At 43.6% G+C, this 59429-nt stretch overlaps 2 protein-coding genes and 1 pseudogene across 3 annotated transcripts; 2 read left to right on the top strand and 1 right to left on the bottom strand.

Annotated features, from left to right (window-relative positions):
- Positions 1 to 1275: 1275 nt before the first annotated feature.
- Positions 1276 to 2655, bottom strand: LOC102923207 (G/T mismatch-specific thymine DNA glycosylase pseudogene; annotated as a pseudogene).
- An 8308-nt stretch (positions 2656 to 10963) lies between these two features.
- On the top strand, positions 10964 to 50532 carry LOC102922889 (vomeronasal secretory protein 2-like). Of its 2 annotated transcripts, none has more exons than XM_076568626.1 (7): positions 10964 to 11095; positions 11540 to 11673; positions 11909 to 11979; positions 12793 to 12903; positions 13543 to 13644; positions 13847 to 13873; positions 50459 to 50532. In XM_076568626.1, the coding sequence occupies exons 1-7, from the start codon at positions 11003 to 11005 to the stop codon at positions 50479 to 50481; spliced, it is 561 nt and encodes a 186-aa protein (XP_076424741.1). In that variant the 5' UTR covers positions 10964 to 11002; the 3' UTR covers positions 50482 to 50532. The 2 variants fall into 2 exon arrangements, with proteins under 2 accessions (XP_076424741.1, XP_042133058.1); XM_042277124.1 differs by lacking the exon at positions 50459 to 50532 and adding an exon at positions 14306 to 14509.
- Positions 46487 to 50547, top strand: LOC102922581 (vomeronasal secretory protein 2-like). The gene is made up of 7 exons (XM_042277123.2): positions 46487 to 46607; positions 47072 to 47202; positions 47439 to 47509; positions 48916 to 49026; positions 49689 to 49790; positions 49981 to 50007; positions 50453 to 50547. Exons 1-7 carry the CDS (start codon positions 46515 to 46517, stop codon positions 50479 to 50481), a joined length of 564 nt encoding a protein of 187 aa, XP_042133057.1. The 5' UTR covers positions 46487 to 46514; the 3' UTR covers positions 50482 to 50547.
- The last annotated feature ends 8882 nt before the right edge of the window (positions 50548 to 59429 follow it).

Raw genomic sequence — 59429 nt, 5'->3', positions numbered from 1 at the left:
CCTAATCTCTGATGCAAGGCACTTCAATGCACCCACACAAAATGCCCATGTAAACAGCAGTGCAGTACATCTTTTAAATAACATGACTCATACACGGCTTGACTAGACTTAAGGAAAATAAAATCATCATTGCCACAGTTAAAAGGCATGTTAAGATGCACAAGAAACTGCTTCTCTGAAGACTACTTAACCTCTGTGGAATATAAAAACTTCACAGACATTTCATACTGCAAAACCAGCATGTTCCTTGGATATGCATCAAGTCAGAATATTCATGAGTGATCAGGATTGAATGTAATAGGTATTTCTGAATACCTGGTTTTAATATCCACCAGCCCAGCCAGGCGGTGGTGGCGCACGCCTTTAATCCCAGCACTCGGGAGGCAGAGCCAGGTGGATCTCTGTGAGTTCGAGGCCAGCCTGGACTACCAAGTGAGTCCCAGGAGAGGCGCAAAGCTACACAGAGAAACCCTGTCTCGAAAAACAAACAAACAAACAAAAAATATCCACCAGCCCTAATGGGCTGGACTATTTGTAGCACCATGGAAAATGCATTATAAACCACAAAGGTACAAATTCCAGCCAACCTTTTCATGACTTTCACTTAGTCCATAGTAACAAACAGTAGTGACAATCATTTTTAAATTATTGACTAATTAGTTTTAATTAGCAAGAAAAATTCTGCATTATCTTAGTACATCCCATGTACACACAGCGCCAGTTTAACCAGAATTATCAAACATCTCCAGCATCCTGTTGCTCTCCCTGAAAGTTCATTTCTTACTACTTTCCAGTCGAGGATAAAATTAGAACAGTGATAAACACTGATGGGGAAATTCAGTAAAATACACAATTGGCAAACTTAAAAGGTCTACAGCATTCTCAGGGACCTACCAGCTCATCAAAACAGTTTCTGTCTCTGAGAGGACCAGCACACAGGAGCGGGGGGGGGGGCCGAAGGCAGGGCTTAGGCCCATCATGTCAGGCCACACTCTGATTCTATTACTAAGCAATTGCCATATCCACCATCTGGAGAGTGTGACCAGGAAGTTCTGAGTTTACCCCCGGCTTCCAAAACTAACCAGACTCCACTGAGGGTAGGTTAGCTTCTTAAATGAAAATCGGCACATCTGCCTTTTACTAGTTTGATTCTTTCTAGCATGCCCTTCTGAGGCATTAAAAGAGATAATGGCATGTATAGGTATGCACAGTCAAGAATCAACTATAAATATTCAGATTGTTGCATTTTAAAATTACATCAAAGTAACTCCCCAAAGAAAACCAGTTTCTTCATAAATAAAATATAGTATATAAAAAGCTGAGATGATGCATAATTCAAATACAAAACTCACGTAGAAAACACCCTATTTTTTTCCTTCCAAACTACATAAGTTCATACAGTTGACCCTACCATGTAACTGCTCCATATATAATTACACCACTGGTATAAAGTACTATTAATACTAACTCTTCAGTTAGGAAAGTGAGGTTCTAGGTTCTGCCAACTGCATTAAAATTGCAGCATTGAGGCAGAGCTGAGAAGCATCGTCATTAAGCATGGCTTCCTTCTTCCTGTTCGTGGGTCCCACAATTATTAAAAGACGGGATCTGTTCTGTAAATGACTGTGTCATCCACTGCCCATTTGGAACGTCACCAGGGGCTGCTTCTCCTCTCAGCTCGGCACCGTTGGCTGTCAGCCCATTTGAAGGAAAGTTATGAGGTTCACCATTACATGGGTTTTCACCATAAGCCCTGCCATACGCTGCTTCGTAGCCGGGATCATACTTTTCTTCCTTAACAGCCATCTTCTTTGCATCCTCTTGTGCGAGCTGCAGGTCAAACGTGTACTGCACCTCCTGGACGTCTGTGTTCCACTCAATGCCTTTCAGCCGATCTCGTAAATCCTTCAGCTTAATGTAGTAATGAACTTTGTCCTGGGCTCGAGGAAACTGAGCACATCTGGCGCTGGAAGACGGCATGACGTAGCAGAGAGTGTCTGTGTCTGGGATCTTGTGGGGCTGAAGCCCAAATTCCAAGTTCTTAACCTTCACTCCAAACACTTCTTTGCTGAAAATTTCATAAATACATTTTCCATTAAACACCGCTATGCGTGGCCGGTATTTCTGCAGTTTCTGCACTAGGATTTGCCCTCCTTCCCGGAATTCCTTACTAGACAGATCCTTGCTGCCCGGTGTTGTCCTTTCCACCATGTTGGTGAATCCAATGCCATACTTCCCTGGTAAGGTGTGGTCATCCGTGTGATTCAGCTGAACCTCACTCAGCCCTGACAGGAACAGACACTTCCAGAAATGGTTTCCAGGTCCAGGGTAATGATGCCCTTTGTAAGCAGCCATTAATCCTGGGTTAATGCCGATGATCACCATGTCCAGATTGAAGGTCAAAATATCAGGGAGAGTCTTGGTCAAAAGCTCTGCTTCAGAAACGCCATTGAAACGGTCCACTTTTCTTTTCACTTTAAAGGTGTCAGTGATTTTTTCTTGCTTCTCTTTTGATTTTGTGGACTTGCCAGATTTTTTTGACTCAGCAGTTTTCTTGGGTTCCACTGGGTCCTTGGGTTCTGATGCTCTGGTTTTCCTTTTCCTTCTTTTTAGAGCCTCTGGTACAGGCTCCTCGGCAGGAGCTTCTCCTGGCATCCTATAGTGATATTTTATTTGTGCTGAAATGTGATTTTATTTGTATGTTAATAAAGTTGCCTGGAGATCAGAGCTAAGAGCAAGCCATTTAGCAGAAGTCTGGCATGGTGGCATACACCCTTAATCCGATCATATGGCAGGCAGAATGTTCAAGGACACAGCCAAGCGGTGACCCGAACCTTTATAATTAACTTAATTTCACGTATCAGCCACCGATTCCCCTGTCCTCTCTCCTCCCACCCCCTAGCCCTTCCCTCCAATCCACCCCCCATTCTCACCTTTTCCAAGGCAAGGTCTCCCCTGGGGAGTCAGCCCAGCCTGGTAGACTCAGTCAAGGCAGGTCCAGCCCCCTCCTCCCTACACCAAGGCTGAGCAAAGTGTCCCAGCATAGGCCTCAGGCTCAGAGTGGGAGAACAGAGAGGAAGATACCATGATGAATGAAGACCTTAGAGGAATAGGAAGAAGCAGAGAGGACTTGAACCTTTAATCTCAGTATGAACCATAGAGACCTGGAGGTCTGTATATATAGGCAGTGATGAGGAAGTCACATGGTTGGGTTTAGAACCAATGAGAAGGCAGAACAGAAAGGCAATAAAAAGACAGGACACAGGAAGAAGGTCTCTCTCTGAGGGCAAGGACAGCATCGAGTGGTAAGATAAGGTGGTCTTAGCTCTTGGCTACTGCTCAATCTCTGGGCTTTTAACTCTTTATTTGGAGAATTACACCTACAGCATCTTCTATTCAGTCGTGACAATGTTAGGAGCTTCAGCAATCATTTGTTGAAATGGAAATGAATAGAAAGCTTGAACTTGCTCCAGGGAATAGCTGCGCACGCCCTCCGCATCCGTGGTGTCGCCACTGAGAGAGCGGCCTGCTCTGCCGCGGTGTGCTACCGCAATACTCTTAATTTAAAGAACTCCCATTCATTGATTGCCCTCTCCACCCCAGGGGTCTCGGTATGCCTGTACCATGGGTCTATATTCCTGTATATCAACTAACCTTTTCACCATGGGAAACTGACCTGAACTCTTAAGCAGAAATGGTTCTATGAAATAGAAGGGGACTAGACTTAGTACTCCTAAACAAAGGGGGAGAGTATGTGCTGCCTTGGGTGAATCCTGTTGCTTCTATGCTAACCACTCAGACATTGTTAGAAATACTCTTTAAGAGCTCAAAGTAAGTCTTCTTGAAAGACAAAAAAGAGAAACAACCATAATTTTCCTGGTTTCATAAACTCTTTAATTGGTCCCCTTGGCTAACAACCTATTGTTCTCCATTGCTGGACCATTACTTACTGTTTTGATACTTGTGGTGATATTTTGTTTGTGATCTAACAAATACAGCTTGCCTGAAGATTAGAGTACAGAGATAAGCCATTAATTAGCCATAGAGGCCAGGCAGTGGTGGCACATACCTTTAATCCCGAGCATTGAAGAGGTAGAACAGATGGATTTCTGTGAGTTCAAGGCTACCCTGGACTAAATGAGATTAATACAGTCTAAAAGAGAAACAGAGCCAGGCGATGATGGCTCACTCCTTTAATCTCAGCACTCAGGAGTCACATGCCTTTAATCCCAGCACCAGGAAGGGCTGGGTGGAGAGAGGAATATAAAGTGGAAGAAAAAGAAAAGAAAAGAAAAAAAGCCAGACGGTGGTGGCGCACGCCTTTAATCCCAGCACTCAGGAGGCAGAGGCAGGCAGATCTTTGTGAGTTCAAGGCCAGCCTGGTCTACAGAGTGAGATCCAGGAAAGGCACAAAGCTACACAGAGAAACCCTGTCTCGAAAAACAAACAAACAAACAAACAAATAAATAAATAAAGTGGGAGAAGACAGGAGCACATTGCATTGTCTGAGGATTTGTAGAGACAGGACCCTTTTCAGTCTAAGGATTCCTAGAAGTAAGAAGTCTTTCTAGTGGCTGGCTACTCTGTTTCTCTGATCTTTCTGCTTTAACCCTGACATCTGACACTGAGTTTTTATTATCAAGGCCAATTAGGATTTGTGCTACAGATATTCTTAATGATTGGTTCATATAACATTAATCTTGAAAAGTCTTATAATAAAAAACCTAGAGCCAGATATTGGAGTAAAAGCTGAAAGATAAGAGAAGCAGAGCAAGCCACAGCCAACCTCATCTCACCAACTCCTCAGCCGATCCTGCTTCCTCAGACTGCAAGCCTTTGAGTCCTCACCTGAAAGAATGTCAGCTGAACTGCCTTAGTTCCTGTTTCCTCACGCCTTATATACCTTTCTCTGCCCTGCTGTCACTTCCTGGGATTAAAGGCGTGCTGTGCTTCCCAGGACTGGGATTAAAGGTGTGTGTGCTTCCCAGGACTGGGATTAAAGGTGTGTGTGCCGCCACTGCCTGGCTCTTTTCCAGTGTGGCCTTGAACTCACAGAGATCCAGACAGATCTGCCTCCCAAGTGATAGGATTAAAGATGTGTGTCACCACTGTCTGGCCTCTATGTTTAATCTAGTGGCTGGTTCTGTCCTCTGATCCTCAAGGCAAGCTTTATTGGGGTACACAATAAACCACTACAAGTTCATGTGTGATTAATGTGCTGATTAGATTTGTGAGAAACTGCATTTCTAAAGTGGAACTCTTGGTCTTCTGCTTACAATACTTTCCCCTAGCCACCCAAACCCTTGAAAACCCAATGTAGAAAGATTTATATACAGACAATGAATCAAGGGTTTGATTCTGTTACAAACTCTACGAGGAAATATGGAGTCCACAATAATTCAAAATATTAGTCACCTACCCTGTTTCTTCTGCAGTTATGAGAAGAACAGTTGGTTAAAAGTTAAGATAAGGCCCCAGTTGTGTCAAGAACTATGTTAAGATAATCACTGACTTGTGTAAGCAAATCCCCTGTTAAGCTTGTACAAATACCTTGTTACCACAAATTGTACTACCAGTTGTAAAATGTTATCATAAGTTGTAAATTCCCAGAATGCACCATCAAGACTTAATCTCAAATTGTAAAAATTCCTTTCTTATATCACCCTTGACCCCCCCCCCCCACTTATGGCTTTTGCTTTAAAAAGGAGCTACTCCCTCTGTTCGGGGTCATGGTGTCAGAACCCAAGCTGCCTGTGGCTCTAACTAGTTAGAAGTTCTGCTACCCCATGGTGATGGAGTAAAGTTGACTTTGTTCATTTAACTTTGGTGGCCTAGTCTTCAATATTTGTGTGACTCCCAGACCCAACACATTCTCATCTGTTCCCAAGCTGTCACGTTGACATTACTATCACAATATAAAACCCAAACAACTTTTAAAGTCCCATAGTCTTCAAAAATTCCAAAGCCGTAAAAATTTAAGTTCTCTTTAAAACCCAATGGCTCTTTCAAAGTCCAAAGTTTCTCAACTGTGGGCTTTTGAATAATAATAATAATAATAATAATAATAATAATACCCCAAACAAGTTAAAAACCAGGGCACAGTCACAACCAAATCAAACCACAAACAAACTTCAACACTGCAAAACATGCTTGATGTCTGGAACACACTCATAATTCTCTGGGTCCCCAAAAGCCTGGATAGATAGCTTCATTTCACTACCCCTACCTCTACAGAACAAATAGCTCATTTCATAGGCTCAGGCCAGCCTCCACTGCTGTCTTTGGCGGTGGTTACACATGGTACTGGTATCTCTAATGCCCTGGGGTCTCCATTGCAACTGAGGCTATGCCCTCACCAATGGCCTCTCTTCAGGTAGTGCCTCTCTTCCAGCACTGCCGCAAAATGCCAAGCCTCAGCTTCTCTTCACACCTTCAAAACCAGCTCTACCTTGGGGACTGGAGAGATTATTCAGTGGTTAAGAGCACTTGATGCTCTTGCAGAGGACTAGTGATTGATTCCCAGTACCCACATGGTAGTTCCAAACAATCTCTAATTTATTTTTGAAGATCTGATGCCCTCTTTCAATCTTTGTGGGCACCAAGTACTTACATGGTGCACAGACATACATGCAGACAAAACCTTTGCACATAAAATGAAATGGGAAAAAAAAGCTAATAAAACTTACATAAATACGAGCACCACTTGGGTGACTCCTACCAGGTTCAGATGAAAGCCTGAGATGCAGTCTTTGCCCTCTCTAGACCACAGCTTCTGTGTGCTGAACCTGAGGGTATATTCCTGGAAGAAGGTACCTCAGCGATACCTGTTTCTTCTCAACCATTGCTCATTTCTTAGCCCCTGTTAACCAGCACGGATTGTCAGAGTGAAGCAGTGGTTTTACTTCAGTGGTGCTGGTCTCTAGCTAATCACAGCTATTCTTCAGCTCCAGCTGAACAGACACCACAGATTGATTAGTTAGTCAAAAAATATAACTAAGTGGCACAGGTAGACTTTGCTTCCCTCTGAACCTTCACGAGGGAGTCCCCCATCATCCGCCTTGTTCTCACCTTGCTTTCCTCTCATCTCTCACAGAAGAGCCACTGAGCTTTGATCAGCCATTGGCTTTTCCAGTCCAAAGTTCCAATGCCACCACAATCCTTACCATATCACATGGTCAGGTCTGTCACAGCAGTACCCCACTCCTGGCAAGAAGTTCTGTCTTAGTTATTTTTCTACTTCTGTGATAAAATACCAAGATTACGGAAACTTATGGCAGGAGGGTCAGTTTGGGGCTCACAGTTCCAGAGGGATAGGAGTTCTTTGCCATCATGTCAGGGAGGTGTGACAGCAGGCTGCCACGGTGGTAGGAACAGCTGAGAGCTCACATCTCAAACACAAGCAGAAAGCAGAGCAAACAAACTCAAAATGCCATGTGGCTTTTGAAATCACAAAATCTGCCCCCCTCCCCACATGACATATTTCCATTAGCGATGCCACACCTCTTACATCTACCAAAACAAGGCCATAAATTTGTGGCCAAATATTCAAAATATCTGAGCCTATTGGAGTCATTGTCACTCAACCACTAAATACAATGAAAATAGTCCAGTAACAGAGAGAAATCAAAATGCAGAGACCATGACAAGCATGCCACCCAGAGATGAGCACTGTAGGAGACTCAGTCTGCTTGATTTTCTTCAGATAGAAATGGGGGAGAGAGGAAGTGTGGGAATAAGATAAGTGAAGGAGGAACATGGAAACACAGATCCCTTTTCTTTTTTCATTAAAACATTTTAGGAGACAGAGTCTAATGTAGCTGAGTCTGGCCTGTATGTCGGTATGTATCTGAGGCTTGCACTGAATTCCTGATCCTCCTGCCTCCACCTCCGGAGCACTGGGATTAAGGTGTGCAGCACCGCACCAGGCTGTTTATTTCCTATTAGTAACCACCTCTGTTAACTAAGTGTGCTTAATATGGGCACATCTGGGCCTCAGCAGAGTGTGTCACTTGAAACATAGAGGAGAGGCAGACAGCACTGGAGGTGGGAAGCCATGAATCAGTATGCCTGGCCCTGCCTTTAAAAAAAATCAAGAGGGTTGGTCATCAGCACCTTCAAGGATCCTCCACTCCTTGTACTGAGCACTCATGATTCAATTTGTCTTTATTCTGGAACTGAGTATTCATCATGATCCAGGAGCAGTCTCAAAAATAATGAAGTCCATGGGAAAACAATCTGCAGTCCCCAGTATGTAGTTCATCCTCCAGGAGTTACTGATGTTTATCTCAGGATGGCTCCCCGTTTCCTTCAATGCACCTCAGTCCCATTTTGGGCTGATGGTTTTGGTGGAGCTATCAGAACCTCCCTATCTATAAATGACATGTAACACCCAGACACAGGACCCTGCAGTGAGGCACCTGGGACTTAGCAGCATCTAAAAGTTGACCACACTGAGGTTCACATTCAAGGGCAGTGAAGGATGTGACCAGAAGTTGAGACTGGAAGCTGTGGAGTTGGAGAACTCTGTAAGAACCACCACTAGAATGAAATGGGGTCACCCAGAAATGCCTTAGGCCATGGCACACTGTGGATAGGCCTCCTTTCTCTCCTACATCTCTCTGTGTTGTTTACCCTAGTTTGACACCAATTACCTGTTCTTTTGACTCCTGGAAACATCTACCATCTGAGGTGACCACATTGAGTCCTGCCTCAGTTACCTGGGATTGACTGCAAGCCCCCCCTCACCAACTCCAGACAGATTCTTCAGTCACTTTAATTTTTGTGTCTCTGTGGTGGTTTGAAAGAAAATGGCTCCCACTGGGAGTAGCACTTTTAGGAGATGTGGCTTTGTTGGAGTAAGTGTGGCCTTGTTGAAGAAAGTGTGTAACTGTGGAGGGTGGGCTTTGAGGTCTCCTTTGTTCAAGCTATGCCCAGTGTGAGACATAGACTCCTTCTGCTGCATCTGGATCAACATGTAGAACTCTTAGCTCCTTCTCTAGCACCATGTCCACCTGCATGCCCTGTGACATAATGATAATGGACTAGACCTCTGAACTGTAAGCTAGCCCCAATTAAACATTTTCCCATATAAGAGCTGCCTTGGTCATGGTGTCTTCCCACAGCAATAGAAACCCCAACTACGACAGTCTTTATTAGCATAGTTGGCAGTATTCGGTTCATGACTCAGGGAACGACAGGTAGGTGGTAGGAGTGCAGAGGCTTCCCATCATACTAGACATGAGAGTCATGATTTGTCAATCACCTGTAGTTATTGTTTCCCATTTTTAAAGGATGAAATTATATACACCATTGTTGTAAATGCTTTCCTCAGTGATCACACACAGTGAAGTATAACCTATTTTATTTCAATCAACAGGATAACAAACAGAAAAGTTCCTGGGACCCCAGATGTGGAAACTTAAACCTTCTCATTATTCTTTGCTTCTAAAGAGCACAGGCGTCACTTTTCCTGCCCTTGGGATGACAGACTTCCTGCTCAGTAGCACCTTGAATGCTGGGACCAAGGCTTAGGTCTTATGACCACCTCAGTAAGAGCCAAGGCTTGTCAGAGAGTGCTCATTAATATTGTTTATAGATATGTGGAGCTGTCCAACCTGGGTCCACAGAGGCACAAAGATGCCATTGTGTGACCAGCACCTGTATCCAGAGCCTGGGCCAGCTGAGTCTCAGAAGAGGACATTGAGGGCTAAGAAGTGCAGGATGGGAAGGAAGGAGGCAGAGTTCTTGCTGGGGAGGGAGCTGGACTGAGTCATTAGAGAGGGCAGCCAGGGAAGCTCAGCCATGGACTCTGGGTGCAGGGGGCCCTGGCCTCTTTGTTCTTCTCTTGCCTTTCTCATCCAATGTGACTTAGACCTGGGGTGACTTTGGTGTCCTGTCTGTGTTCAGACAAATGAGAGGGTAAAATCTAGTGTAGGGGGGCTTTGTCTGAGGAAGCTGATGCAGTCGTACAAACACTAGCTCTCAACTGTCTGTGTCTGACCTAAGAACCCATTACAGGCCACAGGTGTGGAAGGGGCTTCAATTTTGCAGGGTGGGCTGGGGGTCCATCACTCCCTTCAGCAGCCCTCAGATGACCAACACATCAGAGGATCCAATATTCTTTGTCAAAGTAGATGTTCTTGGGTGTACACAGTTGAAAAACTGACATATCCCTTAGTGAACACTTAATCGTGATCCCTGACATGTAGCTAGAGATATCCAGCTTCCGGGTAGCATCGTGAAGCACAGACATCAGGGCATTCATGACTCCTCAGGGGCTTAGGATGCAACAGAGGAGGTGGATGATGGGTAGAGGTGAGGAAGAAGGAATGAGACACTTGAGAGTAAGAAGCGCTCTAAGAGAGCACAGCTGTCTCCAGGTACAGAATGTAGCAATTCAGATGATGGTAGGTTTGAATGTGGCCAGGAGCCTCTTTGATGAGGTGTTATTTCAGGAGACCCAGAGTCTACATACATGCCTGCCAGGCATGAGCAGTAAAGAGATCAGATCCTAGATTGCAGTGTGGGCTCTGTAAATCATCAGGACTTTGTGTGGAGAAGTATCCTAGTCCCTTTGTGGTCAAGAGGCACAGGAATGTCACCTTCCAGAAAGGGGGCCAGGGCAGCCATTTTGTCCAAAGGTGCAGAGTAGGGCTGGGTATAGCCAGGGAATGAACTCATCCCCACATGATTGGCCCAGAGTGTGGGCTGTGTCCCTACCCCACTCCTGAGTCTCTTGTATTCTTCTGGTCCTTCAGGAGTAACACCTTTGGATGGTGCAGACATTGTAAGGCATTGTGTCTTTTATCTTCAGTAAACTACCACCATATTACCCAACACCAACAATATACACCCCCATGATGGACATGTATTTGGCCATGACAGATGGCCAGGAAGGGTGTGGCTAGTGTAATTGTGGCCATAAAGGGCATCCTCTGAGGAGCCAGCAAAGCCTCATAGACTCACCCCAGTGACCTGCCTTGTCTAGAGGACAGAGCCGAAGATGCAGAGCCTGCTCCTGACTGTCACACTGTTGGTCCTGGTGGCTGTCCTACAAGCTCAGGATGACCTGCCCTTCCTCTCAGAAGAAAAGAAAGTGAGGCAGTGAGGGATGGTGGACAGGTGTATGTGGAAGGCTTGACATTGGCCAGTGTCTGAGGACTGGAGCTAGCACTCATGAGTGTTCAAGTCCTCTGAGTCTGAGCAGAGACTGCTGTTCTCCAGCACACATGGGCTCCTGGGCCACAGAGTTGGAGCATGAAGGGTCCTAGAGCAGGGACACCCAGAACCAGAAATTCTCACTTGTTAGGACCTCTTGTGTGTTGTTTCCTAGACTCTGGATATGGACACCTGCTTCTAGTTTGCCACCAATCAGTAGTTCTAATATAATTTTAGGGAGCAAGGGGTTGGAGAGTGGAACATCACTAACTTGGAGGCTGTATCTTGGATTCTGAGATGTGTGTTCAGGCTGTATGCCTATGGGAACCTGGGGGAGACTTGGGGCTGGGCAAGTGTGGGCTCAGGACTCTGTCTGCCCCAGCTCTCAGGTGTCTGGTTCGTGAAGGCTATAGTGAATGAAAGAAACCTGACAGAGCTGGGGAGACCTCTGGTTCTGTTCCCTTATACACTGTCATGTCTGGAACAAGGAACTTTGGAGGTCAAGACTACGGTCATGTGAGTATCTCCAGTGTGTCTTTTCAACTTTCTATCCCTTCCTTTACTGTGTTGGGATATTGATGATAGAAAAGCCCCTTCATTAGAGGGGGCCACAGTCTTAGATTTCTACAACTTGGAGGGGTTGATATGGCATTTCAGGGGACATTGTTCTAAGGATAATGAAGCAGGTGAACTCAGTAGAGCACAGGCATGTGTTCTGAAATAGTCTATGGGTTGTTTTCTTGTTTTCCAGGTATGAGGGCCAGTGCATTAAGACAATAATGCATATGCAGAGAACAGAGAAGCCTGGTCAATACAGCTCCTGTGAGTCTTTATCTCAGTTTCTTCTCCTGTTGCTGTCAAAAAACATTCTAATCAACACTGCTTAATGGAGAAATGCTTTAGTTCAAGGTTTATTTCAAGGTACAGTCCACGATGGTGGAGCATTCCTGGCAGCTGGAGCATGAAGCAGCTGCTGATATTATGCCCATAGTCAGAAGAGAGAATGAGTGCATTCATGCTGGTGCTCAGATGGCTTCACCATTTACACAGACCAGGATCTGCTGCCCAACAATGCTCCTGCCCACAATTAAGGTGTTTCTTCCACAATAAATTAGCATAATATTTCTACTGTCATGGCCAGTGGATCAAAACTCAGGCAATTCTAGATCATGTCAAGTCATTAGCCAATAAGGTTCCCCTGGCTGCACCTGATTATCCTTTGTAAGCAAGCTCCTGGGGTTTGCCTTATCCCTGGCCTGCTTACTTTTCAGGAAGACTCACCCAGTTAATTCCCAGTTGGCTTTAGAGATCATAGGCTAGTCCACAGAAGAGACCATGCCTCTGTCCACTGTCAGACACGGAGACTGAAGCTTAGGATTTAGGAAGCAGGCCAGGGTAGCTTCTAGGGGACAAGTCAGGCACAGCTTCCATCTTCTCTGACACCTGTGGTCCACAGCTGGGGATGACACCTTTCTAGGAGGAACTTCTGTCTTGTGATTGATCCACTGCAAGGTCTGGAGCCATCTGGCTGGGTGCTCATGGGTTATTGCTGAAACATTCTAGACTGTTCCTTAGTGTTCTCTGAATGTTGTTTTTGAAAAGGATGCTACACACCCATTTCTCTTTAATCTGCAGTTTCCGGCTATAAGTTCTTCTACATCTATGAGCTGCCAGTGAAGGACCACTACATCATATACATAGAAACTCTTTTGCATGAGAAAAAATTCCTTTCAGGACATCTGATAGGTGAGGGACCCCTCCTGCCCGTGTTCTCTACTACCATTAGCTATTTGAATGTGTAACAGCTACATCTTGGCACTGGGAATTAAAAGCCCCCTGGGTATCCCTCTAGCAGCTTTGGTTAAGGTGCTCTGTGGTCAATGTGCATGCTCTGAAGTGGGAAATTGTGGTATGTGCAGAACTTCTATGAGCAGATGTGGTCTTGAGCACTGACCAATAGGAGAGAAGATCCAGCCAGTGACTTACTATATGTCACTTGCTTGGGTCTCAGGTTTCATAGAAGGCATGCCTCCTTGACAATTTGTGTCCTAAAGGGGCCTTTTATGGGCAATGCACCCCAGGGACAGGATGCATACTAGTGACCCTGAAACACAGGGTCCTTCCTGTTAGAGTGTGACATTGTTTGGCCTTTCAGGATGTCACCTATATTCTTTGTCATATAGTATCCTTATGTGTCAGTGATATCCATTTCCTGTGGACAAGTCATACACCCATATCCCACCTCCAAGTTCACTCTGAGGGCTCCTCCCCCTTGCTCCCATCTTCTCCAGGTTCCTAATGCTGGACAGTGTTCCTGTCCTTGTGTTGCTGGCTCCCAGCAGAGCTGTGCAGTCATGTCCCTGTTCATTTTGCCTCTACCCACAGGGAAGTGCCCCAAAGAAAATATGGAGGCCCTGGAAGAGTTTAAGAAATTCACGCAGCACAAAGGACTTCTCCAAGAAAACATTATTGTGCCTCAGCAGAGGGGTGAGACAATACTCCGCTCCGCCCCCTGCCCCATGTCCCCTCTATGTCACCCATGCTGCTGCAGCTCTTGTCTAACCATGTGCCCTCCTTCACCAGCAGGGCCCTTCTTGTCATCTCAATCATGAGGCCATCCGAGGGGCAGGTGTACTCTGGGTCTTCACCTTGATACTTTCTTACATTCATTTTTTTCTTTCTTTTACAGAACATTGTGTTCCCAAACATGGCCGTGGTAAGTGATGCTCTAAAGAACCCTGAGAGAACCCAGATTCCTCAGTTCCAGGGTTGAAGTTTCTATCTGTTCTTGACCTTGCTCCCATCCTCTCACTCAGGAGGGACCATGTTTAGCCAGGAAGCAGTGACCACCTCAAGAGGTGTCCTCAAGTACTATGCCCAAGAAATCTGCCCTTTCTTTCCCCAGAGTCCTTCCCATATCATGATCTCTGCTTTCTCTCGGTACCCACCAAACATAATTAGAGACCTACAATGTCAAGGAATTCAGAACTGTTCTTGGGCCCATGTGTTTTCGCAGTGAGTGACCTCCCAGAGGCTTGATGGAAGGAAAACCTCTAATAGGCACCTACCTCATAAGTAGCTACTCTCTGACTGCTACTCCCATGGTAAGAGGAGAGTTCTCTCACTTGTGTTCCTCTCTCTGTCACAGCCCGCCAGGACCACAAATGCTGAGCTATCTTTGCCACTAGTACATGGCAGTGACCTGACTGGACAACTCTCTCCTGGACCACTGTATACTGAGTTGCATTTCCCCGACCTGAGATTTACTCCTTCCTTGATTGTTACTCCCCACTGGACCACCATCCTGCTTTAGCTTTCAACCCCTCTCTGCCCATCTGAATCCAATAAAGAGTTCAGCATTTTTGTCTGGGTTCAGCTTTTTTGTGGCAGACCTTCTCAGTTCAGAAGTTTGATGTGATATTGGAATTAACAGATACCAGACACCAAGTAGCATGGCACCCAGCAGTCCTGTAGAGCTATGTGATATCTTGGAAGTTCAAATGATGTGCAGCCAATGCCAAACAGCTTCAGAAGATTTCTGACACTGAGGAAGGAGAATTTGAGGAGCCACCAGGGTGGGCAGGACTGGCGATGGCATCAGGTTTACAAATGTCTGCCGGTCCCTACAGAGATCTTGCTCCATTGGGGGAACTTCATGGAATCCTGTGAGGGACCTAACTTTTAATAATGTAGTAGCAGTGGCAGGGGTGGAGGGAGGAAGATTGCAGGACCCTCCCTCATCACACCTCAAGCAAGGCAGACCTGGGTGCAGAACTCTGGTTATTTTGACTTATTTTGGCTTTTGTGTGATTGGTTAGTATCCAAGGTCTGTGTTGACATTGCCTCAGGGACATGGTGGGACCACAGTGATGGAGGGATTGACCAGTACTTTGAATGATAAAAGTCATTGCCAGTCTTAGTTGTACATATATTCCTGGAGGATGAGTGTGTAACATCATTATCCCTGAGAAGCTGCCCATGGCTGTTAAATAAGCACCAGCACTAACCCTTTAGCCCAACTCCCACCCTCACCTATTGTCCTCTTCTGCCTCTGTCTGCCTGGACCTGGTCATCTGGACTTGGCATAAAACCCTCAACAAGTTGGAGGGAAGAGATAACAAGAAAAGTATAAATCTGGTGAGCACTGTGTGTATGAGATCCAGGTATATTTCGGAAAGGCCAAAGTCCTCCATGTAAAAATATAAAAGAAGTGGACATATTTTACTGAACTATGGATAAAAAGTTTGTTTCATAGTATCAAAGTATAGTGTGAAAAGTCTTATGTGCAAAGTAGATTTGACTGCACTGAAGTAGATATGCTTTAAAAATTTAGTTTGAGCCTGATGGAGTGGTGCTCAACCCAGCATTTGGGAAAAGGAATCAGATCTCTGTGAATTTGAGACTAGTCTTGTCTACATGGGGAGTTCCAGGGCAGCCAGGACTACATAGAGAGACCCTATCTCGAAACAAACAACCCCAAACTTAGTATTTGTCTAATACAGTTGATTTTTCATTGGATTTTTGTTTCAATAAGTTTTAACCCATGTTTCCATCCATGTTTCATGCATTTAAATCTGTGTTTCTGGCACAATTTACTCACCCAAATCTTTCTGTCTTGGCATTTTTGGGAGGTGTGCCTCACCACTTGACTCATGGAGGTGCCTCCAGATTATCTCCTGGAACCTGTGCAGTGTTGCCCATTGAAGTGCATGGCAGGCTGTTTGGAAGACTGTGAGGGACTCAGCACATTGCATCATGTAAAGCCCCATCTCCTAGAAGTTGAGTAGCTCAGTCTACTCCCGCTAGTTCCAGGCAGTTCCACCAGAGTTTCCTCTTCCCTAGCAATTATTTACTATTTATATAACCTTGGTGACAGGAAAGGTTCGTGAATTGTATACATTTCTTGTGAGTTTTGTGGGCCTCCTCAAATCCTCTCCGCAATGGAATGTTTCATTGATGTCAGAGTTTTCTTTGGGCCACCAGCTCAAAAATAATGACGTGGAGACATATTATTAATTATGAAAGCTTGGTGAATAACTTAGGCTTGTTCCCAACTAGATCTTATAACTTAAACTAACCCATTTATATGAATCTACATTCTATCACAGCATTATCTCTCTTCCATTTTGCACCTCCTATTTTTTCTCCATGTCTCCTAGTGTCTCCCCTGCACCTTGATTATCTCTTTATATTTTCTCTCTCTGCCCAGAAGTTTGACCTTTATCTCTTGCCTACTATTGGCCATTCAACTCTTTATTAAAACAATCACAGCAATATATCTTTACATAGTTTACAAATATCCCACAACATGTTCATCGTTCTGTCTAAATAAAAAGGAAAGATTTTAACTCCAGCATATTAAAACTATATACAGTAAGAATAATTATTGGGTAGAATTAAATTTACAATATCCAGTCCTTTTGTATTTTGCAAATTTGGAGAAAGTACTGTAACAATGTATCCTATCTTAGCCAGACCAAAGTTTATAGTCAAACCATTTTCTATCATAACTTATATTGCCTTCCTAAAAATATCTTTTTGAATTTAAAACATGTTGTTAGATAAATAACTTAAGCTTTTATGCTTCTCAACCTTATAAACTTTAAATCTCTTATGTAGGTTTATTTTCTGAATTTGCTAACAAGGAAACCTGCAACTATAACTATCTAGTCTAAAACCCTATTAAAGACCCCAGAATAATATACTATTACTCAAGGAAACAGAAAGTGCAGAACAAGCAACTTCCAAAACTATAGAAATGACAGAAACTGGTGGCTGTCTGGATAGTCAACCAAGGTTCTTCTGCAATGTTGGGACATTCATCTTCAGCCTACAAGCCTAGAATATCTGACAGACATTCTTGTGATGCAAGAATTTTGTAGGACTGTCCTACCTTGTCTTGGCAAAATTTGGCAGTTGTCTTCTTTTGTGTCTTGCTCATCTAGTTTGGACAGAAGACTATGAGCAGTTGAGACAAGGGCGGTTTCTTGCCTAGTTGGCTAGCTCTGTTACATTGAAGACAAATTCCTTATGGAGGTTCTTCAATGCCTGTAACTAGAGTTTCCCTACCTTGCCCACAGTCAGGACAAATCTTTGTCACCCGCCAGTCCCACAGCCTCTCAGACCCAACCAAATAAACACAGAGACTTATATTGCCTCATATACAAACTGTATGGCTGTGGCAGGCTTCTTGCTAACTGTTCTTATAGCTTAAATATATCCATTTTCATAAATCTACACTTTGCCACATGGCTCGTGGCTTACCGGCATCTTCACATGTTGCTTGTCATGGTGGCGGCTGGCAGTGTCTCCTTCCACCTTCCTGTTATTTCTTTACTCCTCTCTGTTAGTCCCGCCTGTACTTCCTGCCTAGCCACTGGCCAATCAGTGTTTTATTTATTGACCAATTTGAGTAATTTGACATACAGACCATCCCACAGCAAATGCTCATGATCCTTTTTTATGTATATTGGTGCTGACAGGAACAGATGCGTCTTACTATCATAAGAATTCTTATATTATTAAAATATCTTAAATTCCATTTTCTGAAGGTCCCTGAAGTGTTTGAAGACCATCTGTCTATCTAAAATATATCTCATGTTTGACCTTGAAAATATACCTAACGTGGCCACAAATTTGATTGCTAGATTATTAACTACTGAAATGTATTTTTTAATTATCCTAAATGGCTTGTAATAATAACTTTCAAGGACTAGAACTTTATGCTACATTGTCAAATCAGTTTCATAGATATAATACCTTAAACAAAAGCAAATATATATATATATATGTGTGTGTGTGTATATAATTATACATATATATCATATAACAAAAATAAACTTAAATTTGTATCAATATACAAAAATATTTTTTTTGGCCAAAGAAAAATAAGGTAGTTTTATTTCCACTCATCACTGATAGACTCCTAACACTTTAATTAACCACTTCTTGTTTAAAATAATTTTTTATTAAAAAGATTTTCTTTCTTTTTACTTACCAACCCAATTCCCCCTCCCTCCTCTTCTCCCACTTCCCCCACCTACCCCCATATCACCCCCATCCCTTCATCATAGAGAGTAAGGCCTCCCTTGGGTAGTCAACACAGGCTGCTATACCATGTTCGGGCTAGACTTAGCCCCTGCCCCCTGCATCAAGGCTGAGTAAGGCATTGCACCATAGAGAATCGGGTCTAAAAAGCCAGTTTGTGTACTCAAGAAAAGTCATGGTCCCATTGCCAGAGAACCCACAAACACATCAAGCCACACAACTTTAACTCACATTCAGAGGGTCTAGTTCAGTTCCATGCAGGCCCCCCAGCTTCAGTCCAGAGTCCATGAGCTCCCATTAGCTTGGGTCATCTATTTCTGTGGTTTTTCCCATTTTGATTCTGATCCCCCACTTGCTCTTATAATGCTTCCTTCCTCTCTTCAACTGAACTCCAGGAACTTGGCCAAGTGCTTGGCTGTGGGTCTCTGCATCTGCTTCCATCAGTCACTGGGTGCAGGTTCTATCATGACAATTAGAGTAGACACCAGTCTGAGTGCAGGGGAAGGGTAGTTCAAGAACCCTCTCCACCATTGCTATGAGTCTTAGCTGGGGACAATCTTGTGAGTTCCTGGGGTTTTCCCTGGCTGCAGATTTCTCTCCATCCCCCTAATGGTACACTCTCTCAAGATATATCTTTCATTACTCTCCCTCCCTGTCTCTCCCTCATGTTTCCACCTTCCATTCCCTCCCATCCCATCCCCTTTATTCCACCCTCCCAGTTTGCTGAGGAGATCTTAACCTTTTCCTCTTCCTGGGGTGATCCATGTGTGTCCCTCTTAGTGTTCTCCTCTTTACCTAGCTTCTCTGGGGTTGTGGACTGTAGCATAGTTATCCTTTGCTTTGCTTCAAACATTGACTTATGAGTGAGTACATACTATATTTGTCTTTCTGGGTCTGGGTTACCTCACTCAGGATGAGTTTTTTTTAGTTCCATCCATTTGCCTGCAAATATCATGATATTTTTTAATGGTGCATAATATTCTATTGTGTAAATGTAACACATTTTCTTTATCCATTCTTCTGTTGAAGGGCATCTAGGTTGTTTCCACGAATGTTGCAATGAATATAGTTTAGCAAATATTCTTGTGGTGTGGTTGAGCAACTTTTGGGTATATGCCCAGTAGTGGTATAGTTAGGTCTTGAGGTAGATGGATTCTCAATTTTCTGAGATACCACCATACTGATTTCCAGAGTGGCTGTACAAAATTGCATTTCCAACAGCAGTGGAAGAGTGTCCCCCTTTCTCCACATTTTCTTCAGTTTAAGCCATCATCTGTATTTTTTATCTTAGCCATTCTGACAGGCATAAGTTGGTATCTCAGAGTCATTTTGATTTGCATTTCCCTGAGGCTAAGGATGTTGAATATTTCCTTTCAGCCATTTGAGATTCTTCTGTTGAGAATTCTCTGTTTAGCTCTGTAGTCCATTTTTTAATTGGATTATTTGATATTTTGCTGTCTAGTTTCTTGAGTTCTTTACATATTTTAGAGATCAGCCCTCTATCTGATGCGGGGTTGGTAAAGACCTTTTCCCATTCTGTATGCTGCCTTTTTGTCTTATTACAGTGTCCTTCACCTTACAGAAGCTTCTCAGTTTCAAGAAGTTCCATTTATTAATTGTTGCTCTCAGTGTCCTTGCTACTGGTGTTATATTTAGGAAGTAGTCTCTTGTGCCAATGCGTTCAAGGCTATTTCCCATTTTCTCTTCTATGAGGTTCAGTGTAACTGAATTTATGTTGAGATCTTTGATCCACTTGGACTTGAGTTTTGTGCGTGGTGATATATATGGATCTATTTGCAATCTTCTATATGTAGGTATCCAGTTATGACAGCACCATTTGCTGAAGATGCTTTCTTTTTTCCATTGTATAATTTTGGCTTCTTTGTCAAAACTCAGGTGTTTAGAAGTATGTGGGTTAATGTCAGGGTCTTCAATTTGATTCCATTGGTCACTGTTTCTATTTTTATGCCAATACCAAGCTGATTTTTATTATTATAGCTCTATAGTAGAGCTTGAATTCAGGGATGGGGATGTCTTTGGAAGTTCCTTTATTGTAGACGATTGTTTGGGTTATCCTGTTTTTTTTTTTTTCCATATGAAGTTTATTATTGTTCTTTCAAGGTCTGTGAAGAATTGCTTGAGATTTTGATAGGGATTGTATTGAATCTGTAGAATGCTTTTGATAAGATTGTCATTTTTACTATGTTAATCCTACCTATCCATGAACATGGGAATTCCTTCCATTTTTTTGATATCTTCTTCAACTTCTTTCTTCAAAGATTTAAAGTTCTTGTCATATAGGTCTTTCACATGCTTTGTTAGAGTTACTCCAAGATACTTTATGCTATCTGTGGCTATTGTAAAGTGTGATGTTTCTCTAATGTCTTTCTTAGCCCATTTATCATTTGTATGTAGGAGGGCTACTGATTTTTTTGAGTTAATCTTGTATCCTGCAGCATTACTGAAGGTATTTATCAGCTGTAGGAGTTCCCTGGTGGACTTTTTGGAGTCACTTATATAAACTATCATATCATCTGCAAATAGCAAAAATTTTTTACTTCTTCCTTTCCAGTTTGTATCCCCTTGATTTCCTTTAGTTGTCTTATTGCTCTAGCTAGAACTTTGAGTACTATATTGAATAGGTATGGAGAGAGTGGACAGCCTTGTCTTGTTCCTGATTTTAGTGGAATCACTTTGAGTTTCTCTCCATTTAGTTTGATGTTGGCATTGGTTTGCTGTATATTGCCTTTATTATGTTTAAGTATGCTCCTTGTATTCCTGATCTCTCCAAGACCTTTATCATGAAGGGTTGTTGGATCTAGTCAAAGGCTTTTCAGCATCTAATGAGATGATCATGTGTTTTTTTTTAAATTTGTTTATATGGTAGATTATATTGACAGATTTTCATATGTTGAACCATCCCTGCATCCCTGGGATGAAGGCTACCTGATCATGGTGGATTTTTTTTAATTTATTTTTTTATGTGTTCTTGGATTCGGTTTGTTACTATTTTTTAAATCAATGTTCATGAGGGAGATTGGTCTATAATTCTCTTTCCTAGTTTCATCTTTATGTGTTTTGGGCATCAGGATAACTGTAGCCTTATAAAAAGTGTTTGGCAATGTTTCTTCTGTTTCTATTGTTTGGAACAATTTCAGGAGTATTGCTAATAGCTCTTCTTTGAAATTCTGGTATAATTCTGCACTGAAACCATCTGGTCCTGGGCTTTTTTTGGTTTGGAGACTTTTAATGACTCCTTCTATTTCCTTATGGATTATAGGTCTATTTAAATTGTTTAACTGATCTTGATTTCATTTTGGTATGTGGTACCTATCCAAAAAATTATCCATTTCTTTTGTATTTTTTAATTTTCTGGAGTACAGGTTTTTGAAATATGACTTAATGATCCTCTGGATTTTCTCAGTGTCTGTTATTATAACTCCCTTTTCATTTCTGATTTTGTTAATTTTGATATTCTCTCTCTGCTTTTTGATTAGTTTGGATAAGGGTTTGTCTGTCTTGTTGATTTTCTCAAAGAACCATGTCTTCGTTTCATTGAGTCTTTGTATTGTTCTTTGTTTGTATCTTATTAATTTCAGCCTTCAATTTGATTATTTCCTGTCTTCTACTTCTCCTGGGTGAGTTTGCTTCTTTTTGTTCTAGAACTGTTGAGTCGCTAGTGTGAGATTTCTCCAACTTCTTTATGTAGGTAATTAGTGCTATGAACTTTCCTCCTGGCACTGCTTTCATAGTGTCCCATAAGTTTGGGTATGTTGTGCCTTCATTTTCTTTTAATTCTAGAAAGTCTTTAATTTCTTTCTTTATTTCTTCCTTGACCCATTGGTGATTCATTTGAGCATTGTTCAGTTTCCATGAGTTTGTAGGCTTTCTGCATTTGTGTTGTTGCTGAATTCTAGCTTTAAGCCATGGTGGTCTGATAAGATACAGAGGGTTGAAGTCTCTCACTATTAATGTGTGGGGTTTGATGTGTGATTTGAGCTTTAGTCATGTTTCTTTTACAAATGTAGGTGCCGTTGTATTTGGAGCATAAATGTTCAGAATTGAGACTTCTTCTTCATGGATTTTTTTTCTGTGATGAGTATGAAATGCCCTTCTTCATCTCTTTTGATTGATTTTAATTTGAATTTCATTTTGTTAGACATTAGGATAGCTTCACCAGCTTATTTCTTAGGTCCATTTGATTGGAAATTTTTTTCCAACCCTTTACTCTGAGGTAATGTCTATCTTTGAGGCTGAGGTATGTATCTTGTATGCAGCAGAAGGATGAATCCTGTTTTCATATCCATTCTGCTAGCCTGTATCATTTTATAGGTGAATTGAATCCACTGATATTAAGGGATATTAGTGACCAGTGTTTGTTAATTCCTGTTATTTTTTTGATGATAGTGTGTGCATGTTTCCCTTCTTTGGGATTTGTTGATGTGAGGTTATCTGTTGCCTGTGTTTTGGTGGTTGCAGCTAGCTTCCTTGGGTTGGAGTCTTCCTTCTAGTACTTTCTGTAGGGCTGGATTTGTAGATATGTAATGTTTTAATCTGGTTTTGTCATGAAATATCTTGTTTTCTCCATATACAATGATTGAAAACTTTTCTGGGTACAGTAGTCTGGGCTGGCATCCATGGTTTCTTAGTATCTGCAGAATGTCTGTCTAGGACCTCCTGGTTTTCATAGTTTGCATTGAGAAGTCAGGTGTAATTCTGAAAGGTCTGCCTTTATGTGTCAGTTGATTTTTTTCCTTTACTGCTCTTAATATTCTTTCTATATTCTGTATGTTTAATGTTTTGACTATTATATGACAAGAGGACTTTTTTTTTGTGGTCCAGCGTATTTGGTGTTCTGAAGGCTTCTTGTACCTTCATAGGCATGTCTTTCTTTAGGTTGGGAAAATTTTCTTCTATAACTTTGTTGAATATATTTTCTGTACCTTTGAGCTGGAATTCTTCTCCTTCTTCTATCTCTATTATTCTTAGGTTTGGTATTTTTATGGTGTCCCAGATTTCCTGCATCTTTTGTGTTAAAGATTCAGTCCTCAGGGGAGGCTTTTCCCTGGAGGAGGTGGGAATGGAGGGTGGGCTGGGGGGAAGAGAGGGGGGCAGGAAGAGGGAGAACAAGGGAATCTGTGGCTGTTATGTAGAACTGAATGGTATTGTAAAATAAAATGAAATTTAAAAAATTCTGAATTTATCATTTTCTTTGATTGATAAATCTATTTCCTCTATTATATCCTCAACACCTGAGATTCTCTCTTCCATTTATTGTATTCTGTTGGTTATGCTTGCCTCTGTATTTTCTGTTTGTTTACTCAGATTTTCCTTTTCCTCAATTCTCTCCGTTTGTGTTTTCTTTATTGCTTCCATTTCAATTTTCATGTCTTAAACTGTCTCCTCCTGTTTGATTGTCTTTTCTTGGGTTTCTTGACTTTCTTTAAGAGAATTCTTGATTTCCTCCAATTTTTTGTTTGTATTTTCCTCCATTTCTTTAAGTGATTTTTTTCATTTCCTCTTTTATTAGGTCTTCTATCATCTTCATAAAGTTGTTAGACATTTTCTTCTAGATCATTTGCTTTGGGATGTTCAGGTCTTGCTGTTGTAGATCACTAGGTTCTGGTGGTACCATATTGCTCTTTGGGTTGTTTAATGTGTTCTTACACTGCCATATACCTTTTTCTTCCTTTAATCTGAACAGGTGGGGCTCCAGATCACTCTTCTTCCAGTTGGTCCAGGTGGGGCCTCTGGCCCCTGTGGTTGTTCTTCTTCCCACATTCTCCATTCCCATCCTCCATTCCCAGGAGGTGGCTTATAGCTCTGGTCTTCACTGTTCCCAATCTGTGCAGTGTGGGCATCACTGGTGCCACAGGGGATGGTTGACATATGATCTCACCAACTCCTCAGTCATAAAGAGAGACCAAGAATATCTTAAGAGTAGAAACATATATAGAGTATTTTCTAACAAGAATAAACTTAAATTTGTATAAAAATAATCCATGCCCATGTAAAATATTTCAAACTTGTGGTAGTTCAAAATTAGACTTAACAATCTACACTTTATCCCATCATTTCTGTACTGTATTTTTCACCTTTTCCATTTGGAAAGAGATCCCTGAATGTAATCTCTTTTGTTCAGCTTTTTCTCCTGACCATGACCAAGAGCAAATTGGAACTTACCCCCTAAACAATGACAAAAATCCACAACCCACTGAATGACCATAAACTACCCACCCCACCTTTTGAGAATATGGGTGTTGTGTTCTTTAGACTCCTTCCTATTTTCTGGGGGTGATGGCAGCCTTAGGGGGCCCTGAGGAATTTGAGACAATAATCAAGTCCTGGGAGCTAGCTGTATTTATTTTTTGTTTAGTCTCCATGTGATTGTAGTGTAGAGCTTATCTGAAGTCTTGGCTGTATACTCTGTGGTGCTGGACCATCTCAGCTAGCTCCTTTAATATTGTTCTGGATGCAGAAATTTGAGGAAACTGCAATATAGGCATTCTAAGAGCTGGGTCACCTGGGCTACTTGTCTTTATTGGTATCCGGTCCCTTTTCTCTAAAAACACAAAAACTTTTAAAGGTAACATATATATCTGCATTAACACAAGTATGTGCAGTATGCATAAGTCAGTTAAATATTTTTTTTGTTTTATGTTTGAACAGGTTAAACGTACCTGTTAACTTTATGAATTTGTTTGGACTGTATAACCAAACTTCTATTCATACCATATGAAAGGATGGCATGTAACAATAGTCATGAGGACTCTGTAGACAACAGTATTTATCATGTCTTATCTAGTCTTAGAGCTGTTCCCACAGTAGAGGGATCAGCAAACATGCCACTTGTCCTGGAGTCTTTCTTGGCTTCTTTTTTCATGTCTGTAGCTAAGATTTTCAGGAGGTCTCTCTCAATCACATCTGGTCTTCCTTAATTTTGAAGAGAAACATAACTTTTTGTCTCCTGTGGAAACAAAGGCATGACCTCTTCCCCAATGCAACATATTTTCTGACTTCCATTTTGCAGTTAAGACATTTTTAAAGTACATAAGTTTGTTTAATTTAGCAGTTTCCATAATCCAATTCCTCCCACCAGCTGTTTATTAGCATTTAAAATATTCAAAATCAATAGAGCACCATACAGTATCCAGATAGCCCATGTATTTTCCATTTTTATGTGGCTTATTTTTTATATGACTTTATTTTTCTTTAATGATTTTACTTTATTGTTTTTAAACTATTTTTTCTATGACTGTCTATACCATTTTTTCTTTCTTCAGAATCTATGCACATTTTTAAGTATATCATTCCTGTTCTGAGGTTTTCTTGGTCTGGATCTGACTTTCTGGGTGTCTGAAGCCTCTCTGACCTCATAAGCCAAGTCTTAAACTGCTAGCTGCATGGCTCAGCTTAGCACATGATTCATTGGTGGCTGGTTCCCTTACCCTAAGTTTCCTGAGAGCCTAGGCTCTTGCTAGTGGGTATAGGCAGGTGCCAGGTTTACTGCCCCAACTCTGAGAAGTTTCTGGTGCAGTAGGTGTTTCTACCTTGTCTCCTGCCACTGAGTAGGGCACCTTCCACTGTTCATAAATCCCATTCAAGTGCTCAGTAGCAGGATCTCTTAAAAGAGACATGTCTCTGTATGTTGCTAGTACTAAGCCTACTCAAGAGACTGCAGTTGCCAGAAGGCTTTAGTTTCTCTCTCAGTTTCAGAGTTTCAGGTCCTACATTAAGATCTTTGACTCCCTTTGCATGGATTTTTGACTGAGTTAGGTGGAGACCCAGCTCCATTCTTGGACATGACCTTCAGTCTCCATCAGCATTTGTTGAGGAGGCTTTTATTCACCCAGTGCATGTTTTTAGCATAATTGTTAATAAGGTGGTCAAACGGTGTAGTTCTCTTCCTAAGCCCTTTAATTCTTGCCCTGTGGTCTATCTTTCTGTTTGCTGCCAGTACCACAATGTTTTGGTTACTGTATTGTAACTTGGAATCTAAAGTGATGACACCTCTGACATCATTCCTTTAGCTCAGAATTGCTTTGGCTATTTGGTGTCTTTCATGCTTCCATATAAATTTTACAATTGCATTTTGTCTTCCTGTGAGGATTGACATTTAATGTGGATTGTGATGATTTTGTAGACTGTATTTTATAATGTAGAAACTTTCACAGTATTAATTCTGCTCACCTGTGAGCATGGGAGATATTTCTGTACTGTAGTGTCTTCTTCAATTCATCATTTTAACTTTTTTTTTATTATTTTAGAATTTTTTCATTTGTTTGCTAGGTTAATTCCAACATGTTAAATTGATTATTTTTTAAACTATTGAGAATGGGAATTCCCCATGACTTTGTTATCCATGTGTTTACTACATAGTGATACAATACATAAAAAAGTTACTGGTTTATACCTTGATTTTGTAACTTGATACTTTTATGGAAGTGTTTATTAGTTCTTAGAATTTCCCAAGTATCTTACACAGAGGATCATACCATCAGCAAATATTGATCTTTTGACATATTTCTCTACTAATTATATCCCCTTTTATCTATTTTTCTTGTCTTATTGACTAGCTAAGATTCAAGCTGTTTACTGAGTAAGGGTGAAGAATATGGACAGCCTTATTATGCTGGCTTTAGTGATAATGTTTTTCTTCACATAGAATAATGTTGGCTGTAGTTTTGAGCATAGCTTTCTTTATGTGGATTTGCTCCTTCTGTTACTACTTTCTTGTGGGCAGATATCATGAAGGGGTAGCTGACTTTGTCAGAGTGCTTTTCTGAGTCAGATCTGATCATGCCACTTCAGTCACTGCATCCATTTATTTGCTTTATTGAAATTTTTTATTTGAATATGTTGAACCATTCATGTATCCCAGGAATGAAGTCAAGTTTATCATAGTAAATACTATTTGTTATTAAATTTACTTTACCAATTATTTTATTGAAAATTGCCTCAATGTTTCAATTTTATTGAAAATTGTGAAGATTTGCCTATACCTTTGTGTGTGTGTTTCTAGTATTAGAAACTGAGTACTTTCAGCTTTGTGACAGGTTTGGGGACCTTGGTCAACTCACTTATCAGTTCTGGTTTTGTTTTATACTTCCTGCATTCTTCCACAGAGACAATCATACCATCCCCACATAGGATCCCATTCCTTCACTTGCCCTAGAAGCTGCAGAAAGTGCAATGTTGCACAGTAGGAATGACACAGGCTACACATCTTTTGTAGAAGCCGTTCATCAACATAGGGAGAGACTTTTCTTCCAACAGTTCTTACCCAGGATCTTGTCAAATGACTTTCCAGCATTGATTGATTGACACAACACAGAATTTTTCTACTTCAATTGTTTAAATAATTGTTTTTTTTTTTTGGTTTTTTTCTTAAAGACAGAATCTAATGTAGCTGAGTCTAGTCTAAAACTCAGTATAAATCTGGGGCTGGAAATGGACTCCTGATCCTCCTGCCTCTACCTTCTTACTACCACACTAGGCTGCTTTTATCCAATTAGCAACAGACTTAATAAACTGTAGTAATTCACAGCACATCTGGATTTCACCAGAGTTTGTCACTGGAAACACAGAAAAGAGGGATGCAGGTACCAGCAGTGGGTGCTATGACAACTGGGACAGGCACTATTTTTAAAAACTGCAAAAGGACCAAGATGGTTAATCACTGGCCACTTCAACAACAGTCCATCCTCTTGTACTGACCCATTTATGCTTCATACTGAATTTATTCTATAGCTGAGTATTCAGAGTTATGGAAACACAGCTTCTCAAATAATAAATGAGAGACTAGAGAGATATCTCATTGGTTAAGAACACATATAGCTCTTGTATAAGACCTGAGCTCTGTTCATAGTACATATAGAGCAGCTCATAACTGTATGTAACTCTACTTCCAGGGGGATCTGATTTCTTTTTATGACTTCCTCCTCTAACTGGCAAGCATGTAGAGCACATACATACTTGTAGGAAAAAGACTTAAACATATAAAATAAATGAATTTAGAAAGATTAAAATAACCATGTTTAGGGAAACAATCTCTACTACACACAATGCAGGTGATCTTCCAGGTGTTATGGATATTCATTTCAGACTACTCCCCAGGAGTTTCAGATGTGTCTTGTCATAGATAATTTGATGTCAACTTGAAATGAGCTAAAGTCATTTGGGAAGAGGGAACTTTAATTGAGAAAATGCTCTTTAAAAATAGCCTGTAGAAAAGCCTGCAGTATATTTTCCTAATTTGTAGTTCATGTGGAAGGGTATAGCTCACTGTAGGCAGTACTACTTCTTAGTTGGTGGTCCTTGGTACTATAAGAAATCAGGGTGAGCAATCCATAAGGAGCAAATACGTAAACAACACTCCTACATGGCCTCAGCATCAATTTCAACCTCCAGATCCCTGTCTTAAGCCCTTTTCCTGACTTTCCAGGATGATGGACTGGTAACTGTAAACTAAAGAATCCCTTTCCACTCCTGTTGCTTTTGACATGATGTATTGCCACATCAGTAGAAGCCTAATGAAGACACTCCTCAGTCCCAGCCAGTTCACCTTCTGCTTGGGACTATCAAAAACTATGCTAATGCTGAGTAAAGCCCAGACTCTGTCCTTTCCAGTGAGGTAACTAGGAATTAGCAGAACAGAGAATGGGTGGCCAAGCCGAGGTTAAAATTCAAGGGTAGTGAGGGACATGACCAGAAGTAATAGAGGCTAAAACTGTGGAGCTGGGGAATCCCTGCAGAACCTGCCATCAGAAAGAAAGAGGAGGAATGAAGGGAGATGCCTTAGAGTGTGAGAACAACATGGTCCAGGAAACCTCTCCTTTCTGTCCTACCATGTCTACCCAGAGCTGACCACAAACCCCTGTTCTACTGACTCCTGAGAGCACCTACCATAAGTAGACCTCAACTTCTTTTCCTACCACTTGTTCTTCCATGGTTGCCTGCAAATCCTGGGACTTCCAACTCCTGATGGTGCCTTTCATCATTAACATAAGCAATGTTATGTAACATAAAATGTAACATAATAAACATGAGCATAGTTGCAGAACTTGGTAGAATGCAGTCAACTGGGATACAGCAAAAGTCAGGTAGATGACGGGAAGCAATTGTAGACTGCAAGAGCTGCCCTTCATGCTGCACACAAGACCATGACTGCAGACCTCATCTATCAATCATCTGCATGTGGCTCTTCATGATTTTGCAAAGGGAATCACTACACAAACCACTGTCAAAAGTGCTGATATCAGTGATCTAAGAAATGATGTGGAAGGTATCTATGGTGCAGTCAGCAAGACAAAGTACACAAAGTCCTTCACACTCTGGGTACAGAGACTCCAGGTTGCTCACTAATCTCTGGTCCTAAAGAGCACTGTCACCAAGTTCTCACAACCAAATTGTCAGCTTCCTGCTCAGCAGCAGTTTACAGAACTGGATTATGGCAGTTCCTCAGCACAGCCCAGGGCTTGTCATAAAGTGCTTATTAATATTGTTTATCGATTCTTAAAGCTATCCAGGCTTGATATACAGAGACACAAAAGTACCTTTAGAAGTGGAACCTCTCTGTAGAGCTGGGGTCAGATTGGTCTCAGCATATTAGGATGTGCAGGGACAAAACAGATTTTGTGCTGAAGAGCAAGCTGGGCTGTGGCCAGAACAAGGCATCTCAGTTATGGGCTTTGGGCCCATATGGGTCTCTGGTCCCCATGTGTGACTCTTGCTACTTGTTCAAAGGGATCCAAACTTGGGGTCTCCTTGAGAGCTTGCCATGAGTCAACCTGACAAGGTAGTGAAAACATTTGGTAGATCAGGAGCTCTATTGTTTTAAGATGGTTGCACATCTGAGGGTCCACATCAGGCTTTGATGAGCCCCGTGGGTCTCACATCAGGCCAGAAGTTATGAAAGGAACCTGAGTTATGGCATGGAAGTACATGGTTTGCATGTGTCCTATCATAAGGTCCTAAGATGGTCGACGCAACAGAAGACCCAGTTCCCTCTGTTGGAGATAAAACCCTGATCCACAGTGGAGAAACTTCCTTTAGTGGTCACAAGTTTTTTGACTGCTTTATGTGGTTAAAGCCTTGATAGCTTCTGGAATAAAGGGTAAAACACAGGAGTCAATTCCGACTCCTCATAAACTTGGAATGTAATTGAGTGGATATATTTAGTTGATGGGTACAGTCGAGAAAGAAGAGGGACAAGACACTGTAGAGTAAAAAATGCTGTAAGAGAGACAGCTGCATGACGAACAAAGAGAAGCTGTTCAGGTGAATGTGGTCTCTAATGTTGCTATGGAGTCCCTCCCTCTCAGAGCAGTCAAGGTCGAGGAGCTCCTGAGCTATCAACTAGGTCCTGTCAATTAGAAACATCAAATATTTCCCTACTTACATCTTAAGCAGGGCCATCCAGCAGCAGCAGTAACTGCTGGTCTGTTAGTGTGCAGCTTGTGCCCAGGGCACTGGCAGGCTTCTGTATGGTAAAGTAGCCCAGTCATTTTCTCAGCACCAGTGGGAGAGAAGTCAGCTTCAAGATAAGAGTCAAGGAGGCCAAAGATGACTGGTGAGTAAGTGCTGGTGTGGAGTCAGAGCAGGTGGAAAGCAGGGGCCTCCCTGGCCTCCTCACTTACCCAGTGTGGTGGGTTCTGCATATGTAGCACACTTGGACAGTGCAGACCTTTTAGGGCACTATATCTTTAGGGCAAATTGTCATTATGTTAGTGATGAAAGGCACCATCAGGAGGTGGAAGGCCCAGGGTTTGCAGGCGACTATGGGAGGACAAGTGGTAGGAAAAGAAGTTGAGATCAACCGCAGTTGGTACAGAATGATCACCAGATCTCAACACAGTGTCTGCATCCCCAAGATGGACATATTTGTCTAGGAGGGGTGGGATCAGCGCCATTTGTGGCCATAAGGGCATTTCTTGAGGAACCAGTATACTCTCACCACGTCACCCAAGTGACCTGCCTTGTCTAGAGGACAGAGCCTGAAGATGAAGAGCCTGCTACTGAGTGTCTTATTATTTGTCCTGGTGTCCTTGGGTGTCCTACCGAGGTGACCTGCACTTCCTCTCAGAAGATAGGAATGTGAGGCAGGGAGGGATGGTGGATAGGGGTGGATGGAATGTTTGACTGTTGTCCACTGCTTGAGGTTGGAAGCTAGAACTCATGGGCTTCTAAGTCCTCTGAGTCTGGCTTCTAAAAATGTACCTCAGCCTGGAATCTCTTCTCTCTAATGCTCTGCTGTCTCTACTGCTCTTCTACTACCATGGAATAGGCCCTTCTGGCTCACATACTTACAACACAGAAATGTCCTAGTTGTAGTGACTCCAAGAACCAGAGTTTCTCAGGGGTATAACCTTCATGCCCTGTCATAGACCCAAAGACTTTAGGAGCTTTGGGAACAGACATCTCCTGCCTAACTAGAACTTGACTTTTCAGGCAAACTTTAAGTAACAAAGTACTAGGGAGTAGGACCAGCCCATCTCAGGGTCTTCAGCCTAGCCTCTGAAATGTTTCTTTAGGTTCCTGCCCATGGACTGGAGCATGGGGAAGAACTTGGCCTGGGCTGGGTGTGCTCAGGTGTCTGTTATAGGTCTCAGGGACCTGGTACAGCAAAGTCAGAGTGAATTACCTGAATATCACAGAATATCACAGATTGGAAGAGTCCTATGGAAGAATTCCCTTTTGTATTCAGAGCCATGGAGGTCATGCTCATTACTATGTGAGTATCACCACCACGAATCTTCCTAGCTTTCCCTTCTCTTCCCATACATGCTTTGAGTGTTGATGACAAGCAGATTATTTCTTTGAGGGAACACCATCCCAGCAACCATCCTAAGTTGAAGCTGCTATTGATAGGGGATTTGGAAGTCACTGATTCGCCACTGAAGCTGAGGAGAGCACAGGTGTGGGCTCACAAACAGGCTGCTGGTATGCTTCCTGTTTTATGTGTTTAATGGTGAGTGCATGCAGGGGAATTCCTCGTGGAGAAAACAGAGAAGCCTGGCTAATACAGAGCCTGTCAGTTCCTGTTCGAATTTCTTCTCCCTTTGCTTAGATAAAACACTCTGTCCATAGGATTAGGGAAAGGGGGTTTATTTTAGCTCACTGTTCAAGATAGAGTCCACCATCACAGGGAATTCAAGGCAGCTGGTGCTTGAAATAGTTGGTTATATTACATCTACTGCCAGAAAATAATGAGGGATACTTGCATGCTTCTGCTCAGCTAACTTTTTCATTTTACTTAGTCCAGGGTCTTCCACACAGGGTCTGATAGTCTCACCATAGGTAAAAATGTCTCTTAAGACTTCAATTATTATAATCAAGATAATGCACCACTGGAATGGCCAAAGGCACATATCCCAGGAGATTCTTGCTTGTCAAGTATACATTTAACCTGAACTGTTGCAGTCTCCCAGGCTACATGTGATCCTCCATTACAGGGACAAGCTCCTGTGATTGGAGCATTCCCCACCCCATTTAGCTTTCATGAAAGGCTAGCCAGTTAAGTCCTAGGGGACTTCAGAGGTCACAAGCTATTCCACAGAAGAGACCATGCTTTCTTCTAGATAGTTCTGTCCCTTGACCCTTAGGCAAACTGAGGATTAGGATCTAGGAATCCGGGCAGGGCAGCTGCTAAGTGTCCATGTCCAACTACAACCTCCATCTTCCTTGCCACCATTGGTTCAGACTCCATACCTGGAGATGACACCTTTCCAGGAGAGAACTTTGTTCCTGTGTTGAGACCACATCAAGCTCAGGCTCCAATGATTGAGAGTTAATGGGTCATTACTAACATATTCTATAATAGCAGTTTTCACATATCACATATCCTGTATATCAGATATTTGCATTATGATTCCTAACAGTAGCAAAATTACAGTTATGAAGTAGCAACAAAATAATTTTGTGGTTGTGGGTCACCACAACAAGAGTTACTGTATTAAAGGGTCACAGTATTAGGAAGGTTGAGAACCACTGCTCTAGACATTTCCTCAGAAGGGTCAGAATGATGCATCTGCAATAAGAAACTGCAGACTCAGAGACAGCCAGGACTGACCTACTCTGGTGATGGGATGGCCAAACACCCTAATAGTTGTGCCAGAAACCCCATCCAAGTACTGAGGAATCTGGATGCAGACATCCACGGCTAGGCCCCAGGTGGAGCACCGGGAGTCTAATTAGAGAGGAAGAGGAGGGGTTATATGAGCGAGAATTGATGAAACCAAGGTTGGATAAAGCACAGGGACAAATAGCCAAACGAATGGAAACACATGAACTATGAACCAAAGGCTGAAGGGCCCCCGCTGGATCACACCCTCTGAATAGGTGAGACAGTTGATTGGCTTGATCTGTTTGGGAGGCATCTAGGCAGTGGGACCAAGTCCTGTGCTCATTGCATGAGTTAGCTGTTTGAAACCTGGGACTTATGCAGGGAAGCTTGGCTCAATCTGGGAGGAGGGGACTGAACCTGCCTGGACTGAGTCTACCAGGTCAATCTCAGTCCTTGGGGGAGGCCTTGCTCTGGAGGAGATGGGAATGGGGGCTGTGCTGGGGGGAAGGGGAGAGGGACAGGAAGGGGGAGAACAAAGGAATCTGTGGCTGTTATGTAGAACTGAATAGTATTGTAAAATAAAATAATAATGATAATAATAATAAAAGAAACTACAGGCTCATTTTCTGTGTTTACCTACAGTTTTGGACATGTTTCTCATGTACATCTATAGGTTGCCAGTGATGGACCATTGCAATTCTACAGTGAATAAAAGTTATTTCAGCAGAAATTTATGTGGGAGAGCTCATAGGTGGGACCCCAGGCACCCCATTCCTGTATGGTCTCCATTACCAGAAGCCAGAGGATGTGCAGCATTACACCTTGGCACTAGGGACTAGAATGCTTAGAGTATGGGAGACTTTATGTTTGTCTGGGTTCTGGACACCAGGTGTTGCTTGTGCAGTGTGCAAGATCTGAGAGAGAAGGGTCAGACTGATGGGGACTTTCAGAGAAAAGAGCAGATATGGCTATCAGGGCTGTAACTACTCATAATGGCAATTCCAAGCAGTGTACTGACAAGTACCATTTCCTGGGGTCTCAGATTTCAGGAAGCTTGTTTGAAGGGTTGGGTCCTAAAAGGCCTTTAGTTGGCAATGTTCCTCTAGAGTTGAGAAACAGACTAGTCTCTCTGTGACCCCTGGTCCTTCCAGGTCAGGGAGTAATCCTGCACAGCATTTAGGATATATGCCAGCTCCTTGTAACTGCCTCCAGGCTGGTGTCCATCTCCTCCATCCATACCCTACCTCCCTGTCTACTCGTAAGTGCTCCCTCCTTTCCTGCTTGCCCCTGGGCCAGGATGAAGTCCCTAGTGCTAAGCAAAGTTCCTGTCCGAGTGCCACTGGCGCCCTGCAGAGCTGGGCAGTCATGACCCCTCTACGCATCTGACCTCTGCCTATAGAAAAAGACTCCAAAGAAAATCATGAGGCCATAGAAGATTTCAACAAATTCGTACAGTGGAGATGCTTTCCACCAGAAAACATCATTGCACATGAGCAGAGAGATAAGCAGTTGAGTTTAGAAACCCCAAGGTAGTTCACTAATGCAGACCAAGAGGCCAGCTCCCCCATCTGCACCAGGGTAGCAAAAAGAATACCTCAGAGTAGTGAGGGCTAGGAAAAAAATTTATCTAAAAAAAGTCTTTAGGAAAAAGACATTCTGAAGGTAACTTTCTTTACTACTGCTTCCTGTAAAAATTCTTCTTCTTCACAGAAAAAAACTCTAGCCAGCACAAGACTTGTTTATTGAAGGTCATATTACATTTCTTAAGTGTAGAGACAGAGCCATACTATAAAAGCATAAGAAATGACAAGGTTTTTCTCTCAGGCCAACCATAACCAGGGCAAAGTTTGTGGGTCAGCCAGATTCCCTGGTGTGTAGTCTACGAAGCAGGCAAAAAGGCACATAGCAGAAGACAGTGACCTGGAAAGCATCCCAAATCTTAAGATATATTCTTCTACCCTGCATAAACAGTTAGTTAGCTGGACCTTGATTTTTATAACATAAAAATGAGGTTAGAAATATGTGCAGAAAGTCAATTATTGAAACAGTGAGTTGCGTCTTTGTTATCCATCAGGCTTTTTCTGTAGGCGGAAAAATTGGCACTGAAGTTGTTTCATGCCTGACCTTGTTAGCCTCCTGAAAACTTGTCCTTGAGCTCTTTGTCTCCCGGGCAACTAGTCTTTTTTGAATTTGCTGGGGTCTTTAGCTAAAGACCTGGCTATGAAAGTGTATATTTTATTCACCCAAATTACAAAGTATAAGGAACAGTCATCCTTCGGGACAAATCACAGACATAATTATGCCCCCAAAGTGTAAAACACACCACCAAAGGGCTGTGGAAAGAACTCCACAGCTGTTCTTATTGGGAGATATAATGGTGGCACTTGAGAAGTTATGGGCAGAAACAACCAGTTCATCGCCAGTAACCCCACAGCTCTGCTGAGTGGGACTCCCTAGCAGGGAGTTATACATCTGGTAGGTCGTCTTGTTAAATACTAGTTCTCACTTCTGTGTATTCTTTTAGTGGCCTCAGTCAATCCATCAAAGAGACCATGCTTCCTTCTAGTTACATAGACCGGCCCATATCCCTTCCCATGTCCTCCTGTGTCCAAAGTGACCCTTGTGGTTCTCCATATCCCCTCTTTACGTCACCATTTGCCCTCATCTCCCCCCACAAGAACAACAGAGCCATACTTCAGGTCTTGTCATGATGGTATCTAGGGGGCATGTGTAATGGGGTCTGGATCTTTACACACTGTGCCTCCTTAATTACAGTTTATTCTTTGTTTCTACAGAAATGTGTGTCCCTGATGATCACAATGGAAAGTTGAAGAACCTTAGGGCAGCTTAGATTCCTCAGTACCCGAGTTCTGTGGTCCATTTACTTGGGTCATTCTACTGACATAGAAGAGCCCCTGCATGTCTGGATGTGAGTAGCCTTTCAAGTATGTGGCCCCAAACAAAATTTTAGGACACGTGGGAATTTGTCCTTTTTTCCATTGTATTCTTTCCATGTAATGATCTCCTTGTAGCTTCATCTCCCACCCAACATACCCAGCAAAATGACCCAGCTTAGTGACCTTCCCAGTCAAGGTGGCAGGCTGTTCTTGAGGATCATGAGTACCCAGAAGCATCTTCAGAGTACCCTTGGGAAGGGAGTTCTCTGATTGTTGTCTGATTCCTATTAGCCACACTCTGATTGCTATTCCCATAGTAGGAGGGGACCTTGACCTCTGTCCCCTTCCTGTCACAGCTGCCCATCAGAACTTTAAATTTTGAGCCAAGTCTGCCAGAAATGCATAGTATTGCTTCACTGGAGTACTTTCTGTCTGAGCCATACAACACTGAGACACACCTGTTGAAACCATCTTATCTAGGATACTCCCTACCTGTCAGAGGGAGTACTGCTGCTAGGACCCCTCTCTTCCACCCCAAACCCAAGTAAAGTCTTAAGCAGCCATTCTGAATTCAACATGTGTTTTGAAGTCTCTTATAAGTTCCCAGAAGCTCTATGACAAGATTGAAGAGCTGTGGGACCCAAGATGTACCAGACCCCAAGGACCATGGCATCTTACAGTCCTATAGGATGTAGGACTACCCAACATAGCTTCAGAATTTGGGAAGCTACTGGGCTCAGCAGGACTAGGGGAGTGTTATCACAGATTCAAGTGTATGCAGATCCCCATAGAGGTCTTGCTCCGGTGGTGACTTCTGGGGAATCCTTTAAGGGACCCAGTAGTGAGCGACCTTGTAGAAAGGGCATCAGTGAAGAGTACAAATGAATCATCATCATCTCTCAAGCAAGATAGTACCAGCTAGAGCCCCACTACTTGTTTTTATTCACTGCCCTCCACGTTGTTTGTCCAGTGTTTGAGGTCTGTGTGGACACTGCCTCATGGGGACACGTTGTCACAACGAGGGAGGAGTGGTTTTGTACCTTGAATGACAAAGACCCACGAACTGTCATCTCAATGGCACTTAGATTTCTGGAGGATGAGCATATGGCATCATCTTTCCCTGAGATGCTGTTGCTTGTTCCCAGCTCAGCAACTCTTCAGCTCCCATCCTCACATATTGTCCTTCCCTTGTCCCTCTCTGCCTGGATGTGATTATTGCTGAGGATCATAGGTCATCCTGAAAGAAAGCAACCCCTTCCAAGTGACTGGTGGAGACTGAGGTGGTTGGACATGGACATGTTGGATGACAGAACCCTACACACCTAGCGAACACAGTACTCCAATCTGCAGGACCACAGGAAATATGGAACTGTCCAAGTCCTTTGTCAAACAGTGTAAGAAAACAACACCTGAACAATGATATCAGTAGGCATGATAATGTGGAAGGTGCTGTGGTGATTTGAAGGAGAACGGCCCCCAAAGGGAGTGACACTATTAGGATATGTGACCTTGTTGGAGGAAGTGTGTCACTGTGGGGCAGGCTTTGAGGTTTTCTATGCTCAGGATACTGCCCCTTGTCATTTGACTTCCTGTTACTTGTAAGATGTAGGACTCTCAGCTCCTTCTCCAGCACCATGTCTGCCTGCATGCTGCCATGCTCCCCACCACGATGATAATGGCCTGAACCTCTGAAACTGTGAGACACCTCAAGGAAATGTTTTCCTTATAAGAGTTGCCATCATCATGGTGTCTTTTCACAGCAATAGAAAACCCTAACTAAGACAGGGGTAATCTCTTGGGGGTCCCACATCTAGATAGAGAACTACAGGCAACTAATGACAATTGAGAGAGAGAATTAGACTCTCCTTGGGATGAATTCCCAATTATGCTATCCATTACAAATCAATCAGTTCCAAAAATAATATACAACAAGGCAACACCAAACAGACTCAGCAGTTGTATTTATATCTTTATGTACACACACACACACACACACACACACACACACACACACACACATACACACACTTCAATTTAACAGTGTGTAGCCTGTACCTAGATTCTGCCTATGCGTTGAGTTCTGTGTGTCCTCTGCTCCCCTGGGCTGTGGGGTGGAAAGCCCTGCTCAGAAGCCTTTGTGTGTGATCCACCTGAGACTTCCAGCCCTACTGCAGACACATCTGTTCAGATGATACTTGTCCCAAACCACATGCAAACATGATTCCCTCCTGATTCCTCCCACCTTGCTGGCCTCTTTTCCAGGAAGTTTGAACTGGGGCCTCCCTATTCCTGGCCTAAGTCTTCCCAGGTCATAGAAGATCCAAGAGGAGCCATGGTGGCCTACTTGTAGGTCTCATTTCCTAAAACATCGTTTCCTATCCCTATATAGACTGGGGTCTTGCATTCACACACAATAACTGTATGTGTCCTACAGGTCATTCTCTTCTTGCAAACCCACTATTGGTGAGGGTGTATGAAACAATTATGTAGAATATAGGTCTGAAGAGAATAGACATCTTCAACTCTCCTTGTGACAGTAGAGATTGGGTTTTCCCTCATGTCTCCTTCCTTTCTTTTCAGCGTTTCCCTATAAGACACAATCACACAAGCACTCTTCAGAGCCCTCTGTCTCTTTCTGCTTCTTGAAATAGATTCTGTGAGTAATCTGATAATCTTAGTAATGGAGCAGGCTCTCTAGAGATGACTCAGCAACCAGGAGCTGATCACCTGCCGCCTTCTATGTTGAGAGAACATAGAACATGGGATGGAGACAGTGGCATGGTAGACCCCATTCTTAACAGCTCCTGACCAAGAGGAACTGGCTTTGTCCTGGTAAGGTTTCACCCAAGCCTCAATTCAGGGACAGGATTCATGTATGTCAAAGAGATTTCTCTTGGGAACCAGCGGACATGTTAATAGGCTGTGGAAACTCACTGGACTTCTTGCCTGGATCAGGGTGTAATGTAAGGAGTAATGCACTTTAGTAGGTAGCCCTAATGTGACTTCAGGGAACTGTGAGGCTCCTTGTGGATTGCAGCCCCAGTGTAGAGCACAGCTTGGGAGGCTGGCTCACAGCGGGGCTTCTATGTGGGACAGGGTGGAGGAGAGCTGGATCTAAGAGCCACTGTGTGTGTAGCTGGTTTATTAGGCTCCATGTGTGCTGACCAAGTGGTGGTGCTCCAGATCACAGTGTTCTTATTGTGGTACAATCAGAGATGTGTGTCTGGTCCCAGAGTATGAGAGCAACCACAGATGTGGTTGGTGGTGGACTCCATATTTGCTCAGGAACACAGGGAAATGACTGACCTCCCAGCTGTTCCCTTAAAGCTGGGTCAACACGTCATGTTTACACAATTCTATTATGTGGGCTCTACCTTTCCTACTTCAAAAATATAATTTCTCTGGAAGCAGAATTTTTTTGCTAATGCAATGTGTTTTACATGCAAGTAACTGCATCAATAAAGACTTTGGGGAGAAGTATAAGAAGCAATAAAAAAGAATGAATCTTGGCCATTATGGGGCACATTTCCTGTCAGAGAATGTAACAACATGTAGTGTAACCGTCTGTCCATGGGGCACCAAAATTCCTATAGGGGCTGGAGAGTGACCATGCAAACTGAAACACTTCCCAGGTCCCTAGTGCTCTTTGCCCCTTCTAGGTGCCACTAATCATAGCTGAGAACCCAGGCAGGCCACCTGGCTGAGAAGGTGCCATGAGCCCTTTGAAGTCCAAGAGGAAGCCTGCAAGATGTGCAGGGCAGTGCCAGAGACCATGTCTGGGCAGCAGTTTGTGTGGCCATAGAGCTGACAGAGCAATGGGAATCTAAAGGGGAGAAAGTAGCATCCACAGGGCCTCACCCCAGAGAGATCTCCCATCTCACATGGGAAAAAAACTAGGATCTTGAGGAAAGGGAGGAAGGACCTGAAATCTGCAGTGGAAGCTGGAGAAGGTCACAGAAAGGCAGATGTTCCAGCCTTTTGAATCTTCTACATCTCCTGATAGCTTTTCATTTACTGCATCTTTGATTCACTTATTCTTTTTGTCTAAGACAAGGAGGTATGTCGACACAATTACAACAGCCTGCCCTTGTCTCCGTTCTCCATTTTACTCACAGTAAAAGCAGAGGTGCCACAGTGGCCCGCAGATCACTACTGTTTGCTCTACCCTTTCTGAAACCTGGTATCTGGCCATCTGCTCCCCGCCCTGCCATCTGCTCCCTCTTCCCTGACCTCCTGTCTGTTCCTGGCACAGCGAGGCTCCCTTTGCCCCTTCCAGGCCTCACTGAGTGTTCCTCCCATCTGGAGTTCTTTTTCACTTCCTCATTCATGTCTCATTCTCTTCACAACCTTCAATTATGTGTTTGAATGGCCCTTTGTGCAGCTGACTCCGACCCTTCCATTGATTCTACAGCCCCTCATGGCCATAATTGCAGTGGACCTTGTTCATCTGGGGCTTCCTCATGGCACACTCCACTCTTGTAATAATATATAATTAAGTAATCAGGAGACAGGAGCACACAGTAGACGGAGCAGGGATAGTGAATACAATGAGCACTGAATAACACAGTATAAGGAGAGCTAGAGACACTAACAGAGGGTTACAGGAGATCAGCTGAGGAAACCATTTTGTGCTGCAATTTCTTACACTTGGCTGGTTCCATAATGACAGAAAAAGTGCTACAGCCTGGGGTCTTGGGAGTGTCACTTTTCAGTTCTGGTTCTGCTTTTATACTCATTGGATTTTTCCACAGAGACAGTCATACCAGCCCTACATAGGGTCTTATTTTTTCCTATAGATATGTGTCTTTGGTTCCCTTTTTTAGCCTCACTAGTCCAGTTGGAAATCATGACACTGTTCATTGTTCATCACGAGAATTTAGGGGCTTTGTTTGGTTTTCTCTTTCTTTGGTAAAAACTTACCTTTTCAAAGTTGGGATAGAAAGGGGTTTATTTTGTCTTAAACTTCCAGGTTACAATCCATAACAGAGGAAACTCAAAACAGGAACTCAAGGCATGCACCTGGAGGCAGGAACTGAAGCAGAATTCATCAAGTGAGGAATGCTCCTCATTGGCTTGCACCTCAAGACCTGCTCAGCATGCTTTCTTGTACTGCCCAGGACCAACTGCATAATGGCAGTATTGTCACAATGAGTTATGTTCTCCCACATCATTCAATAATCAAGAACATAACTCACAGACTTGCTTATAGACCAGTCTGATGGATGAAACCCATCAATTGAGATTCCCTCTTCCCAGAGAAGTCTAAGTTTGTGTTAAGCTGACATAAAAACTAACCAGCAGAGTGGACCACTCATCAACTTCATGCATAAATCACATCAGTATTTAACCACAGTCTTCCATTTCTCATTTGTTCCTGAGATGTCAGGTTGACATTACTATTACAATATAAAATCCAAACAACTTTAAAAGTCCCACAGTCTTCAAAAACTCCAAAATTGTAAAAAAAAAACCCAAGTTCTCTTTAAGAATCCAGTGTCTCTTTCAAAGTCCAAAGTCTCTCAACTGTGGGCTCTTATAAAATAATAATAAAAACAAAATCCAAATTAAATACCTCTTGCTCCAAAGGGGAAGAACCATGGTACAATCACAATCAAATCAAAGCACATCCAAGCTTCGACAGTATAAAAAGTGCTTGATGTCTAGAATGTACTTACAGTTCTCTGGGCTCCTAAGTGCATGGACACCCCACTCCACTTCCCTGTCTCTGCCTGATAGAGAACAAATAGCATATTTCACAGACACAGGCCAGCCTTCACCTCACATCTGCTGCTGTCTTTTGCAGTGATTACAGATAGCTATGGTTATCTCCAGTGTCCTTGCGTCTCCATTGCTACTGACACTACACCCTCACCAGTGCCTCTCTTCAGGGCCCCAACCCTGCCACATAATGCAAAGCCTCAGCTTATCCCCACGATCCCTTCGTATCTTCAAAACCAGTACCACGTTGGGGAATGGAGAGATGATTCAGTGGTTAAGAGCATTTGATGATCTTTCAGAAGGTTGGAGATTGACTCCCAGTACCCACATGGTAGTTCAAAACCATTTCTAATTTCATTTTGAGGGGATCTGATGCCCTCTTCGGATGTCTGTGGGCACCAAGCACTCACATGGTGCATAGACATACATGCAGGCAATACCCTCACATGAAAAATGAAATGAATAAAACTAACAAAACTTATATAAATCCCAGCACCACTTGGGCAGCTCTTATATTTTACCAAGTTCAGATGAAATCATGAGATACAGCCTTATTCCCCTCTGCACCTCATCTTCTGTGTGCTGATTCTGAGGGAATATTTCCAGAAGACTCTAATTCTGGTCTCATCTAAATCATTGCTCATTTCCCAGTTCCAATTAACCAGTACTGATTGTATGAGTGAAGTTCCAGTCTCTGGCTAATCACAGGTATTCTTAGGCTCCAGCTGAAGACAGACACCAGATACCATGGATTATTAACTCAAAAATCACCAAATGCCCGAGATAGACTCCATGGTTCTTTATCTTCACAAGGCAGTCCTCCATCATCTACCTTTCTCTCTCAGCATTCCTTCCTTCCCGTTGATCACAGAAGAGCCACTGAGCTCTGATCAGCCAACGGTTTTTCCAGCTCAAAGTTCTAATGCCACCACAATCCTCCCCAAGTCACATGGTCAGGTCTGTCACAGCAATACCCCACCCCTGGCACCAGATTCTGTCTTAATCCTTTTTCTACTTCAATGATAAAACACCATGACCAAGCCAACTTATGGAAGTAAGGGTCTGTTTGGGGCTTATAGTTCTAGAGGCATATAAGGCCATCACCATCATGAGAGAGGTGTGGCAGTAGGCTGCCATGGTAGCAAGAAAATAATCTGAGAGTTCACATCTCACTTCACAGGCAGAAAGCAAAGCTAGCAAACTCAAAACGCCATGTGGCATTTGAGATCACAAATCCTGGCCCTCAGTGACGTACTTCCATCAGCAGGGCCACACCTCTTACACCTAGCCAAACAGGACCACAAACTGGAGTCCAAGTATTCAAAATATCTGAGCCTATGAGAGTGGCTGTCACTCAAACCACTATATACAATGAAAATATTTCAGTAAAATAAAAAAAATGCAGAGAATATGGAAAGAATGTCACCTAGAAGATGAGCACTGTGGGACAGTTAGTGTGCTTGATTTTCCTCAGAGAGAAATGGGAGGGAGAGAGAGGATGAAGGAACACACACAGAAACACATATACACACAGAGAGACACACACAGACACACACACAGACAGAGAAAGACAGAGACAGTGTCACAGATATATATATATATATATATATATATATATATATATATATATATATATATATATAGAGAGAGAGAGAGAGAGAGAGAGAGAGAGGTGAAGGAGGAAGTAAAAAACAGATCTTTTTCTTTCTTTATTCCTTAAAAATTCTTTGGAGACAGAGTCTAATGCAGGTGAGTCTGGCATAAAACTCAGTTTGCATCTTAGGTTTGCACTGAACTCCTGATCCTCTCATCTCCACCTCTCAAGTGCTGGGATTAAGGTGTGCAGCACCACACCAGACTCCTCTTATCCTATTAGTAACTGCCTCTGTTAACTGAATATACTAACACAGGACACATCTTGGCCTTACCAGAGTGTGTCACTTGAAACACATAAGAGGGACATACAGTACTGGAGGTGGCAAGCCATAAATCAGTGTGCCTGGACCTGCCTTTAAAAGAAAAAGAAGAGAGCCAACAGAGTTCATCATCAGCACCTGGAAGGATCTTTCACTTCTTGTACTGAGCACTCATGCTTCAGATTGGCTTTATACTGGAACTAAGCACTCACGGTGGTCCAAGTGCAGTCTATGGAGAAACAATCCGTAGCCCCCACTACGGAGTCCATATTCCAGGATTTACTGATAGCAACCTCAGGACTGCTCTCCACTTCTTTTCAATGAATCTCAGTTCCAGCCAATACCCCATCTTGCCTGGTACTATTGGTTGAGCTATCAATAGCCCCCATCTATAAATCCTGTAGAATGCACAGACACAGGACCCTGTAGTGAGGCACCCGTGACTTAGCAGCATCTAAAGGTTGACCACACTGAAGTTCACATTCAAGGGCAGTGAAGGATGTGAAACCGGGAGCTGTGGAGTTGGGGAACTCCGTAAGAACCACCACTAGAATGAAATGGGGTCACTCCTAAATGCCTTAGGCCATGGCACACTGTGGACAGGGCGCCCTCTCCCTCCTACCCTACCATCTCTCCACCTTGTCGACCCTGGGTTGTCCCCAGCCACCTGTTTTTGGACTCCTGAGATCATGTACCATCTGAGGACTCCACATGATGCCCTCTCTCAGTCGCCAGGGATTGATTTCAATCTCTGCCTCACCAGCTCTGGATGGATTCTTTCATCACTTTAACTTTTGGGTCTCTGTGAGCATAGGTGGCAGAACTCAGTTCACAGGGACACAAGGAATGACAGGTGGGTAAGAGATGTGGGGAGGCTTCACATCATACTGCACAGGAGATTCATGATTGGTCAATCACCTGTGGCTATTGTTTCCCATTTTTAAAGGATAGAAGTCCATATACCATTGTCATAAATACTTTAATCAGTGATCCACATGCAGTGAAGCTATTTTATTTCAATCAGCAGGACAACAACCAAAAAAAAATCCTTGGCACCACAGATATGGGTACTTCAACCTTCTCATTATTCTTTGCTTCTAAAGATCACAGGACCCACCCTTTCCAGCCCTTGGGATGACAGACTTCCTGCTCAGTAATACCTTGTATGCTAGAGTCAGGGCCTAGGTCTTATGAGCACCTCAGCAAGAGCCAAAGCTAGTAAGAGAATGCTCATTAATATTGTTTATAGATATGTGTTGCTGTCCAACCTGACTCCATATTGTTTATAGATATGTGGAGCTGTGCAACATGGGTCCACAGAGGTACAAAGATGCCATTGTGTGACCAGTACCTGTATCCAGAGTCTGGGCCAGCATGGTCTCAGAATAGGACTCTTGAGGGCCAAGAAGTGCAGGATGGGGAGGAAGGAGGCAGAGTTCCTGCTGGGAAGGGAGCTGGGCTGAGTCATTAAAGAAGGCAGCCAGGGAAGCTCAGCCATGTTCTCTGGATTCAGGGAGGCTCTGGCCACCTTGTATCCCTCCAGCCCTTTTTACCCAAAGGGACTTAGACTTGGGGTCACCTTGATAGCCTTTCAATTTTCAGCCAAGTAGAGGGTAAACTTGTGTTATGGGGGCACTAGTCTGAGAAATTTGGTGCAGCTGTACAAACACTAGCTCACAACTGTCTATGCCTGACCTAAGAACCTCATGCAGGCCACAGGTGTGGAAGGGGACTCCACTGTGCAGGGAGAGCTGGGGGTCCACTAGTCCTTTCATCAGACACTCTGATGACCAATACAACAGAGGATCCAATATCCTTTATTCCTAATCTCACACAGGTGATACACTGACATATCCCGTAGTGAACACAGAATCATGACCCCTGACAGGTAGCTAAGCTTTTCCAGCTTTAGGATAAACTGTAAAGCACAGGCATCAAGGCCCTATTCCTCGGGATCTTAGAATGAAATAAAGGAGGTGAGTTTGGGGTAGGAAGAAAGAAGAAGGTAGGAAGAAGGAGCAAGACACCCGAGAGTAAGAAGTGCCCTAAGGGAGCACAGCTGTCCCAGGTGCAGAATGCAGCAGTTCAGGTGACTGTGGGCTTGACTGTGGCTAGGAGACTCTTAGAGGAGGTGCGGTTTTAGGCGATCCAGAGCTACCACACAGTGACCCTACCCACATCTAGGGTGGCCTGCCAGACATTAGCAGCATTGAGTTGGATCCTAGAACATAATGTGGGCTCTGGAAATCAACAGGACTGCATGTGGAGAATTCCAGTACTTTTCTGAGTACCAGGAGCCAAGAAATCACCTTCCAGAGAAGGTGGCCAGGGCAGCCATGATTGTCTGAAGAGAGAGAGCAGAGCTAGGTATGGAAAGGGATTGAACTCAGTCTTCCCTTACTGGCTGGCCCAGACTGTCCCCACTCCACAGATGAGCACCTCACATTCTCTGGAGTCCTACAGGACTAGCAGTATTGGATGGTGCAGACATTGCAAGGCATTGTGTCTTTTATCTGGAGGTGGCAGCGAAAGAACACCAGATCCCAACAGCAACAACATCCAGCCCAATGATGGTAATACATTTGGCCATGAAAGATGGCCAGGAGGGGTGTGGCCAGTGCAACTTGTGGCCATAAAGGGCATCCTCTGAGGAGCCAGCAGAGACTCATTTTGTCACTCCATGACCTGCCTTGTCTGAGAGCACAGAGCCTGGAGATGCAGAGCCTGCTCCTGACTGTCACACTGTTTGTCCTGGTGGCTGTCCTACAAGCTCAGGATGACCTGCCCTTCCTCTCAGAAGAAAAGAAAGTGAGGCAGCGAGGGACGGTGGACAGGTGTATGTGGAAGGCTTGACTGCTGGCCAGTGTCTGAGGACTGGAGCTAGCACTCATGAGTGTTCAAGTCCTCTGAGTCTGAGCAGAGACTGCTGTTCTCCAGCACACATGGGCTCCTGAGCCACAGAGTTGGAGCAGGAAGGGTCCTAGAGCAGGGACACCCAGAACCATAAAGTCTCACTTGACAGGACCTTTGTTTGTTGTTTCATAGACTCCTAGGGATTTGGAGACTTTGGAGACAGATGCCATGTGTTTCTGCTGGGCCACTAATTTGTAGTCTAATATAATATTAAGGAGCATGGGTTTGGAGCATGGAACCTCACTAACTCGGGGGCTGTATCTTGGGTTCTGAGATATGTGTTCAGGCTACATTGCCTATGGGGACCTGGGGGAGACTTGAGGCTGCCTAGTGTGGGCTCAGGACTCTGTCTGCCCCAGCTCTCAGGTGTCTGGTTCGTGAAGGCTACAGTGAGTGATAGGAACCTGACAAAGCTGAGCCCTGAGGTATCATTCCCTAATAGAGTGTCATTTCCGGAACAAGGAACTTTGGAGATCAGGACTACCATCATGTGAGTATCCCCCATGTGCCTTTTCAACTTTCTCTTACCTCCTCTATCTATGTTTGGATACGGATGACTGAAAAGCCCCTTTCTCGGAGGGGCCACAGTCTCAGCACTCAAAAACATAGAAAGGGTTGATACAGGATTTCAGGGGACATTGTATTAAGGCTGATGAACCAGGTGACCTCAGTGGAGCTCAGGCATGTGTTCTGAAAGAGGATGCCTGTTGGTTTCCTGTTTTCCAGGTCTGAGGGCCAATGCATCAAGGTTGGACTCCGTATGCAGAGAACAGAGGAGCCTGGCCAATACAGCTCCTGTGAGTCTTTATCTCAGTTTCTTCTCCTGTTGCTGTCAAAAAACACTCTAATCAACAATTAGGAAGAAAGGGTTTGCTCTAGCTCACAGTTCAAGGTACAGTCCACAATGGTGGGGCTTTCCTGGCAGCTAGAGCATGAGGCAGATACTCATATTATGCCCATAGTCAGAAAAGAGAATGAATGCATTAATGCTAGTGCTCACCATATGGCTTCACCATTTTATATACTCCAGGATCTTCTGCTTATGGAATGCTCCTGCCCACAATTAAGATGATTCTTCCACAATCAATGAACATAATCAATATCATTTCCACTGTCATGACCGGTGGAATAAACTCACGTGATTCTAGATCACATCACATTATTAGCCAATAAGGTACCCTGGCTGCATGTGATTATCCCTTGGAAGGCAAGCTCCTGAAATTGTAGCATCTCTTCTATGATTACCTTTCAGGAAGATTTATCCAGTTAATTACCAGGTAACTTTAGAGATCAAAGGTAGTGTAGTTGGAGTTTTCTCCAGTCCTGCTTGGGCCCACAGCCACTCAGACCCAAATAAATACACAGAGACATATTACTTATAAACTGTATGGCTGTGGCAGGTTTCTTGCTATCTAGTTCTTTTTTTTTTTGTTTTTGTTTTTTTGTTTTTTTTCGAGACAGGGTTTCTCTGCGTAGCTTTGCGCCTTTCCTGGAGCTCACTTGGTAGCCCAGGCTGGCCTCGAACTCACAGAGATCCGCCTGGCTCTGCCTCCTGAGTGCTGGGATTAAAGGCGTGCGCCACCACCACCTGGCGCTATCTAGTTCTTATATCTTAAATTAACCCATTTTTATTAGTCTATAAGTTGCCACGTGGCTTGTGGCTTACTGGTACTTTACATCTTGCTTCTCATGGCGGTGGCGGCTGGCAGCATCTCCTGACTCAGCCTCCCACTTCCCAGCATTCTCCTTTCTGCTTATCCCACCTATACTATACTTCCTGCGTAGCTACTGGACAATCAGCATTTTATTTATCAATCAATCAGAGCAACACATTCACAGCATCCAGAAAGACATCCCCAGCAGGCTAGTCCACAGAAGAGACCATGCTTCCCTTTAGATAGTACTATCCAGTGTCAGGCCAGGAGACAGAAACTTAGGATTTAAGAAGCAGGACAAAGCAGCTGCTATTGTACCAGTCATGTACAGCCTCCATCTTCCATGACACTTGTGGTCCCAACTCCAAGCTACTGATGACACCTTTCCAGGAGGAACCTCTGTCTTGTGTTGGGGCCACATTGAGGCCTGGAGTCATCTGGCCGGGTGCTTATGGGTTATTGAGGAAACTTTCTCAGCTGTTTCTTAGTGTGCTCTGAATGTTGTCTTTGAAAAAGATACTACATTTCCATTTCTCCTTAATCTGCAGTTTCCAACCATGTGCTTTTCCACATCCATGAGCTGCCAGTGAAGGACCACTACATCATATACACTGAAATCCTTTTGTCTGAGAAAAAATCTGAAGTAGTTGACCTACTAGGTGAGGAACTCCAGAGACTCCAGCTTCTGCCCATGTTATCTAATATCATTAACTATTTGAATGTGCACAACTACACTCTGGCACTCAGAACTACAAAGTCCCCTGGGTGTCCTTATAGTAGCTCTGGTTAAGGTGCTCTGTGGTCAATGTGCATGCTCTGAAGTGGGAAACTGTGGTCTGTGTAGAACTTCCATGAGCAGATGTGGCCTTGAGCACTGACCAATAGGACAGAAGTTCTAGCCAGTGACTTCCTACATGTCACTTGCTGGGGTCTCAGATTTCATAATAGGCAGGTCTCATTGAAAGTCTGTGTCCTATCAGAGACCTTTCATGGGCAATGGCTCCTAGGAACAGGAGGCAGGCTAGTGACCCTGAAACACAGGGTCCTTCCTGGTTAGCGTGTGACATTACTTGTCTCCTTAGGTTGTCAACTATATGTTTAGTCTTATGGTGGCCCTATGTGTCAGTGATACCCACTTCCTGTGGACAAAGCCAATCATCCATATCCCACCTCCGTGTTCACTCTGAAATCTCCTCCCCTTTTGCTTCCATCTTCCAGGTTGAAGGCCCTAGTGTTAGGCAGAGTTTTTGTCCTTGTGTCACTGGCTCCCAACAGAGCTGTGCAGTCATGCCTGTTCTGTTTTTCTGACCTCTGCCTACAGGAAAGCATCTAAAAGAAAACACAGAAGCCCTGGAAGAATTTAAGAAATTCATACAGCGCAAAGGGCTTCTCCAAGAAAACGTTATGGTGCCCGAGCAGAGGGGTAAGAGGATACTCCGCCCCGCCCCTCCCCTATGTGGCCTGTGTGTTATTCATAATACTGCTACTCTTGTGTAACTATGTGCCTTTCCTTGCCAGTAAGGCCTTTCTCTGATCTTGGGGCTGCAGAGGGTAATCTGGTTCTTCAACCATCACACCTTCTTTTATTTGATTTTTCCCCCTTGCTTTTACAGAGCATTGTGTTCCCAAACATCACAGTGGTAAGTGACCCTCTGAAGGAACATTGATAGGACACAGATTTGTCAGCTCCAGAGTTAAAGTTTCTATCTGTTCTTGGCCCTGCTCCCATCCCCTCACTAAGGAGGAACCCAGCTTAGCCAGGAAACAGTGACTACTTCAGGAGGTGTCCTCAAGGTTAATTCCCAAGATACTTGGGAAATCTCTCCTTTCTTTTCCCAGAGTCCCTCCCATACTGTGGTCTCCACTTGGTCTAATTTCATGCTCTAGGAACCCACTAAACACAATTTGAGGTCTACAAGATCATGGAGCTAGGATTGTTCAGGGGCCCATGTATTCTCTGGAGAGACCTCCCAGAGGCTTGATGGAAGGAAGACCTCTGATAGGCACCCACTTCCCAGGTTGCTACTCTTTGACTGCTGTTCCCATGGTAAGGGGAGGAGTCTCTCACTTGTGTTCCTCTCTTAGTCACAGCCCACCAGGACCACAACTGCTGAGCTATCTTTGCCACTAGTACAAGGCAATGACCTCACTGGACTACTCTTCCCGCTGGACCGCACCCCACTGAGCTGCATTTCCCCCACTGGAGATCCACTCCTTCCTTGACTGTCACTCCCACTGCACTGCTCTCCTGCTTTAGCTTTAAACTCCTGTCCCTGCCCATCTGAATCCAATAAAGAGTTTAGCATTTTTGTCTGAGTTCAGTTTTTATGTGGCAGGCCTTCTCAGTTCACAAGTTTGATGAAATATTGGAAGAGATACCAGACACCAAGTAACATGACACCCAACAATCCTGTAGAACTATATGATATCTTAGAAGATCAAGTAATGGTCAGCCAATGCCAAACAGCTTCAGAAGATTGCTGACACTGGGGCAGGAGATTTGGGTAGTCACTAGGGTGGGCAGGACTGGGCAATGGCATCAGGTTTACTAATGTCTGCAGGTCCTTACAGAGATCTTGCTGCATTGGGGAACTTCATGGAATTCTGTGAGGGACCTAGCTTTGAATTACCTAGGAGCAGTGGCAGCGGTGGAGGGAGGAAGATTGCAGGACCCTCCCTCATCACCCTCAAGCAAGGTAGACCTGGATGCAGATCTCTGGGTATGTTTACTCACCCTGGCTTTCTATGATTCGTCAGTATTCAAGGTCTGTGTTGACACTGCCTCAGGGACATGGTAGAACCACAGTGATGGAGGGCTGGGCCAGTACTTTGAATGATTACGATCATTGACAATCTTAGTTGTACATGTATTCCTGGAGGATGAGTGCTCAACATCATTTTCTCCCAAGAAGCTGCCCATTGCTCTCAAATGAGCATTAGCCATAAACCTTCAGTCAAACTCCCACCCTCACTTGTTGTCTTCTCCTTGCACCTATCTGCCTGGACTTGGTCAACTGGACATGGAGTCAACCCCTCAGGTAGCTGCTGGATTTGAACATGGAATACTCTTGCCATGTCTGAGCAATGTGTCAGGTGTCTTCTGTAACTGCAGGAAAGATGTTCCCAGGAACACTGAGCTTAGCACAGGAGTTGCAGGGTCCCACCTGATGCACTCTGTACTGTTGCACATTGGGAATGACAGGAACTTCCAAGTACAGTACTGCTGGCTCTTGGAGAAACCAGTGTGCACACTGCTCATTTCTGTGTAGGGAGGGAGTCTTGCGCTCCAGGATTTCAGTCAGTTCTGTAGTCAATGAGGAGCGTGAGGACTCCATATGCAGAAAACAGAGGAGCCTGGCCAATACAGCTCCTGTGAGTCTTAATCTCAGTTTCTTCTCCTGTTGCTGTCAAAAAACACTCTAATCAACAATTAGGAAGAAAGGGTTTGCTCTAGCTCACAGTTCAAGGTACAGTCCACAATGGTGGGGCTTTCCTGGCAGCTAGAGCATGAGGCAGCTACTCATATTATGCCCATAGCCAGAAAAGAGAATGAATGCATTAATGCAAGTGCTCACCATATGGCTTCACCATTTTATATACTCCAGGATCTTCTGCTTATGGAATGCTCCTGCCCACAGTTAAGATGATTCTTCCACAATCAATGAACATAATCAATATCATTTCCACCGTCATGACCAGTGGAATAAACTCATGGCCTCCCTGTGCCCCTCTTGACATCTTTATCCAAAGAGACTTATACTTGGTCACCTTAATGACCTGTCTGTGTTCAGACACATGAGAGGATAAACCTTAGTGTTGGGGGCTGTAGACTGAGAAAATTGATGCAGCTGTACAAATGGCTGACTCTCAATTGTCTCTGTTTGAGCTAAGAATCTCATGTGGGCCACAAGTTGTGGAAGGAGCCTCAATTTTGCAGAGCGGGCTAGGACTCCACCAGTCCTTTGGGCAGCCCCCCAGATAACCAACGCAGTGGGAGAGCCAATATCCTTTGTCAAAGTTGATGTCCCTGAGATCACACAAGTGAAATAACATGTAATTGTAATACCTTGACATACAGCTAGAGCTTTTTCAGCTTCAGGATAAAATCATGAAGCTCAGCCAGCAAGGCCATACTCCTCAGGAGCTTAGAATGAAACATTGGAGGTAGTTGATGGGTAAAGGTAATGAAGAAGAAGCAAGACATCTGAGAATAAGAAATGTTCTAAAAGAGCACAGCTGTATATGTTAATTCAGGTGACTGGGCTTGAGAGTGGCTAGAAGACTCTTAGAGGAGGTGTTATTTCAGGACATCCTGAGCCATTACACAGTGACCCTACCCACATCTAGGGTATGCCTACTAGGCATTAATAGCATTGACCTGAACTCTTAGAACATAGTGTGGGCTCTGCAAATCAGCAGGACCATGTGTGGAGGAAGAAGCCCAGTCCCTTTATGAGCAGGAGGAGCTGAGAAGTCACCTTGCTGGGAAGGTGTCAAGGACAGCTATGAGTGTCCAAAGTGGGAGAACACGCCTAGGAATTACAAGGGAATGAACTAACCCCCCTCCATACTGGTCCAGAGTGTAGTCTGTCTCCCCACTCAAGTAACTTATACTCTCTGGGGTCCTTCAGGAGTAGCAAACTTAGATGGTACAGGCATTGCAGAATATTGTGTCTTTTATCTGCAGGAAATAACAACCATATCACAACAGTAACAATATCTAATGCCATGATGGACATGGACTTTTCTATGACTGATGGCCAGGAGGGGTGTGGCCAGTGTCATTTTTGGCTATAAAGGGCATCCTCTGAGGAGCCAGCACAGTGACCTGCCTTGTCTGTGAGCACAGAGCCTGAATATTCTGCTCCTGACTGTCACACTGTTTGGTCTGATGGCTGTCTTGCAGTCCCAGGATGACCTGCCCATCCCCTCAGAAGAAAACAAAATGAGGCAAGGTGGGATGGTGGACAGGTATATTTGACTGCTGGCCAGTGTCTGAGGACTGGAGTTAGCACTCATGAGTGTTCAAGTTCTCTGAGTCTGAGCAGAGGCTGCTGTTCTCCAGCACACATGGGCTCCTGGGCCACAGAGTTGGAGCAGAAAGTGTCCTAGCAGCGACACCCAGAACCAGAAATTCTTACTTGATAGGGCCTTTATGTGTTGTTTCTGAGAATCCTAAGGGTTTGGAGCCTTTGGAGACAGGCATCTTCTGTTTCTATTGGGCCATCAAAATGTAGTTCTAGTCTACTTTTAAGGAATAAGGGGTTGGAGAGTGGAAGTTCACTAACTTGGGGTCTGGGATATGTGTTCAAGCTACACCCCTTATTGGCAACCTGGGGGAGACTTATGGCTGGACAAGTGTGGGATCATGACTGTCTGCTACAGCTCTCAGGTGTCTGGTTTATAAAGGTGACAGTGAGTCAAGGGAATCTGACTGAACTGAGGAGATGTTTGGTAGTGTTTCCTTTTATACTCACAAACTGGAACAAAAACATTGGAGTTCATGTGAGTGTTCCCCATGGGTACTTTCAGCTTTCTATCCCCTTCTCTGTCTGTGTTTAGACACTGATGACAGAAAAAGCCCCTTCCTTTGAGAGGATACAATCTTAGCATTCAAAAACATGGGAAGGGTTGATGTGGGATTTCAGGGGATATTGTGCTAAGACTGATGAACCAGCTGACCTCAGTAGAGCACAGGTATGTGTTCTGAAAGAGGCTGTGGGTTGCTTTCCTATTTTCCAGATCTGAGGGCCAGTGCATTAAGGTAGGATTCTGTATGCAGAGAACAGAGGAGCCGGTCAATATAATGACTGTGAGTTCCTGTCTCAGTTTCTTCTCCTGTTGAAGAGATAAAACACTCAAATCAACACCACTTAAGGGAGAAAGGGTTTGCTTTAGCCCACAGTTCAGTCCACAATGTGGGGCTCTCCAGCTGGAGCATGAAGCAGCTGCTCATATTATGCCCATTGTCAGAAGAAAGAATGAATGCATTCATACTAGTGCTCAGGTGACTTCACCATTTTACACAGCCTTGCATCTTCTGCCCACAGAATGTTCCTGCCCACAATTAAGATAAGTCTTCCACAATCAATTAACATAATCAATATAACATGACCAGTGGAACATCTCTCAGGTGATCCTAGATTGTGTCAAGTTATTAGTTAACATGGTACCCCTGGCTGCACCTTATTATCCCTTGCAAGGTAAGCTCCTGGGCTTGTAGTATCCCTGATTTTCTTACTTTTCAGGAAGGCCTACCCAGTTAATTCCCAGGTGGCTTTAGAGATCACAGGCTAGTCCACAGAAGAGACCATGCCTCTGTCCACTTTCAGACATGGAGACTGAAGCTTAGGATATAGGAAGCAGGGAAGTGTAGCTGCTAGGGGGCCATTTGTGCACAGCCTCCATCTTTCCTGAGACCTGTTGTCCTGACTCCATACCTGGAGATGACACCTTTCCAGGAGGAACTTGTGTCTTGTGATGGGGGTATAGACAAGCTTGGAGCCAGCTGGCTGGTTACTCATGGGTTACTGGTGAAACCTTCTAAACTGTTCTTAGTGTGTTCTGAATGTTGTTTTTGAAAAGGACACTACACACCCATTTCTCTTTATTCTGAAAATTTGGGCCATAAGTCCTTATACATCCATGAGATGTCAGTAAAGTACCACTACATCTTATACTCTGAAACCTTTTGTTTGAGAAAAAAATTCTAAGATGGACACCTCATAGGTGAGGGACCCCAGAGATCCCACCTCCTGCCCATGCTCTCTACAACCATTAGTTATTTGAAAGTACACAGCTATACCCTAGCACCCTCAACATTTTTCTAGCAGCTCTGCAAAGGGTGCTGTATGGTCAGTGTGCATGCTCTGGAGTGGGAAGGTGTGGTCTGTGCAGAACTTCCATGAACAGATGTGTCCTTAAGCACTGAACAATTGAACAGGAGTTCTAACCAGTGACTTACTACATGTCCCTTCTGGGGTCTCAGGTTTCATAGCAGGCAGTCTCATTGAAAGGCTATGCCCTAATAGATGTCATTTATGGACAGTGTCCCCCAGAGATAGGAGGCAGACTAGTGACCTTGAAATACAGTGCTCTCCTGATTAGAGTATGGTACTACCTGTCTTCTTTGGATGTCACCTATATGTTTGGTCATACAGTGGCCCTATGTAATAAGAATTTTTTGATCCTCAGTCTTAGGTTTCTCTGCTGATGCAGTAAACCAAATCAAGCCAAATTACATGTCCAGGTTTAATGAGCCAAGCATTCCAGGGTGATCACGGGGGAAGGAGAAATCACATGGCAGGTCTATGAATCAGAGCTTAAATACCCTATAGGTGCAGTCTGGAGGAGCTCTGGGGGTGGAGCTGTCACTTGGTAGGCTTTCTGAGGGGCCGGGTTTGGAGAGGGAGGAGGAGTCTGAGGCAGAGCTTCCAAGAGAACATCCCAACCTTGTTGGCTATATGGGTGATGTCTGCTTCTTGCTACTTCAGATGATGTGGGGAGGGGGCTCATGCTTAGTGGTAGTCAGGGGTGAAGAAACACTTGGTTAACTGTTATCCTGTAGGTCTCAGGGATCTGTTTCTCGAGGAAGCAGAGAATGTAGTAGTATTCGTTCTGCTCATGACCTTGGGCTATACGGCCCAAAGAGGTGGTGCTTCCTGCCATTGTATGTGACCTCTTATAAGAAGGTTAGACAAGTATTTTTAAATTGGTCATCACCTTGGTGCAACATAAAATAGGAATATCTCAGTCTCTGGTGTTTAGCTTTGGTCCTAAGATGTAGAGTATAATCATAATCTGTGGATGGCAAAACCAAGTTTTAACATTGTAAACAATTTAATGTCTCTAAAATCAATATCAAGGATTATCATGGTAACTCTTAGGTTACAAAATCTAGCTGCCAGCAAGATATATCCCTGTACATGAATGAATAGACATGCAGCTTTAATACCTCAGTAAATCAGCATCCTATCTCTTATAAACCTTGTTTTTAGGACAGGGCAGGGATTATCATACAAAAATCCATTCTAATATAAAATATATTGGAGACTTAATGTCTCCTTGGTGGGGCCACTCCATGTGGTCACCTTTATTTAAGATGGCAGTGAAGTCATATAACCTCCCTCTTTTTTGACCTTCATCAAAGTGGCAGCTGCCTATGTGGCTGGCTGTACTTAATTAAGGTAGCAGCAGACCACATGTTGTTTTCCAGAGCAGTTCCAATTTGGTGTTACAAGTTTTAACCTAACTTTTTGTTAATAACAATGGCCAACACATGGAACACATGGAACAGGCACAGTCATGGGACCCAAACTAACAGCTATGTTCTCCTTGACAGATTTCTCATGACCCAAACTGACAGATCTGTCAGGGCCCAAACTGACAGTTATGATCTCCTTGACAGATTTCAAGGGTCCCAAACTGATAGCTACATTCTCCTTGACAGTTTTTGTGGGGACAGATATCTCAGGGCCCAAACTGACAGGTATGTTCTTTTCATCATCAGATATCATGGAGATATCCGACAGGGTAGTGGTGGAGGTGCTGAAAAGGTTACCCATCTTTTCAATGGGATGAAAATGTGTATCAGAACCTTAAGTCCTGTGCTTAGTGGGGGACTTCCATGGTTTTTTTAGGCCAGACCATATGCCCACACAGTGTCTCTAGATAAGGGATGGTGATTGGGAGCTGAGCCTTGGTCCCACCTCCTGGCGGGGGGGGGGGGTGTCCGTCCTTATGTGGAGGTGCCAGGCAAACTGAAATGAAATAAAGTGTACTTTCCTAACAGGATGGGCAGACAAACATGCCAGACAACACAAAAGAAGGAAAGAAGTGGGGGTCCCAATGCTTACCCACCAAAGGGACTGAAAGATCACAACCCTGAGGGGCCTTCTCACTTAAACACACCATCTTGGGGGTGCTGTCAACCACTCTGAGTGAGGAGAGGGAGAGGATCAGAACCTGTGCTGGGAGAAACAAAGTAACAGAAGCCCCATGTTTATGTACCAGATGTTGCTTGGATTCTAACAGATCCTGTGGGGGTGGGGGTGTGAGAAGGTACATCGTCAACAGCACAGACACTGGGAGTCCATTGAAGACAAATAACAAACTCATTTATTTAATAACAGGGAAGGCCTTATATACCCTCCTCCCAGCACCCAGGCTGTGTGGTTGGCTGAGCATGATCAGGATCTCTGACAGTGACCAGGAACTCTGACAACTCCTGTTGCTAGGCCCTCAGGCAGACTCCAGATTGATTCTTAAGGAGTATATTATGTGCATGGCTTGGCAACTGGTTGGAGCCAATTTCCTCAACCCTATGGGCCTGTCCTACTACACGCCACATTCTACTTCCTGGCTCCCAAAGGCTTGCAGCTATATCATAATGCAAAAATGCATTCAGTTCAACTTCAATAGTCCCCAGAGTCTATAACAAACCCAAACTTGTTTCAAAGTCCAAAGTCTCTTCTGAGACTCATGCAGTCTCTTAACTGTAATTCTCTGTAAAATTAAAATAAAGAAACAGATCACACACTTTGAACATAAAATGACACAGGATATACATTACCATTCCAAAACTCAGGGAAGGGAGCATAGCAAGGAAATACTGGAACAAAGTAAGACTGAAAAACAGCCAGACAAACTCCAAACTCTACACTTTCACATTTGATGTTGAAATACTCTTCAAGTCCCCAGTTCCATTCAGATTTATTTAGTACAACACTCATTTTTCTCTTGGGCTGGTTCCACTCCCTGTTACCAGCTCTCCTTGGCAGGTATCCCATGACTCTGGCATCTCTGACATTTTGGGATCTCCAAGGCAATCCTGGCTGCAACTTCACAGCTTCACACAATGGACTCTTTTCTAGGCCTCTGTTCAGGGACACCCTTGACACATGCCTGGTCTCAGCTGCTGTCCTTAGGCATGGAGACAACTTCTATAACCTGTTTCTTCTATTCTTAACTCTAATGCCAGAACCATGTGGCCAAAGCTGCCAAGTTAAACTGTTTGCTGGGCCTGGACCATGGCCACCTCATTCAGTTACATCTTCACCAGCTTCCTGTCTTTCACTGCCTAAGCTTGGCTGTCTTGATACTTGCTCTATTGACCAGGCTGGTCTTGAACTCAGAGATCTGCCTACCTGTGCTTCCAGAATGCTAGTATTAAAGGTATGTGCCACCATCCCCTGAGTTCTCCACTTCCTTTATTCCATTTCTTAATCCATTTATCTACTTGAACAGAAGATTCAACTTTCTGGTGCCTTTATTCTCCTCAAATACTTTTTCATGCTCAGCTTGCTCCTTTCATTATATGTCTTCATTAGGGTTACCACTAATATCCACATGACAGGGTATATACTAGGCTGCTTTGAGATTTCTTCTGTCAATGGAATTAATCCAAAACTCTTCACTTTAGCCTCAGGTAGACTCTTCAGACAAGGGCAAAATATAGCCAATTTCTTCACTAAAATACCACAAAAATGATCTCTAGGCAACATATTAAAATTCTTCTCTGAGTCTTCTTGAGCAAGCTCCTAACAGTTGAAATAACTCTTAGCACCTCCTCAGTCTTCCATACTTCTACTAGTATGACCCATTAAGCAGTTATAAGTTGTACATAAAGTATTCCACTGCTTTCATAACCCAAGGTATCAAAGTCCAAATTCCTCCAAACAAACACATAGTCTGGCCTAGAACAGCAGTACCTACTACTGGTACCAACTTCTGTCTTAGTTAGGGTTTACCATTGCTGTGAAGAGATATCATGATCATGGCAATTCTTATAAAGAAAACATTTAATTGAGGGTAGCTCACTTACAGTTTCAGAGATTCAGTCCATTATCATCATGAATGGGAGCATGGTAAGATGCAGGTAGATGTGGTTCTGGAGGTGAGAGTGCTATATCTTGCAGGCAACAGGAAGTCGACTGACTGTCACACAGATTGAAGCTTGAGAAAAGAGACCTCAAAGCCCATCCCCACAGTGACACAGTTCTTCCAACAAGGCCATACCTCCTAATAATGCCATACCCTTTGGGGGCCATTTTCTTTCACACCA

This window comes from Peromyscus maniculatus, chromosome 4, assembly GCF_049852395.1.
Source record: "Peromyscus maniculatus bairdii isolate BWxNUB_F1_BW_parent chromosome 4, HU_Pman_BW_mat_3.1, whole genome shotgun sequence".
NCBI classification, from domain to species: domain Eukaryota; kingdom Metazoa; phylum Chordata; class Mammalia; order Rodentia; family Cricetidae; genus Peromyscus; species Peromyscus maniculatus.
This window is presented reverse-complemented; position numbering and strand designations above follow the sequence as displayed.

Excerpts from the sequence above, each read along its gene's own strand:
- LOC102922889 (XM_076568626.1), top strand. The coding sequence starts at position 11,003 with ATGCAGAGCCTGCTCCTGACTGTCACACTGTTGGTCCTGGTGGCTGTC. Across the intron at positions 11,096-11,539 it reads TCCTCTCAGAAGAAAAGAAA|CTCTCAGGTGTCTGGTTCGT; the intron begins GTGAGGCAGTGA and ends TGTCTGCCCCAG. Across the intron at positions 13,645-13,846 it reads TATTGTGCCTCAGCAGAGGG|AACATTGTGTTCCCAAACAT; the intron begins GTGAGACAATAC and ends TTTCTTTTACAG.
- LOC102922581 (XM_042277123.2), top strand. The coding sequence starts at position 46,515 with ATGCAGAGCCTGCTCCTGACTGTCACACTGTTTGTCCTGGTGGCTGTC. Across the intron at positions 46,608-47,071 it reads TCCTCTCAGAAGAAAAGAAA|CTCTCAGGTGTCTGGTTCGT; the intron begins GTGAGGCAGCGA and ends TGTCTGCCCCAG. Across the intron at positions 47,510-48,915 it reads GCCTGGCCAATACAGCTCCT|TTTCCAACCATGTGCTTTTC; the intron begins GTGAGTCTTTAT and ends CTTAATCTGCAG.